The sequence below is a fragment of the Syzygium oleosum genome, unplaced genomic scaffold (assembly GCF_021117445.2).
Source record: "Syzygium oleosum isolate NSW1041296 unplaced genomic scaffold, Sole_v2.1 Sole_v2.05, whole genome shotgun sequence".
NCBI classification, from domain to species: Eukaryota; Viridiplantae; Streptophyta; class Magnoliopsida; order Myrtales; family Myrtaceae; genus Syzygium; species Syzygium oleosum.
Genome location: NW_026607489.1, coordinates 4,437,765 through 4,498,410, shown reverse-complemented (window position 1 = coordinate 4,498,410; position 60,646 = coordinate 4,437,765). Strand labels below are relative to the sequence as shown.

General features: G+C 39.1%; 3 protein-coding genes across 3 annotated transcripts; 1 reads left to right on the top strand and 2 right to left on the bottom strand.

Annotated features, from left to right (window-relative positions):
- Positions 1-1,000: 1,000 nt before the first annotated feature.
- LOC115685651 (uncharacterized) lies at positions 1,001-5,497 on the top strand. Its single transcript, XM_030610738.2, has 13 exons — positions 1,001-1,393; positions 1,738-1,909; positions 2,168-2,248; positions 2,608-2,690; positions 2,774-2,889; positions 2,979-3,089; positions 3,323-3,432; positions 3,596-3,896; positions 3,972-4,049; positions 4,148-4,198; positions 4,289-4,378; positions 4,714-4,791; positions 5,245-5,497. The coding sequence occupies exons 1-13, from the start codon at positions 1,384-1,386 to the stop codon at positions 5,293-5,295; spliced, it is 1,332 nt and encodes a 443-aa protein (XP_030466598.1). The 5' UTR covers positions 1,001-1,383; the 3' UTR covers positions 5,296-5,497.
- A 1,769-nt stretch (positions 5,498-7,266) lies between these two features.
- LOC115685653 (uncharacterized) lies at positions 7,267-29,518 on the bottom strand. The gene is made up of 18 exons (XM_056311396.1): positions 29,099-29,518; positions 25,808-26,553; positions 23,115-24,808; positions 22,590-22,762; positions 21,867-22,518; positions 21,702-21,783; positions 20,192-20,239; positions 19,369-19,566; positions 19,176-19,312; positions 16,358-16,779; positions 13,606-13,765; positions 13,438-13,499; positions 12,684-12,778; positions 11,900-12,013; positions 11,327-11,392; positions 10,809-10,906; positions 9,957-10,375; positions 7,267-8,997 (listed from the first exon to the last, which is right to left on the bottom strand). Exons 1-18 carry the CDS (start codon positions 29,454-29,456, stop codon positions 7,784-7,786), a joined length of 6,738 nt encoding a protein of 2,245 aa, XP_056167371.1. The 5' UTR covers positions 29,457-29,518; the 3' UTR covers positions 7,267-7,783.
- Positions 29,519-47,926: 18,408 nt separating this feature from the next.
- On the bottom strand, positions 47,927-50,129 carry LOC115685638 (transcription factor RSL2-like). The gene is made up of 5 exons (XM_030610722.2): positions 49,394-50,129; positions 48,743-48,985; positions 48,568-48,633; positions 48,376-48,441; positions 47,927-48,254 (listed from the first exon to the last, which is right to left on the bottom strand). Exons 1-5 carry the CDS (start codon positions 50,021-50,023, stop codon positions 48,165-48,167), a joined length of 1,095 nt encoding a protein of 364 aa, XP_030466582.1. The 5' UTR covers positions 50,024-50,129; the 3' UTR covers positions 47,927-48,164.
- Positions 50,130-60,646: the final 10,517 nt, after the last annotated feature.

The following is a 60,646-nucleotide window of genomic DNA, read 5'->3' as shown; positions in this document are numbered from 1 at the left end:
TTTATGGACCACATTATATACTGGATCAAAGTTCAGGAGTTATATTGAATAAATTAAAAATTTATAGACTATAATATATATTGGATCAAAGTTTAGGGAGTGTTTGTATCATTTTTTTTCCGTAAAGATAAATGGGAACTTTTCTTACAACCGTTAGGCTCTACTGGAAACTCCTTTCTGACAAGCAAAACCTCCGAGAAACCACCGCGGTCCACACGCCTCTCTTTTCAACAGAAACACGCGTCTCACGTTTTCTCGACCAGCCCACAAAAACGCAAACGTTTTCCTGTTTTGTCTCCAAACGCAGCGCTGAAACGACGCCGCGTCGTCGGTCGCTCCAGAAGCCGCTCGCTCCCTCCCTCCCTCCCTCGCCACCGAATATTCTGATCCTCCCGATTCTCGGCAATTCGAATAATCCCTGTCCCCGATTTTTATTTTTTTTTATTTTACTTTTCATGAAACTCCCAGGAAAAAAGAAAATGAATTTTTCTCTTAAATTAATACCCCAAACAGATACGCAACTAATTTTTTGATCATAAAAAATTTCAAATGTGACAAATATACCCAAAACTAATTTTTGGACCGTCAAAAATCCCAATCTAGTACATTTGCGACAAATTTACTCCTTGCGAATTTCCGTTAAATTAAATTAATATCACGAAAAATCACAAATCGATACACTTATGCCTTCAAATCAATACACTTTTCAACCGTTACATGTCATTAAACTTAGCAATTTAACAGTAAAATTTAACGGAAATTAACGAATGATAAATTTGTCACAGATATACCAGTTTGATACTTTTTATGGTTAAAAAATTAATTTTGAGTAAATTTATCTTACGCATATAAATTTGGAGTTTTTTTTGGTGGTATTAACTTTTTTTTTTCTTCTCTATCTCCCCTTTATTGATTTACTCTTTGGGTGTGCGTGGGCGGCTGGCTGTAAATTCAGGAGTCGCTTCATTTACGTGAAATCTTTCGCCGCTTGCGTCTGTTTACTCTCTCTATTTTGCGTCGAGCAAGAAGGACCCCTAAATCCTCTCTCTCTCTCTAGCTCTCTCTCTCCTTCTCTCTCTCTCTCTCTCTCTCTTGCTCGCTCGATCAAGAATCGATCTTCGTCTTTCAAACGATTAATGGATACTTCATCCCTCGATCTGAGCCTGCTGTTGTGCTGCCTCGTCTTCGTCCAGTTCGATTCCATCGATCTCTTGCTCTCCACGTCTTCCCATCCCCAGATTTTTAGTCAACCTTCCTGTATCCCCTCTATCTGACCAAAGGCAACCAAAAAAAAAAAGAAAAAAACCCAAGCAGAAATCGATAGGGGATTTTGCGCGTGTATTCTTTCCTGCCTCGGAGCCGTCCGTCGTTGCCGGAGCAGCAATGGGGAAGCGTGAGTTGCTGAACCCATCTTTCTTTTTCGGCTCTTTGTCCTGTTTCTCGATTAAAGTTTGGTTTTTTCTTTCATGGGGTTAGGTTCGTAATCGTGGGTTGCTTTCAGGCTTTTAGTAGATGTTCGATTGGTGAATATTGGTTGTTGTTGGGGGTTTTTTTTTGCAAGATTCTTTATATGGGCCGCGGTTAATGGTTGCGAATTAACGTGATTTTGGGTAGATTGGTTCCTGTTGTTGTTATGATGCCGTGGGTTTCGTAAGGATCTTTCATCTGATTCTTTTTTTCTGTTTTTTCTTTTTGTTAAGAATTGTGGTGCTGATGAATTGGGTTCTTGCAAAACAGGTAGCTCGCAGCGTAAACATGCTACAATGTTGGATAGTGATGATGATAACAGTAGTGTAAGTTCGTCGTCCACTACCCGTTCGGACCACATGTCAGTCAGTGCGAACGAGGAAGTACAGCTCGATAAAGATAGTTTGCTTGATCAAGCTCTTGATGCTTTGTATGAGAAGAGGTAATCTATAACGTGCAGCTTTTGGACCATTTATAGTCAGTTTCTGTTGGTTACTGCCATTTTAAATATTGTCCGTGACATGCACTCTTGTCTCACTGTGCGTGTTTAATAAGGAGGTATCTTTAGTTGCTGGTATTTCCGTTTTAGAAACGAATGTTTCCTTCTGGTTTTGTTTTACTTTGCTTGAACAACTATCTGTCACTATGCTGACCCCTGGACTAATATTTTCGTGTTTTCGATGTTTTCTTCCTAATGAAGGGGTTCTACACGGGAGAAAGCATTGTCAACAATAATTGAGACTTTCAATAGTGGCCTGCAGCATGAGTTTGTGGAAAAGAAGTGAGCATCTTCATCTTTTATAACAACCATTCTGTTGGGTCAAAGTTGCCTGTGTAGAACTGAGAAGATGATTGGAATATTTGCAAAGATTTAAATCGCATTCTGGATTTTAGATTTGATAAGTCACCTGAAATAGCATTAAAACTTTTTCTTTGTGCATTTGAGTTATTCGTCTTGGAGAAGCTCTCGAATCTGTTTATGCAGATTGCAGTTAAACTGGGTGAAAAGATGATATCTATTTTCAGACTATCATTTTTTTTTTCATAGTGGACGCTTGATGTGGGACGTGCAAATCCCTTTTTTTTTCTATGCCTGTTTTGTGATTAAATGAAGTTGAGAAATAATTGTTTGTTATCCAGATTCGCTACCTTACTGCATCAGTGCATAGCTTCAATAAAGAAAGGTTCTGCCAAAGAGGTATCATTGGCATCACACGCTATTGGTGAGTATGTAATGAGTCTCATGTTTGACATATGATCTTTCGTGGGAAATTTGGTTTAATCTATGTGGAATTTCTTGTCTTAGGGTTGTTGGCTTTGACTGTTGGTTGTGGTGATAATGCACGGGAGATTCTGGAAGAAACTGTTCCTACACTGTCACAGGCCCTCAAAATAGGAGCTGATTCCTCAAAAATATCTGCGGTATAAATCATCTTTGGGCACTAGAATAATCTAGTTTTGTTACTCCTTATCTGGCTAAATCTGGTGTTTGTGTGCCTCTGAAATTCTAGTTATTGGAATGTTTGGCTATTGTCACCTTTGCTGGAGGGAATGATCCTGCCGAGACAGAGAGGTCAATGCAAATTATGTGGCAGCTGGTTCACCCAAAGCTCGGTTCCAATGTAAGCATCGTTTCTTCTCTTTTGTGTCTGAGTTGCATAGCGCACATCACATCATTGCCTGAAGCTTCACGCTTCTTGAATCAGTATGGAAATGTGGAACATTTGTATGAGATAATATTCCGAGAAGTTTGCTGGTCCTAACTTGTTTTGCATGTCATGCTTTTCATAATTTGTTTTACTCCATTTTTGGTCTTTTTTCCAACAACTAACGACTAGTTTGCTTTCCAATTAAGGTGGCTGCTGCTAAACCTTCGCCGGCAGTAATAACAGCTATGGTTTCTGCTTGGGCTTTTCTCCTTACATCTATAGAGGGTTGGAGTCTTGATCCGAAAATTTGGCAAGAGTATGTGAAGGTCTTGACATAGTTATTTCTTTGTGATTATTGCAATTGACCCATCATTGGCTAATGATCTCCAATGGAGAGTGCAATCAATAACTTGTGCTTGGGGAAATTGGTTGAGACTCTGGATGATGGATATTCTCATGAACTCCCTCTTGATATGCAGGTCTATTTCATATTTATCTGGATTACTAGATAAGGATGACCGATCAGTCCGCATTGCTGCTGGGGAGGCATTGGCTGTGATTTTCGAGATGGGAAGCCTTGAAAAGTTCTGTTCTCAAGTTAAAGACACTGGTGGCGGCTCCACTCAAGATGGAAAGGAGTTGGTGCACATGCACGGTTTGAAAGCAAAAGTTTTGAACCAAGTCAGAAACCTCTCAGTGGAAGCAGGTGGTAAAGGTTCTGCCAAGAAAGATCTAAATAGCCAGCGCAACTTGTTTAAGGATATACTGGAATTTCTTGAGGTGATTCTGTTGTCTTGAGATTCTTTTTTGTGCGTTCTGGGTCAAAGTTTTCTTATGCCGTCCTTCTTATGATAGTATGGATCATTTCCTGAGACCTCAATGAAGATAGGTGGAGATGCTTTACAGACATCAACATGGTGTCAGTTGATACAGGTTTTTGTACTTTCTATCCTTGTTTTAACTGGTTTCTCATTTACTGGACAAGTTTCTTCAATCAGTCGCAAGTGGTGTAATTAAAACTTTTTGAACAGTTGAACTTTGTAAAGCACTTTCTCGGTGGTGGTTTTGTGAAGCACATGCAGGTTTGAGATGTCTTCTCTAAACTGTGGGTTGAATTTCTAGTTTTGCTTGCATTTTGGCACCCTCTGATGACACTTTTATCTCCTGTTCAGGAGAACGAGCTCCTCCACGATATTTTTGGCTTCGCTCCGAAGAAAAAGTATAATTTAGGAGTTGAACACCAAATGTCTAGTGGCGAAAAGGTTTGTATAGCTTATCTGGCAGAGTTGCTTGCTGACATGGTTTCCTCAATTGATTTTTCCCGTATCAAACTTGTAATGATGGTTGCCAAATGGAGTGGCAATACAATTTTTCATGATACGCTACCTCTTTTGCGTCCTGGCATGTGCTTGCCGTTACTTTTGCATCTGGAACCTAAAAGTTAATGCTTTGTAAACTCGATCATGTAACTCCATTATTTGCTTGACAAAGTAGCTTGAATCTTTCTTCATTTGTTATGGACCTATGCATATCTTTTTTTATCCCTCGGCTTTCTTCTTGCCTTTTTAGTCTAATGGCTATTCATTTGCTGTTACAGAGGTTGTACAAGTCCCCAAACTCGGTCTCTAACAAGGCGAGGACCCGATTCTTGAATAAGCAGCGCATGTTGTCCGAGGTAACTTTGTCCTTTCTCTAGATCCTGATTCTTAGGGTGCCAAAGTAGCTGCATAGTCTGGGTAGGTGTACTTATAGGTAGACTGAGAATAACGACACATCTATTCAATGTGTGTGGCTTAAAGCAGAATATCGGAATTGTGCTAAACAAGAAGACATATTGGCTTCCATCTTGGTTTCAGAACTGTTCTTTTGTTGTCTTAATCCATGGTTAGGCTCCATATGATTACTTTTGTTACTCGAGATATTTATTCCATGATGTTTTAGCATTGCGTGTAATTAGTTAATGATACTGATAGGAACATATCGAACTGTCTTACGCGTGATTAACACTAGCATATATAGAGCCCTTCGCTTCCATTCCTTTACTTTCTCACTGTGTGAGTTTTTTTTTCCAAATCATTTGGAGGACCGGCGATTAGCTCATCTCTCCTCTCTTTTGCCGGCAATGCAGGGTAGAAACGTCGGGCAATTTGCAGTGGGTGCGGGTGATGATGAATTCTGAATCGGGTAGCGCTCACTACCAATATGTACTTCGCCGCTGTAATCTGACTTGGCGGTTTAAGGCTTATATTCGATGAACTTTGTTTCATACTTCATAGGTCCCATTTTAGATTTGCTTTCATATATGTGATTTGGGCACCGACTGCCAACTGCCCATGTTAAAGTTCACACTATTAGTTGAAAAAGGTACATGCTATTCTTTATTCTCTCTGTCAGTTACACTCCCATCTCTGCTTCCCCGTGTAGAAGCCGAGCGAAATGGATGGACAGATTGAATCGAGATCATAACGCTCTTGTAGTATTATGGAATGAACATCTTGATGGAGTGGAAATCAATAGTGTTGATGAATCTGAAGAAAGTTTACCAAAGTGGGAATAATTGGTAACTAATTGCTTATTTATCAGTCGGGTTTTTTGTTCAGTGTGGGAAATTCGTGTTCTACCTAACTCAGATTCTATTGCCTGGCTAAAGAATTGGGGACTCTTCATGTTTAATTTGACAGAATAGGGTCTTTCACAAAAGGTCAAAATCAAACTTTGTCCTCTACTCTTTCACGAATTGGGTTCAATTTGCACTTGGACATGTCTGTTTCGGAATGATTCAACTTGGCAACTTGCGAGTATGCTGAGACGACAAGCAGCTTGGGTTGATGCTGCCCACGTCTATACAGCAAATTCCTAGCTGGCGAAAGCGGACAAAGCCGGAGGCGACGCTCAATTTGAAAATCTTAATTTCAAAATCTTTAAGTTCGTTTGTTTCGTAAAAAATAAATGATTTAGAAAATATATTCCTAATAACGATTGTTTGTATAGCTTAAAATAATCGGTCAAATTTTTTTTTATCGACAATAATTTATGTCTAAATGTTTTCGTGAACGATAAAAATATTTTTCGTCCGTTCATTATTGATTGTTTCTAGGAAAATATTTTCCAAATTATTCATTTTTCGGTAAATAAACTTGTAAAGAAACATAGATTCACCGGAATAAGGAGGACAGCGTATGTTGTGAATTCCACGTCTCCGTGAATACTGATATTACGTCTTGACACTCGACAACCTAGGCTGATCATCACACCGCGAGTCAATAAGCAACCTCTGCTGATGACTGACTTGGAACAATGTAAGGTGTAGAACCGATGCAATTTCAAGTTTACTGCAGGTAACAACCACATTCCAGACCCGAGCAATGTCGAGTTCTGCAGATGAGAACACTTTTTGACGACGCCCCGACGTCTCTTCAGGTTTACTGGAGTCTAGCTCGTGCGTCGTCTACGTTCTACCGATCTCTCTATTAAGTCATCATCGAAGTCTAATCTCTCTCAAATCAGTGAACCAACTTAACAAAATGTTACCCATTTAGTACCGAGAGTCGCCATTTCCATAGCTAATGAAAGACGGTCGATGGTTATTGAAATAATTTGCCAACGGAGTCAAATGAGGATTAAAATACTTTGGTTAAAGTGTTGGATTCTATGAGTTTCCTTGTGGTCTCCATTCACGGTTCCTTCAGGGAACAGGTTTCCCTCCCCATAAGAAACGTACACAAGACATGCGTACCTTCCGGTTCACTACCACTTCTCTATCTTTGCGTTATCTCGAGGAAATGGTTTAAAAGAAAACAAGTCTAGAATTTCTCATTTTGCTCACCGCCTTTCCACGTATACTATAATCCTTTGAATTACCCGCAAAGTCAATGGATGAAATACCAGCAGGTTGCTTCTTATCTTGAGAAAGGATCCAAAAGGGTTGCAAGGTCCGCACTTCACCGGTACGAACTGCATTATCTTAAAAGATGATTGACCGCATGATTATGTGAGCAACACGATACCTTTTCTTTTTCTTCAGTTAAAAGTTAGATGGGGGGAGGAAGATAGATAGATATCGAGCCTGACACATCCATCATCACCGAACCAAGCTCTTGGTTCCTTAAATGCGTCATTCAAACCACAGGGAAAACATTTGTATAGGGTATGATGTGAACGATATTTTCTTTCTTTTGTATGGAAAGCGTACTTACAGTCACAAAGACAACATAAAGATTAAGCAAAATATCTCCTTGACTTATCGCAAACATATGCTTCAAAGTACCTACCTCACAGTCATCAAATGTACGCTCGAATACCGGCATCTTACTATCCTCCACTACCCTGGCAAGACAAAAAATAGTTCATCGAGATTGTCTGAAAACTTGGGAAGGAAACAAAGGTGCTTCTTCTTGTGCCTATGGACATTATACCCCTTCTGAGTACTCTGAATGACCCCGTGTTTTCATAGAGCCATGCACATGACACCCCTTCAAAGTATGTGTTTCATCTGTACCCGAGAGAGAATTTCTTCAAAAAATTCCTACTTCAGAATATCAACTAGCTCGGCCTCTAGTTTCCCTTCATTTTAATTCCACCGCTGCTTCATTCTATTCAAAAGTGCATGATCAAGAAACAAGAATGCTTGCCCCAACAAAGACGAACCAAGCAAGGTGCGATTGTCACTAACGACCGCTCAGGCCAGAGAAGTGCTTATTCATGGCTCTATCCTTCCTATAATGATTTCTTCCACCTCCTCTTCCTCTTCCCCTCTGGTTTCCAGAACCTCCTCTTGTGTTCGCCTCAGAAGCGTCTGACCGTTCACCGTCCTCTTGCTCATTCGACTCTCTGTGCCTTCCGCCGCCTCTTCTTCCCCTACCCCTAGAATTTGAACTCCCACCTCTTCCTTCTGTCTCAGGAAAATCAGAATGACTTTCTCGTTCATTCTGAGACTCCACCAGTTTCTTAACTGCACCCAAGGGAATATTCCCACCTCGTCCAAGACCATGAATCAATTCACTTTGTGCCTGCGTGACCAACGATGCTTCACCAGCATTCGCCACAGCAATAGAGCCCTCAACCTTGTAGCTGTAATTCTTCCCATCCTTAACATAGTATTGAGGTTTCTTCCTAGAACCCCATTTTGCATTCTGTGTGTCTTGGACGGGGTGCCTGGAATCCGCCCCACTTGACTTCCCCAGGCTTGAGCTGATTTTGTCACTGAGTATTTCATTTTCCTCAAATCCTGACTCAACCCCTCCCAGACCAAGATCATCGAAAGAATCATCATACTCGTCTTCATACTCGTACTGTGAAATGAAGGCAGATGTCCTAGCTGAATCCTTTTCATTTCTGTGATCTAAAATATTGGAATCAGGTGCTTCAGCTTGAGATTTCCTTACATACCTTCCAGCTGAATATGAGGATGATAATGACGAACCCCCATCCCGTTGCTCCTGAACTACAGGCACAGTGTTTGAAGAAGGGGCAAATACAGATTCTGATAACTTTCCTTTCCCTTTGTCATTAACCTTCCCCTTCCCTTTATTATTAATCTCTAAAGTGGATGTAGTCTTTTGTATTGGAATGGTCTCTAGCGAAGGGTCCAAAGATTGAAGATCTTCGTGAAGAGTTCCTTCTAGAATTCTCTGAATCACCTCCTCCGGATTCTCATCATACACTTCCAGGCAAGCCGCTAGGTATCCTTTACCATAATCAGGAAAGAGGTCCCTAATTTGACTAATCTTGGACTCCAGAATTGCAGAGTTTTCATCCCGCTGGACCACGTCGCTGGTCTTACTGACGGGTGCATGAGGTGATTTCTTGGTACTTATGGGTAGATAAGACATCAATATCCCAGATAAATATTGAAATTGTTCCTTATCCATACATATCCATCCTGCATTTAAGTTACATAAATGGAGGCTATTAAAGAGAGCTATTGTATGTTTTTAAAAAACATGCTTTTCATTCAATAAGGCAAACACAAACCAAGTGACCTGTTTTAGAATCATGGAGATATTTCCATGAAACTCCACTTTTTTTTTTTGTCTGAAACTCCACTTCAATTACCTTCTCTTTTTTTCCAAAAAAAAAATGTCAAGTTACTAGAGAAAAAAAACAATGCATAAAAAAAATACTAATTCAAAAGATTGCATGACGGAACTCTTCTATTGCACATTTAAGAAGCTTCTCTACCAGAGGTAATAGTGATAGAAGAATCTTTAGGGGCTAATTCTCCTTTTCTTTTTTTAACAAGCCAAGGACAGCAAACATTAATGTAATGGCAGACAAGAACTAACACAGCATCAAAATTTCAAGCTACAGCAAAATCATCCACCACATCTTACACCAAGCTTAATCCTTCCTAATCACGAAAGTAGACTTTCTTTTCCTTGGATAAAGGCCAACATTTCATTATAATAAACAAGGAGAATTAACCCCGCTACACCGAGAGTAACCTGGTAAATCCAAACTTTAGATGCATCTAACTTCTTCCTATAGTGGCTCTCACTCAACTACATTAATAGGAATCATCAACAATGCCTGTGTGAATATTTGGTATTTTCTGCCTGAAATTATCATGCCAGGAAGACATAACGAGAAATCTATGCTCCAGAATATTACGAAAATATTACAGATGATACTGCTGCAAGATGCAGCTGAACTCTATGTCGTCCAGTGTACGTGACACTAATTTGTGCCTATTACATTAGGTATGGGGTAACTAATCCTAGTACGATGAAATTCCTCAAAAGAATGCCAATATGCTCATGCTAGGGCTACAGCAAAACCTGATACAATGATCAATGCATCGGAGGAGAAAATCACAGCATTCAAAGTATTAGGACCACATACCTCCATCTTGCAAGCTCCTAAGTCTGCTCATTACTTGGTAATTCTTCTCGACACTTTGAAGAAACGTCTCAATATTCTGACTCCCCTGTTCTTGGAGAGAAAAACTGTTCAGCTCCCTAAAAGTTTGAATCACAATGTCTGCCCTTACGACAGGATCTTCTACTTTTGCTGGGAATATCTTGGTGGCAGTAGGCATGTAATGGCCATCTTCAAACAATTCATCGCTAAGATAACAAGCATCGAGTAATTTCCAACCAAATGTAACTATTCTCATTGATAACATTTTCAAACTAATAGAGATGTTGGACTTTGCGCTATCTTCTCTTGATGAAAAGATGACTCTGAAACCCCTCCTTAATGATGGAAGAAAAGAATCATGTAGTTTCACAAGGGTAGGGAGCAATTCTTCATTCCCATAACTGCATGAATTAATTGGATGGTGTAAGAGGCAAAGTGAACTCTCCTAAAGTTTTCAACTGGAATGTAATAAAGTTGATATTAACTGCAAAATCATCCCTTAAATCATTGGACAGGAAACAAAAATTAGCTGAGGGTTGAAGAACATGAACGATATCAAACAATCCCTGACCCATTTTACAGAAGTGACCTGATTTTAACTTAGAAAAGAAGTGAAGAAAAAACACAGATTAGCACATAGACAGAGATTCTACGAGCCAAATATGTCAACCACCTAAAAAGATTCACATACCAATTCTCCCACTGAGACGAAGTTAATGGAGCTTGATTGAGCAAAACTTTGAATGACATAACATCTCATGTGGAATCAAATTTAATCTTTCATGGCTTCTAGTTGTACCCGCATTCTCTTTCTTAAAAAATAAACATAAGTACCTTGTTTCAACAGGGCATGAGAAGAGCACCCCTGCAAGTTTGTATGCAGTCACAAAAGCGTCCATAGATGAAACTGCATCATTTATAAAGTCCATGACCTATCAACAAAACAGCAAGTATGCACAATCACAAAGAGAACCTCGATACAGTCTCCATCCATTACGAGAAAGTAATGCAGGCAAATTATTTCTTGTGTGATTATATTGCTAGAGTTCATTCATAATTTAGGCTTGCTCCTTGTTTAATGCAACAGGGAAAGCATTTCATTACAACCGTCTCACTTTGCATGACATAAGTTACTCAAGTATACTCGAAGTAAAAGGCCAAAAGTGATAATAACTCCTTTTGCAAAAAATAAGCAAATTAGCACAAAGTCACAATTTTACCTATTGAAAAGTTCATCCTTTCAGGAGATATGTAAGCCACAAAGAGGCAAAATTTTAAAAATATCAGACAAGACATGACACATTAAGGTCATGGATTCCAATCTATCTTTCTAGTATAAAAGAGACCATCACCTCCAAAAAGTCTGAGCAACGCTGATTGACTACATGATCTTCATGGCTTCCAGAAGAAAACAGCAACTGCACAAAATTTCAAAGAGAAAGTTGATAGTTATATGTAATGAACTGCAAGTAGAAAATGCCTCCATGTCTCGGGAAACTTTTCTGAAGAAGTTATAAGAGAAACTCAACGTCACAATCAAGATTTAATGCATACAAGTACAAACTTCAAATTGAATCGATTGAGTATGCAAAATAGAAACTGTAGAAAGAAACTAAACAAGCATAGAAGTTATATGTCAGGGGAACTAATAACCAATTGTCAATACAGTAATTGCAGACATGGATGGCCTATATCGAGATTTCGGGCCTAACAGCGACTACTGTAGTTTAAGATGATATAATAAAAAAACTCAAAAGTACTTAAAATACATGAAGATGATTAGAAGAAGTGAACTACTGACCGCTAGAAAGAGATCAATTATTTAATTGAAGAACTTCGCTTGAAGGAGAACATTCTTTTTAGTGAAGAACTACCATATAAACTCTTAACAGTCCCGCCGTATCTTAGATGATCAGAAATAGTACCTCCAAAGATGCGCTGCATCGATCATACATTGTTTGGACTATACTCAGGAAGTGGGACACCATACTAATCAAATTATCATGGATCCAAGGTTGCACCTTCAAAGCATTGCAAACCTAGAAAAATAATCATGTAAATGGTTTATTACATGCAGTTGTAGAGACATGTTAATAAGTAATAAGTGCTAATAAATGATAAAGTGAGATGACATTGAGGGCAACAAATGGATCCAACAGAATATCTTGAAACCTTCAATAATCTAGTGAAGAAACTTAAACCTTTAATATCTAATTGTTGGTAACTAATGGTGAAACTTACACGTCGAATTAATTAATCATCTGATTACCCACGACTGATGATCCCTGAGGGAGCAAGCATATTGTATCTAAGTATGACCATCACTTTCTTGCTATTTCACATGTTTCATAACACCAAAGTCACTTTCTTGCTATATCACATGTTTCATTTCTTTTTCTTTTTTCTTAAATTTTGATAGTTCTCACCCTTCTTTTTCTTTAATGGAGTAATACTTCATAACAGAAGAAGAAAATTCCTGGTTAAAACAATTGCCAAGTGCTCTAACTCAATGAGTATGCCTGATAGAAGCACCTCAAACCACCTGCCCAAAGAAAGCACATAAGGGGGACAAAAGAAAGCAAAAGGAGGAGATGAATTTCAGATGGCAATTGAGAGTTCAGTGAATAACACCTCCAAAGGGACAGCGTTTTGTATCGCACAATTATTATATAGGTCATCAAGTAATCCTTATGTCCTTAAAATGCTCACCAGCAATCTTGTCAGATCTTCATTTTCATGACCATATATGGCACATATATCCAACAATTTAGGCAAGTCAAGCAACTTCTTTTCCTGCAAAAGAACTACAGGTCGAATTACTTAATGACACATGCATGAACAAATAAAATAGCTGAATAGCATTTGATCTCATGTAATAAGGAAATCCTCATTAAAGGTGGACAAAGCTCAAAGGAGACCCTATTGGCATGTTGTGGCCACTAAGAAAGTCCTATTTTGTACCATCAAGAATGAAACATGAAATATAGAATATTCCAAGTCACTCAATGGTTCCTCAATTTATGATAAAAAAACATAAAAATAGGGGGAAAAGGTGATGCTTAACCAGTTATGACTTATGGGTAATGCTTTCCTAGTCAAGGATCTTTATTACATGAGATAAGCCTTATAAAGGGCTTAAGCTTTAATGCGGCATATTGTCAGCAATATAAAAAACTGCCCAGATATCCTGAGGAAACTAAAGGTGGATACAAGGGGTTATTATGAAGATCACATCCTCGTATAACAACCTAAATCCACAGGGATTCACAATAAATTTGACATTATTGCAGACACAAATACATTAATGAACTTGGTCACATTTAAGAGCTTATGAAAGAGAATGCTTCTTAATGCTGCAAAGGAAAAAAAACAATTAACAGATACACAACCCAACCTTAGAATCTCATTTATACAATATCAGGCCAGGTACAATCAAACTCACGGAGGGTGTAGTACAACCAACCTTCATGATCATTTGCACTCAGGGCATCAGCAGCTCGTGCACCAGGATCTTTATTGGAGGATCTACACCAGGGGAAATAAAGGTAAGAAATGACCATAAGGATCATGGTCTCAAAAAATCAAAAGAAGATAATGTAATGAAACCTGCAACCTTAGAGAAGATCCTTACATTCGATATAGAACCATGAAAACGCGATGACTCAACTCAAGCTCTCCAACAATAACCCCTGCAACTATTCCTTTGGCGCCGCGATGAGGGAAGTCATACCATCTGCTTCTATATTTTAGGAAGCTATCCAGGAATTCGTGCAATGAAGTGTCAGTAGCCACTGAAAATAACGGAAGGGATAAAACAGAAAGAAATTAACCCATTAGACGTTGCTTCGTCCAAAAGATAACCTTAAGAATATACCGGAGCATGAATTTTGCAATTACAAGATGGCCTTTAACGAGTGGTCTGGGGCACCTGTTAAGTATACTTTATTTGTAATATTTCAATTTTCAAGACACTGATAGTATATAACACGAGAGCAATAAATGCATTGGAAAATGTATAGTTTCCTTAATTAGTTGTTTAACAAGAGCCCCTAATACAATCGTTAACAAAATCCATTACAAAAATCAACAATCTTGTGAAATTTGGCTAAATGTAGTCACAAAACCCCTTATATAGCTTACATAAGCTTATAAGGACAGTACATCTCAAGCAATATTTACATGGAGATACTAAGACTATGTTTACGAACTTTAGTTGCTATTAAGATATAGGATACCTTTCGCCTTCAGTAAAAACTCTTCCCATATCTTCCGCACTGTTCATTAAAAGCTTAACCTCTTAGAAGGAATGGTTGCACTCTCAACTTCAATGTTGTATCAAGTACAAGATACTAGTTCGAATGCTGGCATTCTCTATCATCGTCGTTCTCCCAATTATTCCTGATGTTATGCATGTAATCCTATCCCCGATTATCTCATTGATGTAGATATGTCCACATCTTGTGTTTTGTGGGAGGAGAAGTGCTAAAAATTTGGTTTATATATACCATGTTAACCCTTTTTTAAACAACTTATGCATTTGGGAAAAAAATTGTTTACAATTTTCAGTTGCTTCTGTGTAGTTCTCTATTATTCAGCTTTAGACATCTTGTTCTGACTCCGTATAGTCTTGTGATGTTTTTTTTTTTTTTTTCATTTTCTTTCTTTCTATTCTTGTATATTTCTGATGTACTAAAATCGTTACTTTAATAAAATCTCTTATTTACTACGAAAAAATATTATATAAAAGCAAAGATCTCGAATCACAACCTCTTTCCTCCATTTGTAGATTTCTCTTCTTTATGCATCTTGAGCATCTATAAATTTGTCCACCCACACCACATGTACCGGGTTTCTACACTTAACACTTGAGTCATCATATAGTTCCGTGTGAGGGGAGTGTCAAGATATAAAATGCATTCCACACTGTTTTCTAATTGCTTAAACTTTTAGAACAAAAACCGTTGTGTACTAACTTCAATAGTTGCAAAGGAAGGAAAAGTAAGAGAAAGGGAGAGATAAGAAAAGAAAACAATTGGAAGAAAATATCTGCCTGCCATTAGCTACTTAGATGTAAGTAAAGAAAAAGGAAATAAAGGGTGGTGCAGGAATTGATTCCAAGAGCGGAGAAGAGAAGAGAAAAGGGAAGAAAAATTTCATCTCTCTTTTGCTACTTAGATGTAATCAACGTGAAGAGAAATTAACGAAATAGCATTAAAACCCGCTAATACTGTGTTTACAGAGTCAGTAGTTCGTTGAAGGTGGTGGTAATAATTTTTATCAGCTACAGTTGTCCCACTCTTAAAATGAAACACAAGCCCTGTAATGAGAGAAATCTTTTTGTTCTCCCCCATTTATCGCATACACAAAGCAGTAGACGAAGCCAACATTAACCTAATAGGAAGAGTCTGTAATGAAAGCTTTGTGCTTGGTATTTCTCGTCCCCCTCCACTTCATCCTACTTTTTGCAAGCACATACAAGCCTATGAGAGAAATTCTCTAGTTCTTCCAAATTTACTTCCTGAAAAGTTCCTCAATTACAGCGGAGCTTGAACACGGTGAAGGGTCCTCTGACATTCAAAAAGCAACAAATAAAGCCAGTTCACCATGAAAACTCGAGTTGGAACGGATGTTGAATAAGAGAGCAATTGATAATTCAATACCACGGCAAAAGGTTTTCTATTTGTAATCACTATAGGTGAAAGATTTTTCCTTTTAGGCTGATTGATGCTATCTTATCCATCTGCTATCTTTACCATGACATGACATCCTTTACTACAGACAAATTCACATTTACTCCGATCAAGACATATTACATGCGGTATGATTAGTTAAACTGCACGTTAAAAGGACCCATTTATGACCTGAGGTGTTCTGTTTTGAGGGCCAAATGGCGAAAGCCAACGGTGAGGAATCTCTCCGCTATAAGAAAATGACATGTTGCAAGGGCAACATTTTAGTATTTTTACTTTGGTGTTTTCTGATTTATTTGGTCATTATTTTATGTAGGAGCTTATATGCTCTAGTATCAGGGATTGAACACTCAACACAAAGACTTCTTCGTAGTTTTTCTTCTGCTCTCTCGAATTTTCTCTTCTACTTCCTCTTACACCTTGCTCTACTTATAACTTCTCTGATGATCTTCTCCTTCTCTGGACTCTCTCTTAATCTTTATTCTTCTCTCCTTTCCTCCAATCTATTCCTGTCAAATTCCAATGACACCCCCCACGCCAATAAAACTCCACAGAATAAAATCAAAGCCTGCTAACAACGTCAGGACTCAAGACACTACTGTCACTAGAACATCGGAAATTCGCGCGCAGTCACCAAGTTCATCATCAGGGCAAAAAAATAAGTATCAGAATTCAATTGCAAACCACCGATACCTTCTCTCCAGAACTCTCTGGGCTTGAGCCTGAGCAACCGCGACAGCTCTCCGTTCAGGAGATCCACCACCCGCTGCGACTCCACCGGATCCGACCCTCCCTCCTCGGCGCCGAGCCCGCTCGCCACGGCCTCATCCTGAGGCAAGTAACTCACGAAGCGGCCGCGGCCGCCCCGGGCCCCGGACGGAACCCACCCTCCGCTCTCGCCGGGGCGGACCCTGCCGCCGGCGGCGGAGGAGGGGGCATCCCCCGATCGATCCGAAGCCGGCGGGCCCCGGAGGGAGCTCGAGAGCGTGGCGGCGGGGGTGGCCGGCGATTTGGGGACGAACCGCTGCTGCGGCTTGGCGGGAGGCATTTGAATGAGGAGGAATTTGGTGGGCGAAGGAAGGAGGAGGAGACGATGGATGGAAGGAGGCGAGCGTTACGCTTGGGAGAAGTTGAAGAGACTGATGAGAAAGAGAGAGTCCGCGAGTGATTTTCAGCCGCGCGTCCACGCGAGCGCCTGCGTGATGCCCAAGGAGATGGTGAGGGGGCGACTCTTATATTTATTATTTCTTTTTTTCGGTTCTTTTTATTAATAAAATATTTTTAAGCCGTTCATTTTGAAAATTTATAATTTCCTTTTTTCGGCTCTTTTTATTAATAAAATATTTTTAACTCGTTCATTTTGTAAACACTAAAATAAAAGTTCTTTCATTTAAGTCCGTGATTTTTGGCTAAAAATTGTTCAGGTGTCCACTCAAAATTACATCCAAAATCTTTCCAAGGGGGAAGATGTCATAAATAAATTAAAAAACATTTGAAACTTTAGACGTTTGTCTTTACACGGTAATTTGCATGTACAAACATGTTTCAAGTGTTTGACACCCAACAAAGTTAGATATTTGATTGGACCTGAGCAGATCAGGCTTTACGAATAACGATGAAGATGGGGATTGAAATGTATTAACATTCTTTTTTTACCGTTAAGAATCTCACAGGTATTGAAACCATTAAAGAAAGACCCAATAACTTATTAGATATTTTACAAAGTATTTAAAATACATGAAAGAAAAATCATTCGGATAATATTTCCAAAACAGTTGCAAATGGATCAGCATTGCTGGTTTCAAAATTGCAAAGCGTACATTACCCACAATAGTACCTAAAATTACTACTGAAAACACATATGAAAGATCGTTGAGCCATGTGAATTCTCCCTAATAATTAAGACCCATCCCTTTAGCCAATTTAGCTCTTAATATAGGATCTTGTTACATTTCATTAACTCTGTTATTAAGAATTGAGCTCGCACCACATGAAATCGAACTTTGAATATAGCAATGTCATGGATTAGTTGCCTAATGCACATGGGAATTTTCGACCACTAGCTTAAGCTATAAATCGAACTGCGATACAGACGTGATGGAACCACGTGAGGAGGCAATTATAGGCACATCACGCTTACTGGTTCAGCATCCTGTAACTTCTAGGACAAGCATCTGATGTCGCGAGTTCGTAGATTTTCAGAGAGGAGCAAGAGAAAGCATTTCTGCTTCATTGACTCAGCATTTTTCTCATCCATCGTGCGCGGTCTCCAACTTATAAGGAAAGAAAAGGGTCAATTGATTTCCGCACTAAAGATATGAACAATGACAATAAAGAGACAAAAACTAAAGGGAGCAGAGATCTAGATTTGAGACACCTTCTATAAGTCTAAAGAACTCGAACTTGATCTAGATAAAAGTACAAAAAATTCCCTCCATAAGAAACTACTCTTTTCCCATCGGCATCACACAAGCAAAACATCTAGGAGCCAGAATGAATGCGATACCAATTTTGCCGGTTCAATAGAAGAGGAAGGATCGGTTAAACGACTTTCCTTCTTTGACTGTGGGCAGCCTTCCATTCTCCCAAGCATGCCGGCCACGCTGGAGACCGCTGTATCAGTGCCTTTTCAGTTCTCAATCTTCACAACATTGACAAGTAAGTACAGAAGGAAGGAAATACAGTGTAGCTACAAGGACAGAGAATCTGAAACACTTTTATTTTCTTTGTCAAGGAAACCTGACACAAGACTCGGAGGTAGACAAGAAGAACCCATTTTATGACCTTAAAATCCATCCATGCTGTTAGGGGTACTCTGTCGCTTCCTTCTATAAACAATTTCCTATTCCTTGAGGGAAAGATCCGAGTTTTCTTTGCAACAGTTCCTCAAAAATAATGTAAATCAACTCATATCACAGTGTTATGATCAAAATTCAAACACGCATCAACGAAAATCTGTTCATTCATCAAAATCATGTTGCCTAAGAAAAAAAGCATTCCGATGTAAGTCCACTAAATTTCTATGTTCATGTACAAAACTGTTTACAATTCTAAATCTCTCCTGCCATTTATCACTAGGGACTAATCGTTCTTAGTCAGAGGATCCACACGGGATATCCCAAAACAAACCTCAAAGGGCCACTGTCAGCACGGAAGCTAGATAAGAAGCATATATAATCTTCGAGAAAGATTCAAAACTACTATTTCAAAAAAAAGCACATGGTTCTTCATGTAAAAGCAGATTGAAGATATTGCTCCATTAAATAAAAATACTAACTCTTACCTCCAGCCAGAGTAATGCTCAAGCCTGAACTATATTATACTTTATCAACTAGAACAGTTCAAAAGTGTGCGGTCAGATCCTGAGGACCTGAAAGCTCCCCTTAAATTGAACAGTAAGCAATCTTTAAGTTCCAGGAGTACCTGCTGATACCAGGAAGCAAAATTTTTTTCACGATGGTTGCTGTACAAGGTACAATGTACACAGAACTGGTTAAACTAATTCCCCAACATGCTGTCGAGCATCAATGGAGCCAGATCTGATTCTCCATTCACAAAGGCACAGATGATTGCCAATGCCAACAGAATGTACTTTTCTGGGTAGCGCCTTTCCTTATTAAATGTCACACGACAATGAGAAGCAACCATCTGCAAGGCATTAATGTACATGCTCTCAAACTGCCATTAACTTAATAAGATCACACCCACTCAAAGTTCGTTTCTTTTGGCAAAACCAACACAAGAAGGCAGTTGACTGGATTCGGAGCGATTGAGAGCAGAGAACAAATGTCCTGTGAATAAGGAAGAATAAACAGGAGCCTTGCCCATATAGAATTTACAGCAGGAATTTTAATAACTCCAGCACATTCCCTCTGCTTCAAGTATGATATAAAATCCTGAAACTGAAAAAAACATTGGTAAGACCTCAAGCAAATGTTTCACAAAGGGGGCAATGATCAATATGGATTTACACCACTATGTGAGGATACACAAATAACATAAAGGCTTGTAATCAATGAAAGGCGATGAAAGCTGAGAGACAAGATTGAAATGTTAAGGATTTGCTAGAACTCGCCTATAGTTGTCCAAACCACCATTTTTCCAAACCGCCATTTTTCACCGCTTCAAATCAGGTGTGTCTAGAAAACATTAAAATTTCTTTTTGATCATTACAATGGATTAAATTTTCATTTTTCAGAATAGACTAGAACAACCTGAACATGTCGCCGTTGAGCAAAAAAGCCTTTAACCATTATTTAAGTGTACCTTGCTGATTTGTCATAAACAAATAGATTATTAGGCCAGGTATCTTTTGTCAATATGACATATTCACATCTATCTGGTGATTCTAATCAGGTAAGTAGTGAACTTCAGTGAACAGGAAAAACTACGACAGATCTACAATCCAATAAATTTCTACCATAAAAGGGGGTATGGATAAAAAGTTCAGTTGGTTTTCATAATTTGATCAGTTGTTAGCTATACCAACAACGAGAATATGATAAAGAAGACAAGTTATCAACTTACGCCTTTATAGTCAGCTGCAGAAGACGGGATCAGCTGGCACACTTCTCTCTGCATCACAGGGCAACCAATGAGAATACCATTAAGAGTTCTGAAACAACTATTACAGGTGTAGAAAGAATTTCTCTTTTCTCAGCATTAGATAAAAATTTTGGAACCTAATAATATCAAGGATTTTGGTAAAGAGTACCCTACACTAATTATGAGGAAAGCTTGCAGCCATGATATGTGTAGTCAATGCTTTGGAAATTGAAACCTACCTTATTAAGTATACTTAACCAGAGCTCTTAAGGAACTCAAATACTTAACCCTGATATTAATATGACCAAATCGTAAGCAAACATATTGTTAAAGTATTGTTCTAAATGCATATCACAACAAATCCAACATAAGGTACCAATGCAATGATTAACTGCACAAAGGAGAGGTTGATAGAACACTTCAATACAAACACATTGACATTAAAACATCAAATCTCCGGGCAATACCCATTTATAACAAACCAAATTCACTGATTAAGCTACACAGTGGAAACTGAAGCACAACAGGTTTGAGGACAAAAAAAAAAGAGCAGAAGTTGATGCTACATATCCTCCTTAAACTAAGGCTTCAAAGTGTTCAGTGTAAGTAGCTGTTCAAGGGACATCAGCAACAGACAGAATTATCTAGAACAATATCTCCCTTGCTTGGATCCAGACTTTCTGGCAACAAACTAAAATTTCTCCTAGCAAAAGATCAGTTCACAATTCCAATCCTGAAGCAGCACTTTGTCAAACTTAAGTTTCACAGTTCAAACTAACCCGGCCTAATTATATACTCGCAGACAGTTTTGCTAATCTTGTAAGGATCGTTAGAAAAACTACACTAACCAAAAATCTCCCACTTCAAGAATTTTTCTGATTCTATCCCAAACTTTGAAAGCTTAATACAGTCTACAAACAAAATCCAGAAGTAGCTGTTTGACAAACAAAGAAATCAAAGTTAAAACCACACAGGCACAATTGTATAAACACAATTTCTTTTCCTCAACCTTGAAAGCAATAAAAACTACCCCCAAATAACTAGTAAATCCAATCTTTAAGGATTTTTTTTTACTTTACTCTATAATGAACTTCCAAATCTACCCTTAGCTTTTACTTCTACAATTTTAATAAATACCACATATACAAAGAGATATACACAGATCTGGAACCACTAAATAAAACTGGACAGGAACGAACCATATGACTAGCAATTACTCTTACCTTTGTTTCTTTTCTCTAGTTGATGAGGCATTATTTTAAGGCCACAATAACTACTTATTAGAGGTCATATTGTCAGACTAACCAATTATTTAAGTAGGGATACAATTGAAACTGACGGCAAAGTCAAGGGTGAATTGAAAGTTTTTGAACTTCAAGGTAATTAGGGTGGTGGAACCATGAAAACACAGGATTTCCGAGGTAGGCCAGAAGATAAGATTAAATGTAAGATAGCAAATGAAAGAACAAGCAACAAAAAGTAGCGCACTCACCCTATGTGGCGGAGTACTGGTAAAGGTTGACCTTACATGCCGAAAATCAGTACGTTTTGTCATATCTAGTTTAACAGGCCACCTGCACAAAATATCAGCATGAAAACAGCCTTAGTGATTAGTTCAACCCAAGAAGTTGATGCAAAAGGATGACGACATTCTTACTCAGTAGGTTCAGAGAGGCCATTTGAATATTTGCACGTATTTGACTCCACTCTGAATGCATGAATTGTGCAGTAGTGAACCCCACTCTTAGATAATTTTCCCTGCCACTTGTACTGAGGATCATGTCCTGACCTTTTCTCGTTGGAGGATTCTCCAACAGGGGGAGGAGGTGGAGGAGGGGGAGGAGAATTTGGTGGAGGGGGGGCTGAAGGTGGTTGTGACTGAGGTAAAGGAGGGGGAGATGGAGGTAGCGGAGGTGGCATATCAGGCTGAGGTGGCTGGGATGTCAAAGGCACAGGAGGGATAAAAGTTTGGTCATTTCTCACCAAGTTTCCCTGTATCTGCGCCAGAGGGGTCACAGAAGGAGGAAGATAAGGGGCAGCAACAGCATTGGTTTGAAAATTACTTTGCACTGACCCCGTTACTGGATTCATGGACATGTGATGACTAGAACCTCGTACATCCCATGGATTGGGCGGGGTAAAATACATGGGTCTCATGTATGGAGATGCCGGAATTTGCTGAGGTGCCAGAACAGGGCCTTGCGCTGCGATTGGCATGCATGATATACTCCCGGAAGCTGACTGCTGTTCTGCTTCAGGCTTGTTGTACATCCATGCTCCTCCATTAGTACAAGAAACCATAGGTGGACCTGCAAGTTGTGAGTCAATACACAGCTCCTGCTTCTAAATGGCAGATGAGTTAGCGCACATGAATAAGTACCACACTGTGAAGAATCCACCACCATGTTCTGCTCAGCACCACTAGAAGCATCCCAGTGCGCATTTTGTACTGCGGTTCCATTGTTTTCAGGTCTCAACCTTGGGGAGACTAAACCCATCGAACTACTCTCTGGGTTTAATGAGACAGGAGGGACTTGTTGCTTTTCCAATTGACTGTTCAGAAATTCAAAAAGGTAAGTTCAAAAGGCAGGGAATTTTGCAAAAAGCTGATATGGAAGAATTAAAAGCAGATATTCCCATTCCAAAAACACTAGCAGATAATATACTACCTCAGAAACAGACTTTCAGAAAGCATACACAAATTGCGAGCACTTGTAACAGATTTTATCCTCAACAGATGGAAAAGTATGGTCTAGCTTTTGCAACAAAAGCCCCCACATTTGGACTCTTTCTTTGATTTTGATCATGTGACAGATGGAGAGACATAAAAACAACAGCGAAAACAACAATGATAAAGATGAAAGAAAGTAAATTAATCAGAAGAATCCAAAAACACAGCCCAAACCTGAATTCAATCTGAAGGAACATCTGAGGACAAGCCTGAAGATTTCTCAAAACAGAAAAGGCAGCATCAACGCTGCTGCACTCAACCACCCAGCCACATCCCACATGCGTATTATTGCGGGTCACCTGACTGATGGAGCCTACATTGCCAATAGCAAGTTTGCAAATGGCCAATATTTCATCATCCATGATGTATGAGTTGACATTCGGAGGATGCTGTATCCAAAGAGTGCTTGATGGCATTTTATTTTCTCCTCTCAAGGTTGCAGATTGCCAGTTTCCAACATTATACTTTGAACGCAACGAAGAGAGTAAAGAACGTAGCTGAGACATCCTAGAGCTGCCAGCAGGGCTCTGAGGCACTGTCTGAGACTGAGGCGAGCCAACATTATTGTTAGAAAAGCTTGCATAGTTATTGCTTCTTGAAGATCCAGGAGTATCCATGGGAGATATTCTAAAATTACTTGGCCCTGGTGGAAGGCGTTTAATCATTTCCATTCGATAATGTCTTAGATGAGTCATCACAGCAGAAGCTTCCTCGGGAGTTTCAAACTCCAGTAGCATCGCACCTTCATTGCCTAGATCAGTAACTGCATAAGGGCCCTTGTAAAGTGCTTTCCTTGATTCATTCAGTAACTCGTCCTTCATCCACTGACCCAAAACATTCCCAATATAAACAAAATTGCTATAACCAACGGCCACACCATTTATAGATCCCCGAGTTCCTAGTCCTATATCCAAAAACTTAATGTACCATGGAAGATGTCTTCGCATATGATTCCGAGCCCTAATAGAATCCATGATATTTCTGTACTCAACAAGTGCAAACTGTTTTCTTGGATAGAAAAATAAATGTTCGACAGGACCAAACTTATCTGCCTCAAATCTCACATGAGCTTCAGATACATCGGGACCCAAAGCACCCACCCACAGCTGCTTAGAAGCAGAGTATACATCCATAGCTGCCGGTTCACCATCAGAGAACCAAACTATTTGACTCGGAAAGCCACTTGGTACTGCATAATTACCTTTAGGGGAATTCAAACTATTCGGGGCACTTCCTGCAGAAGGTCTCATGTGAGGTGAGGTTGCCTCTGTTTTAGAGACGTGATTAGAGTCAATATTAGAAAAGTCCTTCCTCCCTTTAAATGAATTAGCCCTGGAATATAACTGTTTTCTGTTACCAGGTGAAAGCAAGTGGTGCTCGGGCACATCTCTGGGTGTGCAAGAAGATATGTTACCTGAAAATTCACCATTTTCTACAATCTCAAGGCACAAGGAGCTGGATCCTGAGCGACCACGATCACCAATCTTAGAGTGATGATCCATACCGAGAGGAACTACACAAGCCTGAGGTTTTAAATGTCGATTAGGGAATTTATGGGTAAAATCTTCACTGCACGATCCATTATGAGATCTTACATTATCATCTTCCCAAGATGATTTGCTGGGGATAGCACGCTGATTAGAAACCCCACGCCTCAAATAATGTCCATTAAAAGATGTGGACGGATCAGAATCATCTTCATCACTCTCCGCTAGACTCTCCTCTAAGTTGACCAATTCGCTCAGAGATTCCAAGCGGGCTTCAAAGGCAGATAATGTTTCTGATATAGCTTTAGAAGATGCCAATCTTTTTAATTTCTTCAACTTCCTGACAATCCAACTCCTCAAGGATGAATCTATGGCAATTGCCTGCGTTAAGAAGCTAGTCAACAGACGCTACCACTGAGAAGCCATATAAAGATAATTCAGCCACATCATTAACTCATGTGTAAAAGATCACAACTTCATCAAACATTTGCCATGTTCAACAAAAAGTTACCCTTCTCACCAATTATTAATATGGGGAAGTCCAACTTGAAATTCGGTCCACTTATACAGTTTGCATTTTCACCGAAAATATGGGTTGGACCAGGTTTGACCATATTGGACAGCCAACTGAGTCAACTGAGCAGGCCAGTCCAACCTCACAGGTCCCAACTTTACATGATTTCAACCAAGACACTTACTACAGTCTTCAGTTAGAAAAAGAAAAAGAAAACAGTTTGAGATTGGCAGTTCAAAGACTCTCTAGTCCCTGTCTAGCATGTAGCTACGAGCACTCGCTACTAGAACATTGAACTACCTTGACGACATTTATTGACTTAATCCCTTGTACTTATTGTCGCCTTCAGTTTGAACACATGCCCCTTCACCTATTTGATCAAATCATTTTGCTAAACCAAGACACATGCATGATGCTAACGAGATCATCCATCCTTCAAAGGCAATTGTGAGATGCTGTGAACAGAGACCAGAAAGGCCTTTACAGTTATAAATGATTCTCCCAAGTTCGCTTTGAGGAAAATATCCACTAGTTATAAGCAGAATGACATTAAATGTGACATCATAAAAGAACCACAACATAGAACATCAACCGCATGATTTAAATCACTTTTCATTCTAGTAAGTAGCAGAATCTGGAAATTTATAGTTCTAAAGGGGCAAGACAATCATCTTTATTACTGGCAATTATTATGAGACATTTAAAAGTTGTAGCCTGTAAGCAAGCAGCACACTCCAGCCAAGGTAAATCATTGCCTATAAACACTTCTAACAAAAAGCTGCCACTAGCATAATACGGTAAAGAGCAAGAACTAATGCTGATATAAAAGATAATGACAGGATGAAGAGGAGAGATTCAAGTATTACCAGTCCTAACAAGCAATTCTTCGGAACTAAAGATCCATTCATAGAGGAACTTTCACCATCTAATGGTAGGTCTGCACTCACAACCTCATTCCTGTCTCTGCTGGTTCTAACAGAACCTGTACATGACTTAGCTTCATCACTTGAGTTATCCATAAGGCAAGCCACATCATCAGCATCAAGCCTGCTCGTTACCTGATTTAGGAAATAAAACCCTCTGTTTTGAGTTCCTTCCATTACAGAGGAGTTAAGGAGCTCAAAACAAGCCTCGAGCATGTTCTTAGTACAAGCAAAGAAGATCCGAAGAGTACTCAGCGCACGAAACTTAGACAATCTAATAAGTGGAGAATCATCTCCACCTAAATATTTCAGCTTGAGCTCAGAAAAAATCTCATCAGAATCTGGCATCTTCAAATTTTGTTTACCGATGATCTGGATAATACTACTTCCCTCAAAAGAGGATATGAAAAAGTTGAGCACATTGTTAAAAACAGCTGTGCATATGCCTTGGATAACAGATGACGTCGGTGCCGATGAAGAAGCTGCGCCGCAAACATCAACTAGACCAAGAATGCAAGCTTTAGAAGTCTGAAATGCAATTCCATCAGCATCCTCTCCCTTTGTTATAATTGCAAGGTTCCAATTGTACATATTGACTAAGACTTTTGCTGCAGCTTCTAGAGCAGTCAGACAGTATGACGCATATCGTGGAATAAGATCAACCACAATCCGTTGCACACTAGAACAACCTGTGTAGAGAAAAAGGAGGGAAGCATTTTCTCCAACTCATCAGTCTTTAGATGAAGAGGCAGGATAATTGAAAACAAAAACGAACAATCCCTTCACATGGCACGGTAAGGGCATCTTCCAGGATACACGCATAAATTTGATGCACCCATACTAGATGGATAAGATGGATCACTCAGAGCACAAAAACCATAGCAACCCAGAAAATGTAAACATGTGTAAGTTTGAGTTCTAAATAGCATAGCAAAAGAAAATCCTCAAACAACAAAAACAACAGCCAACTAGAGGTCGAAATGAAACGAAAAAGCTTGTGATCACAAGATAAGAAACCAGATAAATCTTTTGGGTCAATATTTTTTTCTCATTGTCTAAAAAAAGCAATTAGCATAGATCCACAACCAGATCCAACTGCATTGTGATCCACAACTAACAAATATCTCAAATATATGGAATCAAACAATCAACAAACAACTTTATTGTATCACAAGATGCTTCTCCTCAGGATCTAATGTTTATGTACGGAACTCATCCACTACTTTATATTTATGACAGAGTAATTAAGTTCTTAAACTCTTTAACGATTTCAATCAACTCCTTACATCTCTCAAATATATCTGGCCAGAATCATACATGACACTTATATCAGTGGACTAAACTTCCAGCCTATTAAGAGACACATTTTTCTGAGAAAAAAATTCATAAGGGATCCAGACAAATGACTTTTGGGAAATTTTTCATCATATGAGGCTACATATATGTCCAAAAATTTACCAAAAATAATGTCTAGGCCGTCAAATCTCATTTGGATCCAGAAAAGTGAGGAGTTCAACAAAACTTGCAAGAAACACAAACGTAACCTTAGCTTAAAATGGTTAAGTTGATCCACATAGACCAAATTACATTTCAATTAACTGCATATGTAGTACTACAAACCCAGTAAACTACAACCAGTACTAAATTTCAATTATATCAAATGATGCTAACTAAAAGCCGGTCAATTAGGTCTGAATATTGAAAATTCAGATTCTATCATGATTCATATAAGAAAGGTAACAAAAGACCCAATTGAGTTCTTTAAAAAAGTTGGAGGACTTACTTGCTCAAGCGAAAAGCTAAAGATTGAATCCACTTACATATACAATTTTAGGACATCTAGCTCAATAAAACCCATAAATTAAAATAAGTAGGTTGTCTTTTGACATAAGAATCTGAGTCCAGTATAGCCGATGAAATTCAACAGATAAATTACCATGGCACAGTTACATATCATTCTCAATCAAAGCTCGATCTCATGAGTATAGTGATAATCAGCCTTCTCCACTCAGCCAATGATAGGTTAACTTTTTTGTACTGATCACTCAAAGAAGCAGCTCGCCAGGATGCAAGCTGCTAAAACAGGAAGGAAAACCGCTTACGGTAGACACACAATTCTTTACCTTAAAGATTCAATGTTTGCATATCCTTGCACACGAATTTTCTTTATCTTACATGAAAAGGGCAATTTTAAAACAACAACCAAATGCACTAAAATAACTTCAACCTATCCCACACTGTAAATGTGCCACTTAACAGATCACACAAGATGCTCAAAAAACAACAGTAAACTGTGTCACTTTTCACATTAAAGAAGTATGAGAAGCCACTGGCAGTGTTGCTGATCCTAAAGACTAAATGAAGTACAATGTACGGACCACTACTCCATGAGAGAGAGAGAGAGAGAGAGGGAGAGGTTTTTCTATTGAAGCGAGAGGTGGATAAAGCCACATCAGAAAACTAATTCCCTAATTAAAACAAGGTCTAGTAATTGCATTGTGAAGTGAACCAATCTTATCAGCAGAGAAACAGTCAGACAGCTTTCCAGACAAATAAGTTATCCAACGAGACAAATTGGTGACTGCCCAACAAATCTAGCAGCTAAAACCATGTTTTCACGTCTTCACAATGGCAGCATCAGTCTGCAGTGAGCCAAGTTCCTGTTTACATCTTCTCTTTTCTGGTTATGATGATTGCCATGTTCCTTTCTTTGGAAAAAAAATTTCTGGACCCTTTCTAAATTAATGTACTCGGAGAAAGTTCCCATATCTATGTCTAATTTACAAAAAGAATTTGCTTTTCTTACCAATTAGTCTTCTAAAGGCAGCAGCTAGTTCCAAAAGACAAGTCAACACAAGTGTCATGAATATGGAAAATCAAACGACTTCCGTCCCATTGTTATGGAGACGAAATCAACAATAAGGTTCTATTTTGCTTCAATCCCTAGAGAGTTTTCAACCCATGGAGAGTGCGCTGATCATTCAACATGAAGTGAGAAAACAGTAGAGCACGGACCAGAGATAGCTTAGAAGAACCAATTTTGCTCGATCAATAAGATCAAATTTTATCAAGGAGAAAGAACAGAAAAGCACTTAGACATTAGAAATTATCATCATTACCAACCTCAACAATCAAAACACATGACACAAGCATCTCACTCGAACCGGTCACTACACCGACTAGAATCAATCCGAACATACGACGACAATCGCGAGAGAGGGAAATCGCTCTCACCTTGCGCGGCAGCAATGAGGGACAGATAAGCCTGTTCCAAGTCGGGCACGAGGCGCGGCTCCTTCTGACCAATGCAAAATCTAATCCGCTTGTAGGCCTCGTACACGGCCCGAATCGCTTCCCTGTTCCTCCTCCTCGCGGCGATGTCCTCCTGAGACGGCGGCCCCGGGGGCGAGGGGGGCGCAGGCGGCGGAGGCGCCGCCGCGGCGAGGAGGTCGGGGCGAGCTAGGGCTTGGGGCGGCGGCGGCGGCGGCGGCTGGGGCGGGGGCTGGTGGGGCGGGGGCGGGGGCGTGGACGGCGGCTCCGGTCGGGGCTCGTAGAGCTTCCGCTTCTTCAGGGGCTGCTCGGACGCGGCCATGGCTTGCGAAGAGAGGTGCGGTGCACGCGCTCCCGTCTTCCTTTTGTGGGAACGGAGGCAAGGGCGAAATTATTTCTCCGAGTGGGAGGAAACCGAAGCCGTGAAAGGACGCATGTGCCCCTGATGTTAAAGCCCATTTCTCACGTTTTACTTGGGCTTTTGTCCTGGGCCAAGCCCAAAGCTCATATTTGAGGAGGTCCATTTCCACATGCCAAACTTTTACTTCTTTTTTTTTTTTTTTAAATTGACATAAGCAGTCCATGAACTTTGGCCCAATATATAATATGATAATTGCGTCTCCCTTATCTTTCTCATTTTTTTTGGTTAATATCACGAAAAACCTCAAACTGGTATACCTGTGACAAATTTATTATAAACTAATTTTTTGACCACAAAAGATCCTAAACTGTAAACTTGTGACAAATATATTCCAAACTAATTTTTTGACCACCAAAAACCCCAAATCGATACGCTTGTGATAATTTTACTCTCCGTTAAACTAAATTAATACCATGAAAAATTACAAACAGGTAAACTTGTGAAAAACAAAGGGATAAAACCTTAAATTGGTACTTCCATCAACTGCCACGTGTTTTCCAACTCGGCAATTTGATGGTAAAATTTCACGAAAACTAACGGAGGGTAAATTTGTCACATGTGTACCAGTTTGGGGTTTTTTGTAGTAAAAAAATAAATTTGAGGTAAATTTATCACAAGTATATCAAATTGAGATTTTTTGTGGTATCAACCCTTTTTTTTTTTTTTATGTCTCACATCTTTGTATTTATCTCCAAGGTTTTTCAACTCGATCCAGTCTTGTTATTCATTGAGACTTAGATTACCTAAAACGAACTGATTTGATTGACGATTCAACCGATTAATCGGCGAACCAAACCATTATTTGGATCAAATTAGCCCGGTCTGGCACGTGCCGATAGACCATTTGGGCTCTGAAGTTGGTAATCACTTGGCTAGACCACCGAGAGGTTAGAAACGAAATTATAGGAGCCTTGCAAAGAGGAGATTTGATCCTGGGAATGGAGTGTGAAATGAACGTCTCAACTGAAACGTGTATAATTTATATGTGCGATGAAAACATAATATGTACATAATATTAAACTTTCACTTTAGCTGCTAGGAGTGTCAAAATTGAACCGGAACTGGAATTGGAACCGAACCGAAATTTCCAGATTCGAACCAAAATTTCGTGCATTTTCGGTTCGATTCAGGTTTCGGCTCAAATAATGAAAAATAACCATTTTTATATTCCGATTCGGATAGTTTCGGTATTGAACTGAACCGAACTGAAAATTGCCCCTCTTCTTAATACTATAGTTTACATAATCTCTCTCTTTTTTCACTAAACATTTTATTAATGTTACAGAAAAAGAAAATAAAAAACTAAACCAAAAAGGGTTTTTACTTCGGTTCGGGTAGCAGTTTGGTTCGGTTCAATTGCTCACCCTAATGGTTCAGTTCGGTTCGGTTCATTGAGATGAATAATTAACTTTGAATTACTTCTAGAAAGGGAAGTATATTTAGTTGTAAAGGCAATGTTGGCTAATTCATCAAATTCTAAGTAAAATACTAACTTAAAACCTTTTTTTGAGATGAATATTTTTATTTTTTGATGTAAAATGTAAGTAGTATTTATAAGTTAACGTATAGAAGCTTATGGGCATTCCCCAGTATTACAAATAGAACTAAGATCACAAAAAAATGGAGTGAGGGAGTCTCCATATAGTAGCAAATATTTCATTTGTTCGGGATGGTCTAAAAGATTTGTAGTGCAAAACTCGCCCTCTCACAAGTTTGCGAACTTTAGCCAAAATAATAAGGGCATCATTTGACTTTTGTTGGAAGAGTCTATGTTATGCTCCATCCAAATGCAATATATGATCACTAGGAAAGATACCTTCAGAAGTCTCGCCGCCAAGTCCCCCTGATCATCCATATGAGTTCATCATTCCATCTTCCTAAAGAACACCGAATTCCGTATTGTGCAAGGATAGTAAGCCAAATGCTTCCTGTCCAGATGCACTGGAAGAATAGATGTTCTATACTTTCCAGACCAGATATACAGAAATTACCGTGGATATCTACTTTAGGCTTCCAATGTGATACAATTTCTGTTGTTTGTAGTCTATCGCTACAAACTAGCTAGTCGATAAAGTTGTGCTTGCTGATACCTCCTTTCCATATCAATTGGAACCATCTTACAGCCGGTCTTACACTTTGGTTTCATCTTATACCTCTTAGCAACAATATCTTGGTCTAGATATGACTGAAGTTAAAGCCGATCTCAGTTGAAGAATACAACGCCAACTCCATGCCATAGCACCCTTGATTTCAAGCTGCATAATCTAATTGCCTCGACACCAGGTACTGTGAATTTACTCCACAAGGAAGACGATGGACAATTTATGACGTTCCAAAGCATACAACCAAGCAAAACTTTATTCCATAATTTTAGATGAAGCAGCCCTATACCTCCTTCCTTTATTGGCGAACAAACAACTTCCCAAACAACTTTGTGTGATCCATGGCCTTCTGTATTTCCAACCCATAAAAAATGTCTTATCTTCTTTTCAATTTCATATATGGTTTGCTTCGGAAGTAAAACATTTGCATCCAAAAGGTATAGATAGAAGTAAGTACCAATTTGGCCAACTGGAGACGATCGGCGTAGCTAATATATTGCATGCCCCAGCGTTCTATTTTTTTGAAGATTTTATCAATCAGACTCTTACAATCTGCGTGCGTGAGTCGTCTTGTGATACGCGGAACACCAAGGTATCTAATAGGGAGGTTACCTGTGGGGAAATGTGTGTGATCCAATATAATTCATTTTTCTTCCTCGGACAACCCAGAGAAAAAGATTTAGTATTTATCTGGATTGAAGTGCAGTCCTGTGAGAGCTGCAAATTCATCAAGTACATCAACAAGGCAAATGACTGAGGCTGCATTTGGGAAGGCTTTTGGGGAAAGCCTTTGGAGAAAAGCAAAGATCTTTAGTTTAAAGGGTTTTAGTGAAATGCAAAGACTGTTTGGTAAACTGTAATTGAAAAGTGTCTTGGGAAGCAACTTTTGGGAAATGCTGTTTGGTAAACATATATTTGGAGAAAGTCCTTGGTTTAACCAATTTAAGTTTTTTAATTTTAATTTGTTCAAAATTGAAAAAAAAATAATGACCGTAATTTTTATATTTTCGCGTTTAGAGTAATGTAAAAGAGATATATTAACAAATTAATAAATAAATAAATCACATCTTTACAAAAAGAGAGTAATTTAATTATAATAAACATTGTCACATATGCATCGAGGAAAAAAATAAATTGTCATTGAAATTTACAAGCATCCTTAAGTATTTATTAAACTCATTGCTATTTGATCACGTAAACGTGTCATATCAAAAAATAAATTATCATTTGAAGCACTACCCCATCATTCATATCATCAAGATCAACTGAATATCCATAACTGGGATCCAAATCTGCTCTTGCAAAATGTTTATCATTGACGGCATTTCTTCGTATATAATTGTGCAAGGTCGCTGCTGCTATAACAATTTTCACTTGCTTCTCAAACGGATAACTTGGTATATGCGTTAGAATCTTCCACTACTTCTTCAATACACCATAGGCTCGCTCAATTTATGATCTTAGCAAGGAATGATGACGGTTGAATATCTCCCGATAACCTGAAGGTATTGGACCTTGTCGAAATTCTGGCAAATGATATCTAACTTCTTTGTATGGCCCTAAATAACCTGTTTGATTTGGATATCCGGCATCTACTAAATAATATTTACCTACACAAATATTATGTAAATTTAATCAATATATACCATATTGATACATACTAATACTCTAATGCACAAAAACCATTAATAACGAACCTGGAGGAAAACGAGGAAATTGTACATCACATCTTCCGAGGGATTCATAGAAGATACGAGTATCATGAGCTTGTCCCTCCCAACTAGCCAAAACATACGTAAATTCCATGTTAAAATTACACACCGCTAATACATTTTGAGTCGGTGTTTCTTTTCAACCTATAAAACGAATCTGATCGTACAAAGGTACCACCGCTGGGATATGTGTGCCATCAATAGCTCCAATGCAATCCTGAAACGAAAACCCAAACATTATTGTATAGTTGAAATTTATATTTAATTATTCATTTCTATTGTATAATCTAAATGTACCTTAAAATATGGATAAAATCTCCGATTATTTCTGATCTTCTCTGGAACTTCCCTAAATTGCCGATCAATTGGTTGGATTAAATCTTTTCCCATTTCACATACTTTATCTAATACTAAGCTAAAGTACCTACTTACAGTTTCCCCGGAGCGTTGAAAACGCTCCTGTGTTAACCTGTTACTTATACTGTGTCCTAAAATGTGAAGAAACATTCCAAGCATTTCTGTAACATCAATATTCCTAGTTCCTTGAAGACCATAGCGTGTCACTAAGTCATGCGTTAAACTATTAAATACAATTTTATCCATTCTAAACATTTGATAACACCTTATCGGATTAGCATCTTTGCTCATTAGCTCTCCTAACCATGCATTTTCTGGATATGACGATGTCATACAAGGTACTTTGTAACTGTATATTGCATGATAAGCAACTGCACATTGACCAGCTCCCACAAGTTACCAATATTCCTCTTCCCCATTTTCATGGTTTTCCCATTCAAGAGAATCATCCATAACTGTCAAAGTAATAAAATATAGAGCTACAATAAGAAAAGTGATGAATAATGTAGATCATCCATCGATGGAACAATTATATCATCCATCATATATATGCAAACTTTACCCAATCAAAAAATCACCAACTGAAAACATGTCTCACATTAGAACATAAATAGAAATAAGGTTCACAAGTAGTGCAAGCACAGTGCAAAACACCAATTGAAAATATGTGTCACATTACAACAATGTAGAAAGAGTTCAAACAAGTAGCTACATCCTAGCAATGACTATTATCCTCTTCCAACTTAAACTTGAGCCACTCGACCTTTTCTACATCTCCATCCAAGTTCATGAAAATCTGCCTGTTGTCTTTCTTTTCAGCAAAATGTGAGAGTGCAAAAAAGTATAACTTTCGGTCTTGCTTAATCTCAGGGATGGCTTTCAATGTTGCAAACATTTCCTTGTAAGGATCAAACTCCCTTGCAAAAGATGTCGCATTGCTCCTACTTTCAACAGCTGAACAAAGTCTGTCAATTTGCGATGCTAACTTGGCCGGTCCAGTCACTTTTTTTTTTTCTTTCCTCGAGCTTGCCTTATTGAAATCTCGGCCGCTCTTTTATGGCTCTTGCTTTGACTTAGTTCAATTACCTTTTCACCTACATTGCACTCTAAAGTATCATCAGTAGATCCTGCACAATCACCAATATCAGCTTGTGTGGCCTCAATATCCTCATCATTGCATAAACTTTGGGCAGGATTCCATGTGATACTTCCAGTAGCAACTGTTGTCACGCCCCGAACCCCATCGAGCTCGCGACATCCCGCTCCGGTCGAAATATTGCGACGTCCCAGGAACGTCGCCGACCCAACCCAAACATCAGAGCCACATGCGGAAGCGAATAACAAAACCCCGGACAAATAATGACGACAACGGGGTAGAACAACAGAACAGACAAACAACAACATATTTATACAGCACCAAATATACAAACATTATATTACAAACATATACAGCAAATCAGCATCCGAAATCACCGTCATAACGAAATATCAGGGTCTGGTTAACTTAACTTCACTACTGGTCAAACTAGTCTTAACAACCCTTATAATACCCTAGGAAAAACCTAGGGCTCATCCTCCTTTCTTCATGCTCCTACTTCGCCTGGTTCGATCCTCCGGAAGACTTCTTAGGCATCGCCTGCAACTTCACTGGGCAACCTGGGCGGCTCCTCAAAACTCCAAAAAGAGGAGGCGGGCCTCCTGGGTCTAAGGCTGGGGGTCTGAAAGTGGCGGTTATACAACCGTGAGACGAATCTCAATAAGTGTACAACCCCAAACCCCACGTAGGCACTCACGTACCGCCAGACGAAAACACACATAACACACAACGATTGGCCAAACTAACAATCACATGCGACCCTACCTGGAATCCATCATGCACATTCCTGCACGTTAGACAATAACACAGTCAACACATCACAGCAAGGAATCACAGACGCGCGCGTGCCTCAATTATAAGACAGAAACCACTTGGGCACGTCCCATACCGTGCCTAGCAGTTTCTATCCCATAATTAGGCATCACATCACGCGATACAAACACACTCGCACGCTACTCACACCATGCGTCACTTTCCACAATCCTCTCGCTTGTCTTGCCAAATCCCACTCATTTTCAACCTTTCCACCACTACCGCGCCCGCGTAAAACGCATCAGGCCAACGGTTTTCTGACCTCGTCAGGCATCGTCACCCCGTCGGGCCGGGCATCGTCACCTCGTCAGGGACGGCATCGTCCCGCGTAAACGTACACGCCTCAGGACGGAATCCTACACACACTTTCCTTCTACCGCGCCCGCGTAAAACGCATCAGGCCAACGGTCTTCTGACCACGTCAGGCATCGACACCTCGTCAGGCCGGGCATCGTCACCTCGTCAGGGACGGCATCGTCCCGCGTAAACGAACACGCCTCAGGACGGATCCTTTCCAACCAATCCCACATTTCCAAACCTTCGTTCCACACTCTCCACACGTACCACGCCACCACACAAACACACTGCCAAACATACACACTTCACACACATTTCATAATTTCGCATTCTCGTCACACGAACACGCACCATTTAACCACACGCTCTCGGCACGCGAATTCAATGCACATTCACATCACCATATCACCACACTTCACGGCTACATAAACACGGCACGCCACCACACCACATTCAGCCCAATGCACAAACCAAATCAGCCCACAACGATTTCCAAGCCAACCAACAAGCACAATCACACAACCACGCACAAATTTCCATTCAAGGCACAATCCCATTAATTAATCGCACAAATTAATTCCGATCAAACCCCAACATCACAGCCCTAATCCAAGCTCCCTAAACCTCAAAATTCTTCGCCTAATCAGTCCGCAACCACCAAATAATCAGTCACTCAAATCAGTCCCGAACAGCCCCTAAAACAGTCACAAATCGCCTAAACCGGGTCCTAAACGAGTCTAGAAATACCCGAGGTCCTAAATGACATTTGGGGAAAACACTTACCCAAAAAGGCGAGACAGAACGGGGTTGGAACGGGCCGGGACAGCAAAGCGACGGCGTCACGGCGACGTACGGACGGCGTGAACAAGTGATTCCGTACGGCACGGTGAACAAGTACTTCGTACGGACACCGTACGGACAGGGCTGGGACGGTCACGAGGAGTGCCGTGAGCTGGCCAGCGTCCGGCGGTCCGGCGTGATGGAATGTGATCCGTACGGACGGTGAAACAGTATCCATACGGACGCCGTACGGGGCTGTGGCTTCACGGCGACGCACTGGCGAGGCTGGACGGTTGGGTGTCGGCGAACAGCGATCGAGGCTCTCTGCGAAGCTCCGTGATCTTGTTTGCAGACCGGGAAAGAGAAAAAGAGAGAAACAAGGCTGTTTTGGACAAAAACCGGGCTGTGGTGGCTGCATGCAGAGGTGGAAATGGTTCTTTGGTGATGTTGGCTTGGTGGGGCAAGACGGCACCGGGGCAGTCTGTTCCTGGCGTGAACAGATCGAAAATGGCGAAACGGACTGCGCAGAACCGAAAACGTGAAGAAGAAAAGGAAAATTCTGGGGAAGAAATGGCTGAATGGGTCTGCACGAGAGAGAGAGAGAGAAGACTATATGGTCAAATGGGTCAAAGATAGCTTAGTGGGATCCAAGTGTCACAATCTAAGCCAATTGGACAATTTTGCCCTTGATCCAATGGCTTTCTTTCCTTCTCATCCAATAATTTAGGGGTAGAATGGTCTTTTGTCCCTAACCATGGTTGACCAGACCTGGTTTAGCCTTAACTCACCTTGGTTAATCCCCAAATTAAATTCAATTTTCGGAATTAATCAAAAATGGCCTAGGGGCATTTTCGTAATTTTCCGATCCCAAATCGAAATTCCAATTTTCGCACATACGCGTTCCATATACGCGTGGCCAACATAATATGGCGTCGGAATCGCGAAATTCATCGCGCAAGCCCTCGAAAATCCACGTCAAAGTCTCGGGAATAAAATAATATTATTTTTCCAATTTTTATCGAAATTCCAATTTTTGGCCAAAACCACTCTGAATGTGCGTGGCCACCCCAAATTGACCTTGGCCGCGAAAAATAACCTCAAACGGCCTCAAAATCGCCATCGGTGACCCGAGGGGCAAAATCGTCATTTTCCGGGTCCCGGACCGAAATCCATTTTTTTGCAGAAATGGGTGGCCCCAAGGTTGGCCAAGCCAAAAACGTCATCGGCCGTCCAAAATTGTCACTTTCAAAATTCTCGATTCCCGGGCCCGAATTCCAAGAAATGACTAAAATCGAACAATCGCGACTTTAGCTTATCTCTGGCTAGCGGGTGGCTCATTGGGATTACGCGCTCTCGACCCATGACCGACACTAAGTCAAATCACGTTTAAGTTTGCTCGAACCAAGACGACCTCGATTGTCATATAATTGCGAGGGTCTGTCACTAGTGCCCTTTGGACACGATCAATCAAATAGATCGGTCTCGGTTGGCTCAAAACATTCCCTCGTCAATCCATATGGTCGAAGATCGAACCCAGGTCGAGTTCTTTGGTCGTGCGAACTCAATCCCGTAACGGCCCTACCCCTAAGGTTAGCATCCCGTGAATGCGCATTTCCGGGTGAGATCTCACTATAAGTGCATTGGCCAAATTCATTTCTTGAATCCCGGGAAAGGATCTAAAATTCAGACTGTTACAACTGTACCCTGGAACATTCTATCTAACAAAGCTTTAAGCTTCGGATGTATTCCTTTCGTTCGAAAAACTTTAAGTTTAGGATTGGCCTGTTATGATAAAACATTTTCATGAGTTGTATCATAAAATATGAACTTGCAAAAAAGTAACAAAAGAAGAGATAAACACCTTAATTTTCCTCTCCCACCATTCATCACTCGCATCAATGGTTTTTCTCCTAGGATCCCATCCTAGTCCAGTTTCCTTTTGAATCAATTGCTTCCATTTTTTCCATTCTTCCTTCAGATTATCCCACTTACTCTTCATTTGATTTTTATCAAACTTTTTGCCCCTTAGCTCCTCAAACTTGTTAATTATGACTGTCCATCCATCCCTTTTATTGCTTGCCGGACGATTGCCTTTTTCAATTTGTTCAATGCACAATTGACAAAATTTTCTACATCTTCCGGGCTCCAATATGCCTTTTCCTTTGATGAACTTGCCATCTTCCAATAAAATAACAAAAAACAGATTTGAAAAATGCAAACAAACGAGATTAAAGTATGACCCAATTCCGTAAACATGAATGAACACATGTGTATGCAAAAAAGCCCACAAGTATATCAAGCCTAAATCTCAACAGCCCCTTGCACGTGTAAGTTGAACCATACACATAAAACATAGGATCTAGATGTAACCACACCAAACAATAACCAGAGGACAAACAGGAGTGACAACTATAATGATCATAATAAGAAGTGTTAAGATTCAAACCATTGATCTAAAACTCAAATACCATGTTGAATAATCGTTTCTCTCAAAACCTTAAGCTATCAGGAAATATGCCCACGATACATATCAAGCATATATCTTAACACTTCTCGTACATAATTAGGTTCACTATCCTTCTATGAAATAGCCATTTTCTCAATCTAGTGGCCTTTTGAATCCCAAAGGTTAGTCATCATTTATCATATTTACAAATTCTTAGGCCCATCTCACAAAGACTAAACTCATTTTAGAAACAGGGTCAAATGGGTTTTGATTCCTATCCATTTCTATCGCAACTTCTTGCTCATGAACATTAATGTGTCTAAGAAACTTAAGTCCAGTAAAAAATTCTAAAGATGCACAAATGCACAACCTCAACTAATCAAGGCAAAAAACCAAGGAAGAAACATGAATACCATTTGAAAGGAGACACATGTAAGAGTCGGATAAAAAAAAAGAAAACCTCGAGTTTTCAAAGAGCAAACAAAACAGCACCAAGACAAAGCTAAAAATGTGAAAGAAAAGGAGTCTCCAAACTAAAAGAATGTTTATTAGTCCCCAAATGAATGAGGATATAGTTAAGAAAGAAAAACACAATGATAAATGCAAAGTTGATTTCCACCCACTTCTATCATGAAAAGTGACGTTTCATCTGATGAAATAGATACAACAAGTTAAAATTGAAAACAAAAAATCTCCAGCAAGCATATAATAAACATTGTCTTGGAATAGTCAAAACTACAGTAGCACTCTATAATCCCAAAATCCTTGGCGACAGAGACCACAACAATTGATGACACAAACCATCCACTGTAAAAGACACGGCATCTGCCGTCATACAAAGCATGATCCACACAGAACACGATAACGCACTAAACACTAAACGTCCATAATGGTTGGATCTTACAAATAAAAACTCGGAAATCGCGAAACTTGAACTCATACACCAACATAGAGTACCAAGACAGCCGAAAAACTTTGAGAAAAACTGTTAACCTTATCACTAGGTTAGCGCCATCTATCTGACAGTCTTGTAGAGCCACAAATGAGAACAAGAACAAAATTTACTCTCGACTTGCTAGAATATGAGCAAACTCGTAAAGCTACCAGCAACCGAACCCTAGCCTCCTAGCCTCAAGAATATGCTAGCTTTCATCTACAACCAAAAAAACCACAGAGTCTTCTATGTTGCATAAACATGGCATTTCGGTTCTGAGCGAAGAGAGAGGCGAGCACGAGTAAGGCGAGCGACTTAACAATCACAGCTAGAAAAACCGCCACGAGAAGGAATCGAAGCAAAATAACCTGAATTCAAGGTGAGACGAGCAGCTAGTTTCGAGCAAAGACAGAGGCGAGCACGGCAAGGCGAGCGACTTGGTTCTGAGCGAAGAGAGAGGCCACCAAGAGGCGAGCACGAGAGAAGAAACGGTGAACAGAGAGCAAAAAGAGAGAGAGAGAGAGGCGAAGCAAGCAGAGCGTAAGGGGATGGCGAAGTGAGCACGAGCAGAGCGAGGTTCTGCGACTGTGTAAGGGGATGGCTTCTAGGGTTTCTAACAAAATAAGGGCTAAAGTGGACATTTGATAAATCTATGAGGGCAATTTCGGCAATAAAAAAATTTCATTATTACCCTCTTCAGCTTGCCAAGAATGCTGAAATGCCAAGGCACCTTCTTGGCTGCCTTGGGCTTTTGGCCTTCAAAAGGCCAACTTTGGCTCAATGGGATTTCTAAAAAAATTCCTCAAACACCAAATTTTAGCCCAAAGGCCTTTAGATGCCCAAAGTGGCTTGCCAAAGCTACTCCTAAACGCACCCTAAATCTACATCCCTGTGAGAAAAAAGAAATAGATCATCTATGAAGCATAAGTGAGTGATTTTTTCCGTTTTGCAGTGCCAATGATACTTGAAGGAGAATGCTGCAACTTTCTCAATTATGATCCTGTTGAGAATTTCAATAACCAGATGAATATTTTTATATATCGTAAACAATTCGTTTTTCTCTTATGGTTGAAATCACCAACCTAAATGGAAAAAAAAAAGTCTTTAGTTTACATTTATACATCATGAGATTGAAGCTAATTATTTGAGTGACAAAATCTTTTTTTGCCATGAAGTAGAACTCGAAATAAAGGAGGGTTTGGAATAAAATTAGTTTTTAAGTAACTGAGACAATAATATCCATGCTACATCAAAAAAAGAAAAGAAAAGGACATATAAGTCATATAGCAACAATGGTGAATAAGCTACATCAATGGCTATCTCCTCCTTTAACTTACGACGTTCTCCACCCATACTTTTGAGAGATCTGCACTCTGCAGTCTTCACCATGAATACCTTTCTAGTTTTTCGGAGAAGAATACTAGAGGTGCGAAAAGTTGTGTGTAGCGCTCACTTTAGTGTCAAAAGTTTTTTTCGGATCACTTAAGTGCCAATTCGGAAAAAAAAATGATCAATTAAGTGCCAATTCCGGCCAAAACGATTACGTGGCCTTTATCATTAAAATTTTTAATATGACTTGGCATATTTTTTAAAAATCCCAGTTCACATGGATGTCCAAAACGACGTCGCATAATCCAATTGGCGTTGAAGTGATCACTTTAAACAAAATTTGTCGATCACTATTTTTAACTTTTAGATAACGTCGTTTAGGGGTTATATGCTGATTGGGCACGCCGGTGAGCCACGTAGGATTGAGATATAAATAAAATATGATCACGTCGGATTGGAGTTGGTACTTAAGTGATCATTTTTTAAAAAAAGTGGCACTTAAGTGATCCGAAAAAACTTTTGGCACTAAAGTGAGCATCGTACACAATTTTTGATACTTTTAATGTCTTTCTCTCCCAGTTTTCTGATTCTCCATCAGAAAGTCAAATGGAGATCCAATAGCAACTTCATCAAAACCATTGTCGATGCATCTATCCAAGTCATTCTTACACTTTATCATATCTATCATCGTTACTCGCGCATCGCCTTTTATGTTGGTCAAGTAATTTTTTTGTTTTTTCTTCAATTCTTGATGGGTGCAAAATGTTTTCTTTTTCCTTCGTGAAAGAGGCTCGAAAACTTGTTCTTGAATTCTTGAATAAAACCAGCAATTCCATCCTTGGAACAGGATCCGAAGAAGTTCTAGGCCCTCTTTAGGTTGTGGAAATCGAGTAGCAATTCCTGAGTTGCACCCCACCGGGTGCGTTTTCCTGTACCCAAGGGTATGCCAACATAATGCATTGATGATTTAGCAAGATGCTCGAAAACCGATTCTCGGGTAGAACCGACAGTTCTGACCTTGGAACACGAGCTGAATTGGTTTTGAGCCCTATCTAGAATCATTCCCCGAGTTGCACCGCACCGTAGCAGGTGCTTTTTCCTGCAGCTAAGGGTATTCCAACATAATGCATTGATGATTTAGCATAACATGATCACATTTTAGAAAAAATTGACAGCAATAATCACAATAGTCGCAGTGACCGAACAAAAAGCACCACAAGCTAGCCTGTACAAAAGGACAAAACATGAGAATTGTTGTGTAGGTTTACAAAATGGATTAATAGCACAAAAATCTCAAATTGGTACACATGTGATAAATTTACCTCAAATTAATTTTTTGACCATCAAACACCCAAAACTGGTACACCTTTGACAATTTTACCATCCGTTAATTTTCGTTAAATTTTATTGTTAATTTTCTAAGTTGGATGATACGTGGTAGTTTGACGGGTGTATCAGTTTGGGATTTTATCCTCCGTTGATCGCATGTATACCGGTTTGTGATTTTTCGTGGCATTAATCCAATTTATAAAGAGTAAATTTATCACAAATGTATCAATTTAGAGTTTTTGGTAGTCAAAAAATTAGTTTAAGATAAATTTGTCACATGTATACTAGTTTGGCGATTTTTGGTGGTCAAAAAATTAGTTTGGGGTAAATTTGTCACATGTGTACCAATTTGGGGTTTTTCGTGGTATTAACCCTTTACAAAATGATCTCAAACGAAATTCTTTACTTTATCTTCAGCCCGTGTATATAATTGTTACTGTATTGGTATTGAAATCATTTAATTTGACATCATCTAATTCACTTATGATTGTTTTCATTTTGATCCATATAGAATTTCACAAAATTTAGACTTCAAGTTGAGGGTCATAGTGTAGGGTTCATCAACGGTAAAAACGCAGCGGAATATAGAACCCTAGACAGGATCCATGTGTATATTGAAATCAAAAAGGAAGTTCGATACGTACCTTTTGCAGATCGAACGTAAATTGACAATTGATTGTGTCTGGATTAGCGCCCCAAGTGTTGCGCCTCTACCGGTATCCACACACGCGAACAGAAATCTCCAACGATCCAAGTGCTAGCTAAAGATCTTGAAGTTCGTTTTCTTTAACGCCTTTTGATTTTCGATACTCTGTCGAAAAACCTTAGACAGAGAACGATTCTCTATCTATTTATACAGCCTCATTATCCAGCGGAGTTATAAAAGAAGTGGGCCGGGCGATTTGGGCCCGCCAAACCGTCCACTTTCAATCGTACGTTTAATCGTTATCTCATAACGTGTACGACCGCGTAGATAAGTTGAATAGGAGAATAAATTAAATCTACTTCTTATTTTAAGTAGATCCCGGCGCACAGAAAATATTAACTCAGTTCGCTTTTGTGTGCGACCTTGTAGGTTCACTAAACATTAGCAGTGTGCTCAAAACCCTTTTTGGCCCACAAGTCATAAGCGATCTCTAGCAAGACATTATGACTACCTAAGTATAGTAAAGGTTGGTTTTCCGACACAACCTAATCCACAACTAATATTAGAGTATCAACCTTGATTGATTCCTAGGGCAGACCACTAACACATAGTTCATTATAAACAGAAGGAGTTTCACATATAAGATAATTGAAGCTCCAATTGAATCAAATGCTTGATTTTACAATATCTAGAACGGCGCTTATATGTTCGGTCCGACTCTTGGAGAATTCAATTTTAGGAGAGTCGAGCCTAGTCCGACTCGAAGCTCAGCCCAACATGATCAGTCAACCACAGTTTCTAGACTTTGTTCGAATTTTTCTCTCAAAATCCTTCTTTGGTTTCACCATGGTGGATTCCCAATCTGTCCGTTGCTGCTTATGTATCACGTTGTCTTCGAAGAAAGTTTCTAACGGAATCGCCCGAACTGGAAATGGCTCGACCTCTGGTGCTACTATCTTTGTGGTTGTGCCTATTCCAACAAATTTTCGTTGTTCTTTTCCACTATTCACCCTTTTTACAATACACAATACATGTGTGTCACACATCTTGCAGCGGCTTGCTCATTCACCCGTTACCTAAACATTTTCCCTTTTAGCTCCACAGATCATACATGAATGACCCACTTTCTCTAGTCACATGAGAATGAGATGTCCCTCCGTGAGAGGGAAGTTGGGTAACGACAAGCTCGGGAACAATGCAAAATTGTGTGTTTTGTTCTTCATGCTTTTCGTTTTCGATCGGTCAGTCGATTGTGTGGGTTAACCAGGCCCATTAGAAGCCCAACAACATCAATAAAGCTAACCATCTGACAATCTTACCATCGATTATTAACCACCTCCGTTTGTTTGTTTCGCGAAAAATAGATGATTTAGATAATATTTTCCTAAAATTAATCACTTATATAGCTCACAAAAATGAAAGAATGAAATATTTTTCATCATTTTCGAAGATGTTTAGACGTAAATTATTGTCAATCATGAAACTATTTTTCAGTAATTAATTATTTCAATTGATACAAGTATCGTTTTCAGGAAAATGTATTTCAAATTATTTATTTTACGCAAAACAAACGGAGCCTAGGAAATGGAAATTTGCATATTGTCAAACCACATATATCTTGGATATTCCAAATCAATTGCCTAAAAGAAGGCCTCAAGATAGGTCTGGCTTTTAAGTAGTTTCCTCCAAGTAAATACTATCATTTTTAGGCTTAACAACCCAGATTGAATTGTGGAGTAACAGTTGCCACACCAAAATCATGGGATTCTCAATACACAATACAGTGCACAAGGAGGAGGATTCATGGTTGACAGATCACACACATTTGGAGATGCTTCTACTTTCGAGTAGTTACTTCAACACTTCTGCATGCACGAGAGGTAGATCAAATCCCACAAATTCGAGACTCGCCAATTGTATTTTTCCACAGAGAGCCTCTTTTCGACTAACCATTTTGATTCAAAAGAAACTACTAAGTTTGGAGCACAAGTTGAGGGCATGGTATGTGATTTCTAGGCATCTTCGTGACTGAGATCGATTGCAATCGTGCCTGAAGCAACAACATTCGCACTCTTTATAGCGGATTCCTATATTGAAACCTGCACTGTCGTTATCGCAAAATCCTCCATGGATAGCAACATCAATTTTGTGGCAAAAAAAAAAAAAAAACTAAAACTAGTACCATCCAAATCGTCAATGTCAATGTAAATGCCGTTGGTGTTCATGAAAATGATGTTGCTCTATCGATGGTGCAGGTTTTAATAAGGGATCAAGATGATCCACCATCGAGTGAGCCATTATAAGAGTGCAAGTATTGTTGTTTCAAGTACAATGGCGATCAGTGCTTCCTCACTTGCGATTACAATCTAAGCATGAAATGCAAAACAAAGTTCTCTACAACAGGACATTGAATAATATCAACCAGATGTGCTGGTTGTTGGTAGATGAAGCTTAGGATTCTATGTTCTTCAATGTCCCTCTGCCTGTTATGAATTGGATTGTTTTCTGTTTTCTTAAAGTTGTTCTTCCCCAACACATTGTCCTGCAATGTAATTTTTGGTGAAATCGCATCTCTTTATTATTAAAACTATAAATTTTGATGAAAATCCTGAAATATTGTTAGTTATAGAGATCCTCAATCGATGTAGTTGTATTGTAGTTCTCAATCTATTTGGCTCTTTTCCTTTTACAATAAGGAAAATTTGGTCACTGGAAATTGCTTCTTTGCTCATGGAAAATGCATCCTTGTATTTTTTAAAACAACATGCATTTATGTAAACAAAGGGTAATGTTCTATAGTCCTTATAGTGTTTCCCAATCTAAACTTCACCCATTGAATTACAATTTATTTCAATCTAGTCCTTACACCCTTTGACTTGAATCAATTTAGCAATTGTAGTCGATTTGATCTTACCCTTTGAATTACAATTGTAGTTCTCAATCTATTTGGTTCTTTTCCTCAATTTAGCATTTATGCACACGTTAGTGAATCCATAATCAAAATGCAAAGAAATAAAAATAAAATAGATTGGAGGGGAAGGGTGGAGAGCCACCCGCCTCCACAGGGACCTCGGCTAGGGCCAATGATGGAGACGGGCGCCACCCCCGATATCTCTTTCTCCCCCTCCCTGCCTCCTCTAGCTTTTCTTTTATATGAATTTTTAGATTTTGCTAGTATGGTCATTAACATGTATAATCACGCCAGTTAGATATGATTCCCATGGCTGAATTAGATTGTCACGACAGATGTAAACTGAACCAAATTAAGTAGAAGCATTAAATTGGTTCGATTCAAAGAGAACAAGAATCAAATTAAAGTTTAAGGATGAGATTGAGTATTGACATGTAGCACATGGACTATTTTTGACATTTCTCAATAATGATTTTCATGAAACTTTTGGATTAACACCATCAACCGGACCGATGACTGCTTTCTAAGTGCATCATCTAATCCAGTAATCCACCATTTATCCTTACTCGTTTCCTGCCTTATGCTGATAAACTCTTGCTTTTTGGTCTCCACAAAGAATGCATTGCTGAATACATCGGACAACATCGTGTTGTAATTGTTGTCCTTAATTTCTGATAAGAGAAAACATTTTCTCAAGGGAAACATTTCATGTAAAACAGCCACAACCTGAGGTATGCTTCCTGATAGAGATGGAAAATCATTTACCAGGTTAATGAGCTCATTCCTGTATATCATGTGGTGTTGGATTGACCTCATGTTTTCCACTTTGGGGTTTAGGTTATGTTGCTGTTTGTAATTTTCTTTGAGCTGATTGTTTTTCTTATCTTATTTGAAGATTTGGATATATTTCGGTTGTTGCTTCATACTTTTGCTACGTTAGTATGCATCCGTAATACATACCATGGCCCAAAAGTATGTAAACATCGCCTTGTGGTACTTCTAAAAATGTTGGAGAAATAGATTACATGACTGAAATTGCAGCATCATCACTTGAACGACTCGAGTTGGAAGCTGATGTTCTCATGTCCTTGGTTAATGGCGTGGTCATTTTGTCACAAAATTTTATGGATTTCATTTAAGAGTGCTTTCAGAAACGCTACACAAAACCAGTTAGACAATGTTTTTTGTTGGGAGTGCTTTTTTTTGCCCTACTATATTCCTTTTCTTTGGTGCAATGACATGCAATGTATACGCTTGCTAGTTCAGTTTCTTAATGCTAATTCAATATATATATCGAGCTGATTTTCAGCTTAGTTTCCTCTTAAATGCATGATTCTCTCGTTGACTCAAGCTCTAGCCCTTGGATTAGAAAATGTACGGAAATACTCACTCCAAGAGTGTGAAATTTGTTAAAGAATATGACAGTTAGATGTACATTCATTCAATGAACTTGTCCATTAAATGCAGTTCGAACTCTCAAGTTATATGAATCCTTCATGGGATTATCACCCACAAATTTAATAAGATCCTTTTCTTCAGAACCCAATCAATATATAAAAGAACTCATAGATGTGGAGAAGGAAGAACATTTAATGTAGTTCCATGAACAAGACCATCTCTTCTGTGATCACCTGCTTTATGATAAGCATGTGTTTGATGTAATTTAAGCTGTTATTTATTTGAAACAAAACGTATATTAGACATGACTAAGAAAAATATTGGTATGTAATCGACATGTTTCGAAATGGGTGCTGAACTTTGCACCCAGAGAAGAGGTTAGAAATTTTTATGTATAATGAATCCTGCACCGTGTCTTCGGCTAATCTGCATTAAAGAAATCCCGAGCTCACGGCCACGTCATAGAGGAAAAATAATCTTGTCCAGGCCAATGTCTTTTCCATTGTAGGCAATAGGAGCATACATCCACAGATCATCAGAGCTCAAGAGCTGGAAACAAAAGAAAAGGTCGAAAATATTAAGATTAGTCTAATGCAGAACATGCCTTATCTGTAATTCAAAATGATCATGAACAGTTATTGCGATTCATGTCTCAAGACTCTCCACGAACCTTAATTTGGAGCTGCAGAAACTTCACATAATGCACTGCTTCTTCAAGCATTGTACTGATGTCAACCTGCCACATCAAACACAATATTGTTGTTTTTGATTGGTACTAAATCATGCACTGCTTATTTGATTTTCCTTTATAAGTTTTTGTCAAAATGGACGGGAGATCTATCAGACTGAGCATGCTATGTACCTTGGTTCCATTAGGAATGAGGTTCTGCAAAATCTTCAGTCTTTCATTAATCCTCTCGCGCCTTTTCTGCAAAGGATTCAAAAAAGAAGAACATCATAACAATGACACCAACTAAAATTGGATCAAAGAGTACACTATTTACATTGAGGGGAAATATATTAAGAGGTTTATTTACCCTTGCATAGAGGCTCTGAGGATCAGTGGCAGCTCCTCTACCAGCTCTTGTTTTTACATCGGAGCTGAGAGATTCGGAGGCCTTTGAATCTTTGAGCTCCTGAGAAGAAACATCATCCTCAGAGCTGCAAGTACTAGAGCTCTGTCCTTCTTCCTTGACATTGCTCTCCTCATTGTCGTCATCGAGGGAAGTGAGCTTCTGATTCTTTTTCGATGGCATATTCTTCTTTAGGGTTTTCTGCACCTGCCATTTTTACGTGTCTTTTAGAAAATACTCACTGGACTCTCCCACTTAAATGTCCGTGTGTGAAATCTATGCAGCTTCGGAGTTGGTCTAAAGAACACCCGAAAATGTTGATGCGAAAAAAACTACATTTTGCTCCTTGGAAGATGCTTACTGTTTATGCATATATGACTGAGAAAAAAAACTCGATCCAGACAGCTTCCATAAGCATATTCACTTCTTTTTGAATCAAATCCACTATTTGGAAAAAACAAGAAAGAAAAGTATGATATAGATTCTAGATTCTTTTCGAGGAAGGTGGTTTTACCGTGTAATTTACTGCAAAGCAGAGAGTTTCTTTGTTTTTCTGAAGACGAGATGACTGACTTAGTATCATTATCAACTAAACAAGCTCTTCGATGTACTTACATCTGACAAGAGGCGTGGTTTTTTCTTTGGCTTCTCGGGCATTTCAACATCTGTCTTATCATTCCTTGAGGCTATCTTGCCTGATCTGGCAGGCTTTCTTTCCACTGGCAATGCCTCGACGGGAGCAGAAACTTCTTGAGGCTGAACATTGTCACCATCCTTGATTTCGGCCTCGCTGATCATGTTCTCTCTTAAGCACACAATCTCTTGATCTGTGACAAAGGAGTCATTGTTCCCTCCATTCGCACAAACATCCATGAACATAGAGACTTGATCGCTAGCGACTGACACATAATTAGAGCTGCTATAGTTCTCGAGGCTCGGAACGGGAACATTAAGAAAACTGTTGCTGCAAGCACTAGAAAAGCTGCTCTCTTGAGAGAAGCATTGCAGATTAAAAGAGTCAAGATCAGAGACTGAAGAACAATACAAACTCTCATGAACCCCTCCTATGTAGTCCATGCCCGATAAGGCTTTATCGGGATTGGCAACAAGAGTCGGCGGGATCTGAAAGTTCGGTCTATCTTCAAGAATGCTACTCCCAAAAGGGTACTGATCAGGCTCATCATTGGAGAACAAAATTCTCAGTAAGTCCAGTTCTCCATCAGCAAAGCCTCCCAAGCTCTCCATTGTCCTGACTTCTCTTTGCTTAACTGAGAAAAAACAAAAAATTCCTTAGGGGTGGAGAAGCCACTTGCTTGAGAACTGAGCAAAAGATGTCGAGACATATTTATACCCGTTTAGTCATTGCCCAACAAGGTACCCCACAAGGAATGGTATTGAGGGGTTGACTTCATTTGTATATTGCATTCTCTTGTTCATTTCTTGTTTAATGATTTAATTGGAATGCAAGGGATGGTCTTAATTCATGAAACTAACCCCCCTCATCAGGAGTCCACTGTGGGAACGATTACCAGGCAAAAGACAACTCAGAGATAGCCAAGTTCATGCAATTATGTAGTTAAAATAGTGGAGAAATTCAATGACTTTTCAGCCATCTTAGACTTGCAAGCATAGATTATAAATAATGAAAAAGGTCTACTGGCAATCATTAGGAGGTGACTAAGCAAAGCTGATAATGTTGATAATGCCTGGAAAAAGAGTATAGAATTCATTTAAAACTTACACGATTCAGTAGATGTTTGTGTCTTGAAGGAGCAGGCCCTTTTGAAAGAATTAGCAGAGTTGAAAGTATAAAATAAAATAAAACACGAATTGTGTACCAAAATAAAAAGGTTTCGGTTAAAATTATTTGTTACTCTTTTAGCGTGCAGCTGGTAGAGATTGGTCAAAAATCAATGTGCATCGAGTGAAACCCTAATGAACTAGCATTCGTAACCTGGCATACATATGAAGAGGACTCAAACTCTCGCTTGTATATGGGTGAGAAATGGCGACTGCAATCGATGAAACAAATGCACAGAATTTACACTGTCCAGACCATATGTAATCTACACCTACAAGTTACTTTACAAGGTTTCAACTTGGGTGTTTTCTTTCTTTTTTACTTGGATCGAGTCTTAAAATCGAGCCAAGACCCAAAATATGATGAAAAACGGGCGCATGTATATCCTTAAGACTAGAATTCTTTGGGGAAACTCACTAGATCAACATGAATATCGGTATTGGTGTATGCTTGTATAACCATTGAACTGTTAACTCCAGATTCAAAACAAATCACCACATGCTGCTATCATTAGTGCTGAGTAATGTCATCTTATCATGCAGAATTAGAGCGAAAGCACGCTGGGAGAGGAGACAAAACTGTGTATTGGAATTTTGAGAACGTGTGAGATAGTTGAATATAATAGTGAAGAGAGAGAGAGAGAGAGAGAGAGAGAGAGAGAGAGAGAGAGATTAAAGAAGAGGAGATTGAGGGACGGCAAGATCGTGTGAGTGAGTCGACATTCTATGAAGAGTACTTTAAGCCCGACAGAGAGAGCGAACAACTCGCTCAATGTCTTCCCAGGATGGCTTAATCTGACAGGTTCTGATCATATACAAGATCGATCCAACTCCTAAAACCAAGGCCTCCAAGGTTGAAGAAGATCTCTTCCTAGAGTAGAAGAATCATAATGAGCCACCCGTGTACAACATAACAACCTTACCTTATCATCCTGACAAGTTGGTATTGAACCCCACAATATAAAGGGCAGTTTTATCTCTTCCTCAAAAGAAAAACACTCAGCTTGTGCCATGTCGTATACGAAATGTGATGGATAAGTAAACAAAATAATTATTAGACTTGGAAGCCGGCAATGACTTTCAAATTCCTAGAAAGATATTTAATAAGAGCGCATCACATTGAATTGGGAATTCAAATTGGTATTGCTTAATGCATTACTCTAGAAAAGCATTCATGGAGTTCTGAACAACCTTCACAAGGAAGGTCATGCTAATCTTTCTAGTGTTATATCGATAATCACACGAGTCTCGGTAAAGATTAGGACAAAACCTCGTAAAAAATGGTGACTAATTAAGTATACAGAAATGCTTGTTTTCATAAGACCAGTCCTCTTAATTTTCATTAATGAAGAACCAATTCTATACCATGTTTCCACACATAAAGGGACATGAACTATTTGCTCTATTGATACATGACATGCGCATAAATTCTCAAGTCAACAACGTTGATGTTGGCAGAAAGGAAGGAGATTAATGAGCTAGGGTTACAATGTGTAACAATTTATAGAAGTGACATTAGAATTACCAAGAAAGGAGATTGACAGCAAGAAAGCTAAGGTTTAGAGAATGTTGAGAGAACAACTGAGTCAATTATATAATTAGAACACTTCTCAACAGAGTCCCAAGATCGATTGCGCGGCTTTAACTCGATCCTTTAGGATCATGCAGTGAAAGGAAGTAAACTTCTCATGAATTTGCTAATCTTGCTGATATATAGTAGTTTCCCCTTGATGAAGCTCCAGAAATGGGCTAAGTCCGTGACCAAAGCAGTTCATTTAGCTTACTGCAATAATGATGATGATGATGATGATGATGATGATAATAACACTATAGTAGTAGTAGTAATTAAATCGTGGAAGACACATGATTAAAAATGGTTGCAGTAGACTTTTATAGAAGAGAATGATGTCTACTGAGGGAATTTATTGATTCACTAATCTTATTAACATTACCTCATGTCTGGCGATACTTTTTGTTAAATCCCATTTTATGTACATACATTTTACTTTCTCTAACATTTTTGCAAGTAGGAATAAGACGATGTACCGTGTGTTTTATATGATCCATCGATAGATTTTCTTTAAAATCAAAGATTGTTCCCACAAAGTTTATTACATTGACATTTTGCTCAATATAAAAATCCCTTTGATTGATGACTCCAAATGCATGCACCTCGGATGAAGAGGCCATTGATACATATTCTTGGACCCCAACACAGCATCTTCGCTAAATCTTAAACCTAGCTGTGAAATCTCTCTCATTAAGATTAAACCATAGTTATAAGAACCCCACATTTAATCTCATCTCTATCTACCATTAATAATCTCTTCTCTCCCTCTCTCTCTCTCTCTCTCTCTCTCTCTCTCTCTCTCTCTCTCTCTCTCTCACGAACACGCACACTGCAAGTACGATATCTCAAGACAAATACTCCAAAACAAGTCTGCACAAACAACTGTCCCCTTCCTCTCCCCCAAGATTCCGGCGGTTTTCAAGCTCTTATCAGTTCCACGCGTCTAGTAGAGACCTCGTCGCCATTAATTTTTCTCGATTCTCTCTTTTTTGTAATAGTCCCGGTTCTTCTTGTGGAGGAACTTCGATGAGATCTTCTTTGCTTCGTTTGTTCTTGGAAACTGCACGCTAGAGGACCCACATTCGCATTCCCGTGTAATAAACGTGTAGTACCAACTTCAATGCTGTATGCCGACCAAAAAAAAAACTTCAATGCTGTATATAATGGATATAAATAATGCTCGAGGGAAGCAAGTATTGTATAAGTTACTTCTCCGGTCGAATCAATCATATTTCAAGAATAAGTGGGATTCATACTGGGTCTCACTTAAAAACATGAGACTCGTTACGATTTTCATGCTATGACTGATTTTGTTCATCACATTACTTTTAGACTAAGCTTATGCATGATCATTTTATTAGTTTTCATAACACTCCTATAAGAGAAACTGAGATTCATTTAGAAAAATTAGTCTAATAAATGATGTGAAATGCTCCTATTGAGTGGTTGAGTATGATCCACTCATTTGAAAACCCATATATTTGGTTTACCATATTATTTAGTAAATTTAATTTCATTAATCGGTCAAAATAGGTACATTATTCAATGAATAATTGTCAAAATCAAACTCAATGCCTTACGCATTAAATCATTTTTTCATGTATACGGAGGCACTTGTTAGACATAAATCCATAAAATTTGATTTATCGATATATTGATTAAACATAATATGGGAAAAGCCAATGTGTTGATTATAAAAGGTTCACGCAAATATAATGGGCACAATATGTTTATAACTGGTCACCCGCCTTGACGAGTTTCACATTATGTTGATCTACTTAACTATACATGTTCGAATATGTTCAAATGGATTAAGAGAGTATCCCATGTATCATATCTCTTAATGTAATCCCACGTTACTTATTTATGGGGTTTGCCTAGACTTTATACACATGTAGCTTCCTTCCACCTAATGATTTGAACTTTTGAATCATAATTTCTAATATGTTATCAGAGCCAAACATCAATTCTTTATGTGCCAATTGATATATATCTCATGCGTGCTTCTTATCTGTCTTATGCTTTATTCCACGAGTTATTCTTCACTTCATTGGCACGTAAAGGGTGTTTAATCCACATCACTAGGTTACTAGGTTCATCGAAGCCTTACATGCATGTAGTCTTTTTCCACCTAATAGCTTAAATTTTTGAGTTTGATTTTCTAACTATATTTATAGTGTGGTATGTGTAAATAGGTTGACCTAGTCGCAATTTTGAGTACACTTAATTGCATGTGGTATACATATGTGTGTAGCAACAGGTTGTGTCAATCAATGCCATTGAGCATGGTAGCTCAATAGTAAAGTGCTCGCATTGCCTTAACTGAGATCACAAGTTTGAGCTAAATTGTAAGCAAATCTTTGGCCAACTTGTGATTTAGGCATTTGCTACCTCCTGTGAACAGAATTGACTTTTCGCACATCAATGGGACTGCGTTGACAAGTTTCATACACATACAAATACTTGAACGGTTATAGCTCGAACATTCATAGTGGTAGTCACGTGATAAAGCGGTTACAATTTCTTTTATGAGGTCAAAAAATCGAGCTATATCATGAGCAAAGTTCCAACTAACTCGTGTTACCTCATATGAAGAGATTTCACGACTTTTCGAATTCCAATGGGACCGTAATGACAAGATAGTAACTAAAAGTAGTTGAGTAGTTGTAAGTCAAATGAAACATTTTATAACATCTGTAAAACTGTTACCATAACGTCCAAACACATAATTATGCTGATCACCCTAATCAATCAATAAAGAGAGGCTAATCATTCAGTGCCAACCCTATGAACCGTCCATTGCGCGAGCACGGCCTTTCGAACTGTAACTTTATTCAGGTGATGAGAAACTGGGGGTTTCTGATAAAAGATCACAGACAAGGCGAATAAAATCTAGAGAAGGCAATTCCAGAGAGTCGAGATAGACGAAATTTTAAAATCTGGACACAAAAAAAGAATCAGATTTTATTCCTCGCGGCCTGCACGATTCATTAGAGAGATCAGAGATTTTTTTAGGGTTTTGTCTGTCTTGACTGTCCCCAAAAGCTGTCGCTTGACTTCGAGTACCATTGTTGTCTCCCCCACGTTTATCTTAAAAAAAACCCTAACAAGTTACAGCTTCTTGTTGGACTCTGAGAATTTCAAAGTTTTCAACCACCAACAGCAAAAATATAATTCTGTCTTTCCACCCAACGCTTGCCACGTTGCCCATCTCTTGTTTTGCCACGCCATCCTTTTGCTCTCTCCTTCGGGGGTGGGTTGATTGATCAAGGGGGGTTCTTAGACAGGAGTTGTTACTTGCTTTGTTAAAGAAAGAACAAAACGAAAATGAATTAGGAATAATGTGAGTGTAAAATTAGGCAGGAAAGGTCATATTCATTATAAAACACTAAGGTTGTGTCGATAAGTGTACCGGGCACTTCGGAGTGCACCTAATGTGCTGCATTCCAATTAGATCGAGGTCGGTAAGCAACGCAAGCAGCAGAGGGGGGTGCGAAAGAGAGGGAGATGGGGGAGCTTAGGCATCCGTGGAGTTGAGCAGGACCGACTCTAAGGCAGCCGACATATGTCATGACAGAAGTAGGTAGCGTCGTGACAACCCATGCTATGGTGATATAACGCGGCGTCGATGATGGCGGCGGCGGCGTGTGTCTAGAGGGTGAGGTGCAGCCCCTATTGGTTTGAAGAGAGAGTAGTTAGGGTTTTTTTTTTTTTTTTGTGGTCGGTACTAGATGGACACATGGTGAAATTTAATGGACTAATTGAATAGAGAAAGTTCAGGGGGTACTATACATGGGTACAGATCCCCTCACCCATAGGCAAACGATATCATAACTACAATGAACACGCCAATGTGTACATAAATATATTATAGAAACTCTTTTCTATGGGTTGCCTCTAAGGTACGGTTGACGCATAGAACTCTAAATAGCAAAAGGTTGATCATTCTTCTTGCAAGGAGAACTTTTTTTGCATTCTCCAATTATTCTTGCTTTCAAATGGGATGTTGTGCTTGCCTCATTCAATATCATGAGTTTTGCTATAAAAAAAAGGGTTTTTGATAGTATTATTGCAAATCAACAATTATGGGAAATTCTGTCATTCCCATAACTCTTCCCACTAATATTTCCATTAAATATTTTGTTATTAACTCTCAATATTATAAAAATGTTGTCGATTAAACATAAAATTTCCCAAAATAATACACGCCAAATAACAAACAGAATTTCTTCTCATGGGTTCTTTTAATATATCCAGACTCCGTACGTTTCAAATTTAGATTTTCCAAATTTATTCATACTTCAAATACTTTAAAAGTTATACAAGCCCTCAATTTTCATATAGAACCGTGGTCTTACAACTATCGTTTCGTAAGCTAGGGTTTGTTTAGGGTGAGTTGAGGGCTAGGGAGATGTTTTCTAAGGGAGGCAATATGGTCATTTTGCTCGTGAGATTTTGTCAAGGATATAAAGTTGAATTTTCTATGATAGAGAATGAAAAAGTGATATTGAGGCCAATTGTAAGGAGGGTATTTGATATTGTCTCTCCAAAAAATTAAAGGCATCAAGTTAATCCAATCTCGCAACCTTTGTATGCTCACTTGGCGAATCACATCCCCACATCTTGTGATTTTCTTTCCTACCATTAGTATGATCGTAATAAGTTCCTGAAGTCTATATCTTATTGTTTCACCATAATTTCTCCCACGAGGAAATTTCTTTAATTGAAAGTTGTTCTTCGGCTATTAATTAAAGGGGAACTAGGTTTTGCGCCAACTCCGGACATGATATATCACAGGCAAAAAAAACCAATAGCTTTGATTAAAACAAGACTGTAGAAACACAAACTGTGCCGAACTTTAATCAACGATAAGGCCCGGAAGATACAGACTCGATACAGTAACTAGGTATAAACAAATTATGCCGGAATCTAATCAACGACACAAAACCCGTGATACAGATTACGCACCGAAATTGAATTGACGATGAATTGAAAAACTACAACTAGGAAAATAAAGTGTAGTGCAGGAAAGTAAAATACTGAAAAGATAATAAATTTGTTTGATTTGTGCGAGGGTCCTCCGAAGAGTACAATGTGGCTATTAAAGCTTACAATAGACGGCCATCAACGGAGGTTACAAATGGAAATTACAAAATGAGGCTACAAAAGGAAGTTACAAAAAAAGGTTACAAATGGTTACATTGACTCTACTCACTTGACGGTTTCTTTGACTTCACTACGTTGACAGTTGCTTTATACCATTACATTGACAGTTACTACTTTGACCGTTGTATTTGAGATTGTCGACTCCACTTTTTTACGATTCCTTAAAGTTGTCGATTCATCAAGTTATTGATATTTATGTTCATAAATGGCCAAACTCTACTCTCATCGATTAAGTCTATCATATGTCGATAATGACCATAAGTTGATCATTTTTTGATGCAAACAAATGCCCCCTTTAAAAGAATCGAATGATTGATTCGATTCTTTTAATTTAGATAACCAAGAGTCATCATGTGCCCCCATTGTCATCGGCAAATTTGATTTTTCTTGTCAAATTTAATCTTGCTCAGATTCATCATTTTGTTCATACTTTTCCACGAAAGGCATGTAATTTGTAGAATCTTCAGGTAGTCCTCTATCTCTGTCCTTAAGTAATTGCTCATACTTAAACAATTTTGTTGCCAATTGGAATAAATTGGCAAAATTTTGGCCTTCGAAATTTTTTCTGAGATTGAATTTCAATCCACTGAAAGCCAAATTTGTGAATTTTTTTCGAGAGTGAAGTAAGATATCTATTCTTAGCCCTCTTGAATCGAGCAACAAACAAATCGATTGATTAGGATTCACAAGTTAACACCTTTCTTGCCCCCTAGGTTCATGGTAGATAGGTCGATAAACTTGACCTTCCTACCCCCTAGGTTTAGGGTAGATGGGATTTTCAGGCCTTTGTAAAATATTACTAGTGGTAGGATCACGTGGCCTCAATTGTTTCCGCCGTCCAATTAATTAAGAGTTGGAGAAACATACCTAGAAGCCACAGTATTAGGCAAATTACTTCCACTAACAAGTATCGTCCCATCAGTTTGGGTCGTACCAATAGTTTTGGCCATAAACCTAGAAGGTGAAGGATTGGTAGGATTCGCTTGCATCTGAAATGAATGGCTCAACGTTCTTGGCATGTGCATGACTTCATGGAAGGTGTTGACAATCATAGGCTTGATCATGTCGATGAGGTATTTCATCATGTGGTTGGTTGTTTCCTTCTGATGTTGTTGACACCTAAATAAGAATCGGCATAGACGCTGAGTCGGCTTCAATGCCGAATCTGATGTATAATGGAAATCAACCATCTTCCGAAATACGTTTGGATAAGATTCGGAAACATGCTGGGAAGCAAGCGTGAATGGCATCATATCCCGAATTCGGTAGTTGATGAATATCGGTATGTTTACCAAAACATGGAAAGTCATAGTTCGGGAATATAAGGGCGTTGGAACATTTATGCCTCGGGACGTTGACTCTTTCCGAAATTCGGGAAGTTTACACTTCGGGAATATACCGAAATTATAGAGAATCGGTAAAGATGAATCACAGCCCAGCCACGAAAATCACGATAGGAGGAAGTTATGAGCAAAAAGCGGAAATAGTGAGCACGAGCATATTGTGGGGAGTTACTTATCCAAATTTGAAGTCATCCCAGCGGTTGAGATCAAGTTTTGGCCGACAATAAAACTGGAAAAACGTGATTAGAAAAGGCAGTTATTGGAAGCGCCAAAATTCAAAGTTTGAAAACATAGAAGTAACCGACAAGCAGTTGCAGGATATGAGGAGATACAAATATTCAGAAGAAAGAAGAAAGGGCACCACCAACAACAATGCAAAAACACTCAAGCTTATCTGCATTTTAGTCTCCTTTGTACTTTTACTTCCTGCATTTTCAACTTCCTACAGCTTTGTTTAACTTTCAAGTCCTTTACAGCTTTCATAGGAGTATTGTAACGTAGCTCAGAACTTTGTTGATCTCAGACCCATTTCCAGTCCATTCGGTTTCTATCCGTTCCATATAATCCTGTGTTACACTTTATTTTTCACCACAACTCTCCTAGTAATCAAGCCACAGAACTTACCTTAATAAAAACCGAAAATCGAAGTTTCGATGAAGGATTTTGCTTGTCGTAAAACGAGCGAACATCTTTTTGGCACGCCCGGTGGGACTTGTGTGGTAAGATTTGGAGAAATGGTGAGAATCAGGCAATCTGAAGGAATACCGGTGGGTAACGTCAACAATCCAGTTGATAGAGCACATTCTGAGCATTCTGCGGCTAATCAAGTTGAGGAGAATGCCGACATTCCTCGGCAATTAACTGAAGAACAAGCCCGAGCGTTGGCACCAGATAATACCTTGGTAGCCACGATGAAAAGGATGTTTGAGGAACAGCAGAACGACCTTACCAATCATATAGTGCGTTTTGTGACTGATGTGATAAAGCCCATGGTGATCAATGCTATAAATGAGGTAATATCGCGTCCCGGTTCATCTTCTCAAGTTCCACCCTTTTATGCAAATCCTCTTGGGACAACATCGTTCCCACCAACATCGGGACCTCCTCATGTTGGATATAATGGTAATAGGGGATAAATTCTCAACCTCCTGTTAGAATTATACTAAGGCCAGAGAATCCTACCCCTATAAACCTTATGAATGGTGTTAGTGCTTATAATTTCCCTCAAAATGCCCCAAATGATGTTAATTTGGTTAATCCCATGGTCATAAATGCACCACCAGTGCTGAACGTGCCTCCACCAATAAATATGCCTAGTGCTGACCATATCAGACCACCTGCGCCTCAACCATATCCTCATATGATAGAAAATCCTCTTTATAGGCCACCACTACCCGTTAATTTCAACATGGAGCAGCAAGGGGTGAATAGACCTCAGCAGTTTGATCCTAGGGGTCAAGATCCTTGGTTAGGCCAGCAGAATTTAAGACCATGGAACCCAGATAAAGTGGCAGAATTGGTAATGCAACAATTGGGAGCAGAGAGGGGATTGCCAAGGCCAGTATATAGGAAGCCGCATCCCGATTGGGTTGATAACATACCATATCCAAGGGGTTTCAAGATGCCAGATTTTGTTGTATTTACCGGAGAGGAGGATCAGTCAACTGTGGAGCAAGTGGGTCAATTTTTGGCATAATGTGGAAAAGCTGGAACTAATGAGTATTTAAGGCTAAGGTTGTTCCCATTGTCTTTGTCCAAAACAGCATTCACTTGGTATACAAATTTGCCTGCGAATTCTATTCAAACATGGGCCGAGATGGAAAGGCAGTTTCATTCTCAATTTTACAGAACGGTACCAGAGGTAATGGTAGCCGATTTGGCCAGGATGTATCAATATAGTACCGAGACAGTAGATCAGTTTATTGCACGTTTCAAGAAATCCAGAAATCGATGTTTAACATCACTCACTGAGAAGGAGTTCACAGATTT

Bases quoted from the DNA above. Each gene is read 5' to 3' on its own strand.
- LOC115685651 (XM_030610738.2), top strand. The intron at 2,691-2,773 runs GTGAGTATGTAA...TTCTTGTCTTAG, and splicing joins ATTGGCATCACACGCTATTG to GGTTGTTGGCTTTGACTGTT. The intron at 3,897-3,971 runs GTGATTCTGTTG...TTCTTATGATAG, and splicing joins ATATACTGGAATTTCTTGAG to TATGGATCATTTCCTGAGAC.
- LOC115685653 (XM_056311396.1), bottom strand. From the start codon at position 29,456: ATGGCCGCGTCCGAGCAGCCCCTGAAGAAGCGGAAGCTCTACGAGCCC. The intron at 19,567-20,191 runs GTAAGTTGATAA...TGTTTTTTTCAG, and splicing joins CTGCAGCTGACTATAAAGGC to TTTCAGGATTTTATATCATA. The intron at 13,766-16,357 runs GTATCGGTGGTT...CGTTATTTTCAG, and splicing joins CAGAGAGTTCTGGAGAGAAG to TGGCTACTGACACTTCATTG.
- LOC115685638 (XM_030610722.2), bottom strand. From the start codon at position 50,023: ATGGAGAGCTTGGGAGGCTTTGCTGATGGAGAACTGGACTTACTGAGA. The intron at 48,442-48,567 runs GTACATAGCATG...TTGATGTGGCAG, and splicing joins TCATTCCTAATGGAACCAAG to GTTGACATCAGTACAATGCT. The intron at 48,255-48,375 runs GTTCGTGGAGAG...TTTTGTTTCCAG, and splicing joins TTCTGCAGCTCCAAATTAAG to CTCTTGAGCTCTGATGATCT.